At 47.2% G+C, this 72,089-nt stretch overlaps 1 protein-coding gene across 1 annotated transcript; it reads right to left on the reverse strand.

Moving 5' to 3' along the window:
• Positions 1–1,727: 1,727 nt before the first annotated feature.
• On the reverse strand, positions 1,728–45,654 carry LOC144153271 (neprilysin-1-like). Its single transcript, XM_077684922.1, has 8 exons — positions 45,617–45,654; positions 42,661–42,822; positions 39,890–39,973; positions 39,191–39,399; positions 36,050–36,244; positions 25,045–25,125; positions 16,949–17,010; positions 1,728–1,917 (listed from the first exon to the last, which is right to left on the reverse strand). Exons 2-8 carry the CDS (start codon positions 42,743–42,745, stop codon positions 1,728–1,730), a joined length of 906 nt encoding a protein of 301 aa, XP_077541048.1. The 5' UTR covers positions 42,746–42,822; positions 45,617–45,654.
• Positions 45,655–72,089: the final 26,435 nt, after the last annotated feature.

Below are 72,089 nucleotides of genomic sequence, written 5' to 3' on the forward strand. Positions count from 1 at the left end.
CTAAACCGTCGTGATGGTCGTGAAGGTTGCGTATAGCTTCGCTACATTCAATTCTTACGCGTTAGTTGGAGCGTTCTTCATTTTAATATCAATTCCACCCGAGGCTGTCTGCATTTTAACCGTGGAGCTGTTTAAGCGTAAACTTGGTCCGGTTGCGTTAGCAAAAAAATACCGAAAGAAAAATTGGCGAAGCTTGTGCTAAGTTGCGCAAGGCTTTAAACGCAGCGAAGCTCGGTGATAAGCACGGAAGGACACACCACCCCGTATTGCATAAGGATTGAAATTGTTTATTTACATGTTCCGTCGTCACTTTTCACTGTGGTAGTAGTAGCCATCGTCGATGAAGAAAGACAAAGACGCCAACCACAAGTTTGTTGAGTTTGTTGGTCACAATAAAATCTTGAAGAAAAATAATCGCCTTATGTACGTTTCACAACGCTGCGCACGCAACTTGCGTAGATTGGCGGCAGGTTTCCGGCATTCCGATTCAGCGTGTGTTCCGTCGTTCGTATGTGAAGCGATTCCAGTAACAGGTGTTAGGTAGCATTCCGGTCTTTTTCGAGGACGCGCGCAGCGGACCAGTTGATTGTGCGTGATGTGGTATCGCAGTGCACGGCAAGGGCGTTTGTCGACCCGTGGTTCTTGTTTACATCATTTCGATGTTTCTACAGGCGCTTCCCAAAGTTCCCCGGCTCACCAATACTCACCAATATATACGCACTGGCAATATGCACAAGGGATCACGTAGACAACTCCTGGATACCTCTCTTTTTGAAATTGTCCTTCACGTTCACAAGTTCACACCTTAGTTAACGAGACGGCGTATGCGCAGTTTGCACATCGTGCGAGCGGAGTATGCGTGATATAGCCTTGCTGATGGCGGGCACGTACAGAATTGCCGCGCTCTTTTGAATTCCGATGTCGACAACATGCGCAGGGTGAGTGCGCTGCCGCTGAACAGACTTGATGAACTCCTCAGGGTAACCGCACGATGAAAGCTGGTAGCGTACTCGTGTATTGTCCGCCACCAGGTCCTCTAGCTTGCTGCAGATCCTGTCGACTCTGGGGAGAAGGGAGGTGACCACAGACCGCTTCTGTGCTGCCAGATGCAACGACTTAAAGTGTAAATACCGGCCGGTGTGAGCCTTCTTTCTGAACACCGTAGAGGACAACCGAACACCACCACGCTTCACAAAGACGTCTAGGAATGCCAGACGCCCGTCGGACTCTTTCTTAGTCGTGAATTGGATGGCCGGTTCCATTCCATTGAGGTGAGCTTCGAAAAACTGTAGCGAGTATTTCGCAGCACACAGAAGCAGTCATCGACGTAGCGCAGGAACGTCCTCGGTTGCGGTGCAAAGGAGGCGAGCGCACGCACCTCAAAATGCATCCTGACCAGACGGGCTTTTGATACATCCTTGACTTCTAGTAGTCATCGTCATATCAATACATATCATCGTCTTACTCATGCATGACTGGCGGCCGGGATTGTTTTGTCCGGAGGCTTTCACATTTCTCCCAAAGTGGAACGCGTTAGCACGCGCTAGAACCAGCGGCAACTTCTTGGGCCTACCGGGATGCACCATAAACAACTCCGACTTCTGCGGAGCACAGCTTAGCCAGCAGGTCTTGGCGTATCTCGTGGACGATCATCACTGCCCTATGCAAGGCTTCCTTCTCCCAGGCGTCGGAACTCGGTCGGGACGTCAACAGTGTTTATCCACGCGTCATCCACGCAGTTCTGTGGTGGTAAAGAGCTCGTCCAGCTCCGAATTTTCGGGTCCCCCGTATTCCACCGGCAGCGGGAACTGCCCGCGCTCCGTATTGAGATATTTCGCCTTCAGGTCTTCGATGAGTCTCTTGCCGTCCCCGCCGTAGGCGTTGAGGACTTTGGCGAGGTTTCGGTTCGTGGCCGCCCTACAGTTCAGCGGGTCACCCAGGTATCGCAGAAGGCACCAGATTTGCGCGCGTACAGCGTGCCCTGCCCCTGCAGGCCGTCACACGTGCTCATCCCGTTCTTCCGACACAGCTCGGGAAATAACCGAAATGTACAGAGAGCGCAGGTGCAGTTTCCCCGGGACTCACCCGCAGATGATCCGAAAACAGCAGACCGTTATCCGAGGGATACAGGCGGGGTCGCTAGTGCATCCCGCACTCCTAAACAAGATGTACCCGGACAGGTACGAGAGTACTTGCCCCTTCTGCAAGAACATATAAGGCACTCTGGTACACGTCCTGGCCGAGTGCAAGTCTCTTGAGATCCTCCCGCCCCCCACCCCTATTCCCGCACCCGACTCCCTACAGCGATGGGAGACTTGCTGCCTAGCCCCGACTTGACAATCCAGCTCACGCTGGCAGCCAGGGGCCAGGAGCTGCTAGACGCATATGGGACCCGAGAAGAGGGTTCCACCCTTACCGGTGCCTGCGTGCACTAGCCAATACCTTTATTGAGCTCAATAATAGTTAATTCTCTCTCTCTCTGTCAGCAGCAACTGGCTCCGCGAACTGGGCGTCTGTAGCGCGAGCTGTCTTGTGCTCCCACTTGAGGCGCGGATGCACGTGAACTGTTGTCTTGGTATTTTTGCGAGCACCACACGCAAGCCTGGACGACGCCGGCCAGTCCTAGGGTGTCGCGTGCTCACGTGCGCGGTAAGCGGCTTGAGTAAGTATGCAGTGCTATGTCTATGAGGTAGCTGCTCCGGTCGAAATGGCCGAAACTGGCTTCACTTGGAAACTCGAAATTCGCTCCATTAGTCCATGCTAAGACAGTTGTGCTTCATTATAATCAAGTGGGAGGGAGGGCTAGTGCTGGCGAGTGACCATCAGTACATATTAATATATGTACAAGCCCACAATGTAGACACGTTCGTTTGTGGTAAGGAGGGTGCGCTTCCCGGTTCTTTTTTTGCAGTAGCAGTACATATTTCAATAGCGCGCGGACACTTTGACTGAGCAAGAACATTGCCGCTGCAGAAGTTGCAGCAGGCGGTCTGTCACAAAAACAAGAGCGAAAACACCGCGAAGGCGAGGAGCTACTTTTCATATGTACGCGCATGAAACCATTCTGAGCTTTTCAAACAGTTTATTCCTTGAAATGTTTGCAAAATAAATCTTTAATGAGTTTCTCCCAAAATTTTACAGCATTGTTAGCTACCAGCATGGCCTGTAGAATACTAGGCAAAGCCGTTCCGGTATACTCTCAGTAAAAAGAACATGCTTTATTTTTTTTATTTCTTTCACTTTAAAACAGAGAGAGATAAACGTTTATTTATCTTAAAGGAAAAGAAGTAAGAGCGGAAGTGGTCAGACTCCCAAGTCCAGGAGGCCGCGAGCCCGCGCTGATTCCAGTGCCCGGTCGACCAGAGCTTGTTGTTGCTCCGGAGCCGAGCTGGTCAGCGTGAACTCCCACTGCTCAGGTGATGGGTTGGAGAGGGGTTTAGGGTTGTCTGAGCATGAGTGCACCAAGTGGTAGGATAGTGAGAGGGACGTTAGGAGTGCGGCAGTCGTGTTGGAAGAGTGATGGAGAAAGGTGGGAGAGAACCGTGTGGTTAAAGTAAGTACCGGTCTGTAGCCGGTGCCAGATATGAGCCTGTTGGTTGCTGAGAGTAGGGTGGGGCGGCGGATAGATCCTTCTGGAGTGCAGGTACTGGTATAGGATGGCATTGTATGTAGGATCGAGGGGTGTTAGAGAGAAGATTGTAGAGCCCGGGCAGCTCGAGGCATCTTCCCTTGAGGATGGGAATGCCCGGAAGTGAATATCACGGGCGGCAGCGTGAGCTGCCTCGTTTCGGCAAGGCCCGAGTGGCCTGGGGTCCATACGATGGTGATTTCAAGATCTTCGGGCTGGGTCCGGAGGAGACGAAGGGTGCTTTCCGGTACCCTGCCGTACTGATACAGTCGGCGGGCCTGTTGGCAATCGGTAAGAACTGTCACTTGTGGTTGGTTCTGGTGAGTAGTTACAGCATGTGCAATCGCGATGGTCTCAGCCGCTGTGCGCGATAAACTACAATAAGATGCTGCTGTGGCCACCTCACCTTGCGGAGTAAGGGCAACAATTGTGGTTCTTTGTGATCAGTGGTGCTGTGCAATGTCTGTGTACCGAACCTGATGGTCTTCGGAGTATTTTATGGCCAGATGATGAACGCGAGCTTGTCTGCGGTCCTGGCTGAAAGTCGGGTGCACGTGGCGGGGTATGGGGGCTACCCGGATCTTGCACCGTATGTTCGTTAGAATTAGGGGGTTCTCTCCCTATGAGTTGGAGTACTCTCCTGCCTGGTGGTGTTAGAGACAGTCGGTTGAGTTGCGCCGTGTGCTGGGCTTCAAGAAGTTCTGAGACGGTGCTATGTATCCTGAGTTGTAGCAGTTTCTCGTTGCTGGTGTACGCAGGTAGTCCCAGTGCCGCTTTATAGGTCTTGCGTACGACGGCATCCAATTTGGCCTGTTCTTGAGGCTGGAGGGCCAGGAACGGCGTGGCGTACGTAAGCCTGCTGAGGAGTAGTGCTTGTACGACGCGGCACGTGTCCTGTTCTTTCAGCCCAAAATTTAAATCATGTAATTACACAGTACTATTTGAGTTTTTGTGGCATTGTATTTAAATTTACGGCCAATAAAGCGTTTCAATCCAATCCAATCATGGAACTAAGGCGAGCACGCAGTCTATGGGCGGCCAATGACGCCACGGATGGCCTTGATGTCAGCCGCATAGACGCTGGCGCCAGATTAGTGTATACAAGAAACTCTATGAGTGGCGGTGCTCTAATACCTTATCTACTGACACTACGCTCGGCTTCTTTGGCCTTAAATGCTGGGTCTTGCCTAGCCTGAAGCATGCGCTCGGTGTCTTGGGCAAGGACTGCTCTGTTTAGTGACACAAGTTCTGTTCGTCCTTCAGCTATAATGGGCAAACACAATCTTTATCTGGAAAACGTAGTGGTGGGCGGGGTCCCATTGTTCCAAGGCGCCTTATATTCCAGAATGCGGTTTTGATGCTTGTTATGCGGATTTTTAAAACAAATTCTGACCTCTCTATGCCTGATTAACCTGACGCATGCGCTCAACGTCTTAGGCGTTGGCACCGTGGTGTTTGTGCCCACCGAGATGAAACTGTTGTGGGGTAGAGGTATCAAGCTTCGCTGGAAATAAATGTCTGCGGCTTAGCTCCACTAACCCTGGATTTGGCAAAGCGAAAGCTAAGTTTAGCCTGGTTAAGGGTTTGTTTCACTTGGGGCACCTTTCGTTTACGTGTAATTCTTATACTTAAATATATACTCATCGCTTAGCCAGGTATGACGGCTATGCCTGGGTGATGGGCTAGACATGACTGTTTTGGTAGATACGCATCGTTAGGCAAATGCAGGGTGTTCTGACGCCGCTTGCCGACCACAGCTCAAAGGCGTTCAGTCCCGTGCAACGGCTTCACTCTTTGCGAACGCGGCGTTACTCTTCACGGGGCCCAAAACGAGTCACGTAGCCCGAGGCGACCCTGTAGGTATAGCCATTCGTAAGTCTGCTGAAGGTCGTGCGTCACGCAGCGGTACGAGCAGGGCCCCAGATTCGCCGGCGGCCTCGCAAAAACTAATTCCCAGACCGACCGATAGAGGGAGCAGTGGTCTTGCAGGGACATGACACGTCATCATGACATGTCAACACCCGATGACGTTGAGGGGGGATGACGATGACACGCCATCACCCCGATACAAAGAGAAACCACTAGCAATCACCATCATCATCGTCGGGTTTCTCTCCTTCCCACAAGGGGAGCGAGAGGGAAGGGAGCCTTCCGCCCGCTTCTGACGTTTCACCCCCTTTCCTTTGATCGAACCGCGCAATTTGCGTTGCGGCGGCGTTGCCGTTCTCGGATGAGCGCCCGTTGACGTTCGCGGCGATAAAAAAAACCCTCACCTCAGGTGTTTCAACAGATTTCACACAGGGTGGTACTGGGTTTAGTTTTTTGTATAACGCGCATTCATCCGCGTTAACCTTTATACTCGAAGGGATTGTAGCAGGGATGTGAGTTATATAAAGCAAACATGACATACGCCCTGTAGAGGCCACACTTTTTGACTTCACGTTAAAGGTCTTCACGGCTGTTGAACTACAGCAGGACAGTGCCCTCGTCAGGAGATTTAGCCTCCAGTCTTGGCCCTGTAGCAGAATATGTGTTTTGGTCTGCCCAAATAATGAATGAATGAATGAATGCAAGTACCTGACTTGTTTGTCGGCCAGTTAATTATGCAGAAAGCTATATGAAAACCTGTGTGCCACTAACGCAGCACCAGAATTTAGTTAGAAGTAATGCGGGAGAAATATACACAAAGGGAAAATCTGGCATCCACCTGTAATGCAGCCGTACGGCTAAAAAGGAAAGCTATCATGCTCCCTCAATAACTTCGCATTGGGAAAAAACTCGTCTTGGCCCGAGATTTTAACTTGCGGTCATCGGCTTTCTAGAGCAGTCGCTCCACCAACTGAGCTAACGTGTAGCGCAAGAGCAAATTTATCAGCAATTCGAAGTGAGGAAAAAGTGTTTACCGACTCGTTGAGCAGAAACCCTCAAGGTAGACTAAGTATCTTCGAATGAAAAAATTGACATCCACCTATCGGAAGATGAATTGCAAGTTATGGTTGCCAAGCAGAGCAGTCCCAAAGAACATGCGGCGTATTGGGAAAGCCAGAACCCTTAGATCACCCTGAAGGGCTGCGATGACCTTCTAGTCGATGTAGTGTGTGTGGGGTTGGAACGCTGTCCGTTTGCGCTTGCCGGATAAGGCAAGCATCTGCACGGGTTAACAGGTGAGAGGGAGACCGAAAAGGCTGCCTATCCCTGACTAACTGTTGTACAGTCTGGCGTCGATGGAGACGGGCTTGTCATGCTTGCGTGAGTGGCTGGAAAGGGATTGGCCAGGGCGTCTCCGAGTCTCCCTGTTGGAATGGAGCACGAAAGAGCTGATGCACCAGCTCGTTGCCCGGAACGCCTGCGTGACCAGGAATTCAGTCCAGCACGTAGCTAGTACCAGTGTGTTTGGCCAGATGACTGTAGAGTGTATGTATCATATTGATAGAAAGCGTCTGCTCCTGGAACAAGCGGAGAGAATCCTGACTGTCGCTGAGGATCCCGTGGTTACCAGGAGTGGCTAACGATAAGATTACGTCAGTGATTGCTTGAGCCTCGAGAGACAGGGAGGAAAGAACGCCCGAGTATCTTTTCTGCAAGGATGGGTGGGTAGGAGGAACTACTGTGACCCCGCGTGCGTCTTTGGATGAGGAAGAAGCATCTGTGTACGTCACTGTTGCTAGGTCACCATAGCGGTAGCGAAGAGTGCATATTCGAGCTCGACGAAGTCCTGGATGTGAGGTTGCGGATACATTGATTCGAATGATACGAACCGTTATGCGAGGGAGGGGATACCAAGGGGGGTATGTCGCTGTAATGTAGGGCAAGGAAGATACTTCGTAATGAAGTGAGGATAGGAGAAGACGACCATGCCAAGTAAGCTGGAAACGAGTGTGTTGTGCCGCCAAATGAAGATCAACTTGATCTGACAGTGACGCGAACGCCTGAGCAGCCTCCAACTTAGCGAGGGGGGTATCGTTGGGGGCGAGGAGTTCTTAGAGGGTCGGCAGGCCAATTTCTCCGAGACGCCTTTGATGACGCCTCTTGAGGTGCCAGGGGAGGCTTCATGTAGGCAAGAACTTGACATGTGGTGGAGAGGATAGTGAAGGCTGCGATTCGGGGTATACGGTCGATAAGATCGATGTTCTTGGACCCGATGACTACCAGGTTGGTCGTGTCTTGATTTACGATACTTACCGGGCGTATGAAGTCTGCGCGACCGAAGCCGGTGGTTGTGACAAGGCTGTTGGTAATTTAGGATGTGGCCCATCACACTAAACTTTTTTACACCCTTTTCGGCCGAAAAGGGTGTAAAAATCTTGTCCCATGGCTTACACCCTTAAAAGGTGTTTTGGCAAAAAAAAGGGTGTATGGATGAAAAAAAAGGTGTTGAGCTCAACACCTTTAAAAAGGGTGTTGAGGATGCTCAACACCCTAAAAAAAGGTGTTGAGTCTCACACCCTCTTTTTGAGGTGATGGCATGCGCAGAGGCATTGTCAAACGGCGGAGCGCGCAGCATTCAACACAAACAGCCAATACGTACAAGTTACAGTTGGAACACTGGATGCAAGCGGTACAGGGAGTGCATACTTACTCAGCAATACATGTGCTGTTCTTGCTTTTATACCCAGCAGAGGAAAGCCCCCAGATGGAGTCGGTGGGCTTGTCGCAAAAAACTGATATTTTAGCGCTAATTTTGGAAGTATGGAGTTTACTACGAGAATATACAAATCAACGCGCGGATTTGCAAAAACTTTTTAATTACGTGGTAGTGTTTCTGATTCGTAACTTATAGAATTTTATTAAATACCATACAAATCTTCCCTGCCACCTCAACACCCTTCAAAAAGGGTGTTCATTATTTCAACACCCTTTTTCCCAGAAGGGTGTAAAGCTACAAATTAGGGTGTTCGAAACTAAGAAAAAGTGCGTAAAGAAAAAAAGGGTGTAAGAAAAGACCGCCAACGAAGAAAAAAGGTGGAGAGACCTCCAATTTCGGAGGCATTTTGTACCTGTTTACATGGGTGTACTGAACATTCTCTACAAGCGGGCGGGGGGGGGGTTGTACCTCACGATGTTTACAGCAATATGAATTGGCATAATTTATTACCAGTGAAGCTCTTTAAGCTTCAGGAGGTAGTTTCGGTGGCATTAGCAAAAAAATACAAAGAAAAAGAACTGCGGCACCTGTAAAGGGTGCACCACCGCAGATAGGGTATTATAACAGTGAAGTCGACTTTCGAGCTTGTTAGAGCGTGAGCACAAGGGGCGTATGCGTATCCGCACCTCTTACTGTACCATTTCAAAGGTACTAGTCTTTTTTGGATTCTAAAAGGTAAAAAAATTCGCGCAGCTTGCAATACTGGTGCAAGGCCGGAGAAACAGCAACGCTGGGGGCCGACCTACCTTGTTTCCCTCTTGGATCTCCTGGAAATAGGGAGGGGGGGAAGGGGGGCACACTGGAACAGCCGTGTAAAATCCATTTAAGTTTGGCCTCATCCCTGAGCGGTCATCCTGGCTTAGCAAGAACATCGTAAAGCTTAGCAAACATAACAAAATTTAGCAACACCGGAAGAAACTAGGTCGACCCCCAGCTCCGCTGTTCTTTTTTTGCAACTGAACACCTATTTCACACCGTTTGAACAACCTACAGAAAGCCAAGCGTGTTGCAGTCGGTAAACACCCTTTTCGCCACACGACTACAGTCTTCTTAATTTTGAAGGTTCAAATTGGTGTTTCACGTGCCAAAGCTAAACTTGGGGCATGTGGTGCACCGAATAAGGAAACGAGCGATCATTGCATAAGAGCAATTTTTTTTTTGCGTTTGAAAATATCTTGCGAGTAGAGGAGTATATGAGGGATGTCTTCTTCTTTACAGTGCTATTATGCATCCGAACATGACCTTATTCAATGAACAGCTGAACAACTTTTCCACACCCTTTCAACACCCTAAGAAAAACCAAGGGTGTTGAAGTTGATCAACACCCTTTTTTTCAAACAAAAAGGGCGTAGAGCTAGGAAAAGGGTGTTGAGACTCAAAAAAGGGTGTAAAGGCCTGCCAACACCCTTTTTCCACTTATGCTACACCCTTTTTGGCTAAAAGGGTGTAAAAAAGTTTAGTGTGACACACACGTTGCCGTTCGGTCGTATTACCGCGACGAACTGGACGGCCGGTATACGCGGAGTAGGAAGTCTTGGCTCTTGCGATGAGGGAGCTTTGTGGTCCGTCTTCGGTTGTTTGGAGGCATTGCGTTGCGATCCTTTGCTAATTACTTGTATCCAAGGGTTTTCCATTAAAGAAGAAGAATGTGGTGCGAGCGCTGCACTTTCCAGGTCGCCGCAATCCATGGTGGAGATGTCACGAGCTGCGCACGTGGGATGCAGCCCGCAGCTGCAGGCAGCTCCGGCGCGAGGTGAGCTGGATGCTGTTCCTCGCTGTAGCGTTAGGGTTAGCCCTCCGTTGGCGGTGGTGAATTTTGTAATGGACAGGGTGCCTGATTGATTGTAGGGTTTAACGCGCCGACGCAGCGCAGGCGATGAGGCGCGCCGTAGTGGAGGGCTCCGGATTAATTTTGACCACCCGGGGATCTTTAACGTGCGCCGAAATCTCGTACACACGGGCGTTTTTGCTTTTCGCCTCCATCAGAAAAGCGGCCGCCGCGGCCGGGGACAGGGTGCCTCGCCTGTTGGTTAGATCTCGATGAAAGTGATATCAGGAGAATTCTTGCATCGTACCGTTTCAATTGGTAGCAAAATCAGTTGGCCAGGAAATGCTCGTCCTTGGTGGCGAAGATGAAAGCGGGAGCCGATACGAAGCTTGTGTGGCTGTGGCCCTAGAGGCGGATTCACTAAAAATCATGAAAGTTTTTTTTTTGTCTTCGATAACCTGAAATTGTCTTACCTTAATTTTCGCTTCCTTGTTAAACTTGCGTGTCACGTACAGGTAACTCGCAGCTTCTCCCATGCCATCAAGAAGAAGAGGGACGCACGTTTGCCACCTAGGACTTTCGCTTTGTTCTCCCCTTACAGCCTTCTGTACTTCGAGAGAAGCATTTCGGACATCTTGGGATGCGTGTTCTGCCCATCGGAACACGGTTCTCATACCCAAGTAGTTGAAAAACGTCATGCTGAAAAGAGAAGAAAAATTATAAATTCTGGGGTTACTTTGTCCGCTTCCGTACGTTCTTGCGTTAGAAGACAAGTTACAAGCAGAACATTCCATCCCATAAAACCTATAGACATTCATGTTTAGATTTATTTGCGCTAAAGGAAGAGGTGTTCGCTCCTGAGTGGAAATCAGCCAGAAGGAAACAAAAAATTGGCCGCGTATCTGCTCTTTTCGTTGCAAATGTCGTCAAAAGACGATAGTCTTTGTAGACATTTGCCAAGGAAACGCCCCCCTTTGCTTTCCTGCTCACCTCTCATGCTGTTCCTGATCTGTCGCGCTCATCCCAAGGTAAACACACTAAAGGTTTTCTCAAAGCGATTTGAAATTACCGCGTTCCACTGCTACAGGCCGGGTTCCTCGATGCCAGCGCTGCAGTACGGCGGAGACGGGCGTGAATCGAGGCGGCCGACTTCAAGGTTTATAGAACCGCGTTTCCGTGCTCCACGTGCGTTCAAGCAGAACGTGGAACCGAGCTAGTGGAACCCTTCGTTTCTGTTGCCGTGTGATTTCTCATATGCCGCCAGGAGGTGGCGCGGGCAACAGCAGGCGGCGGTTTACTGCAGTAGATGTAGATTATCATTTGCTATCAAAAAACCATGAATGCATTAATTTTTTTTAAAATAAAGGAACACTGTAAATATTCCTTGTGTATTAATTTTCGGTCCTATATTTGCGTAACGTCTTGTTCATGTTCAGCAAAGTTGACAAGTATGAACATATAAACCGGGCTTAGACGCTCACATTTGGCTGTGAGTATATAAGACTATTTATTGCGCAGTATGCATTTTACTTTGGCCGGGTGACTGAATCGAGTCACAGACAGACAGACAGACAGACGGACAGACAGACAGACATACAGACAGACCAAAGTTTCTGGGTTTAAGTAGCCCAAGAAAGACCATCGTCTTTAAAAGATCATACGCCCCTCCGTTTAACGACGGCGATGGTTGAACGCGAAGCTTTGTCGTGAGAGATTTCTTGGTTGTCGCTTGAGATTGGACTGTGACTCAGACGGCTTGAACTTTGACTCGTTGAGCTTTGATTTTGGCTAGCACATAGTTTGGACTTTTGACTGCAGCAGCCTTGAATTTGGCCCTTGGCCACTTGATTTCGTACGAAGAAAGTTCAACCACCATCGTTCTTAAATGGAGGTGTGCAGGATTTTTCTGTCTATTGTTGCCCGCTCTTGCACACCTCTCCAAGTCCACCCTGATTCGACCGTGTCGTTATGGCGCAATGGGATGGACGTTGGTGCCGTAAGGCGAGGGACCAGGCTCGATTCACACCAAGGGAAGCATTTTTATCCTGCTGCGCTTCTACAATCATCATCGTCGTCAGAGTAAATTGGCTTTCCTGCACTGCGTTTTGTGGTGCGCACGGACATCAGTGAGACGTAAAAATTTCGCTTTAGAAAACACCACCTAACTGAAAATGTTACCACAACTTATTAGCACGAAAGTGTTTTATGCCCGGATGTGCCCGGGTACACCATGATCTCAGTGAAGTCATCCGTCACGGAAAAAAAGTCTCCAGAAAAAGTGCCATCGACGCGGCGGCGCCCGGATTCGAGCCCACGAATTCTCTCGTTTGTCGCCACAACAGGAGGTACAGCCGTGAGCTGAAGTATACGAACCACGGGAGCGGTGGCCAAAACTAATCGCTGCACTGGCTGCACCGTCTCGTTGCGCGGCGCCTGCTGTCGATACCGCACACAGCGCAGGCGCGGCCTGGTAATACTAATAATACAGCACATATGCCGATATCGCTCGCTTCTTCGCGATTGCCTCGAGCTCCAATAAATTGATGCTAGGGGAACCGCGCTGCCCTTTAGCTGTCTGCTGTGGAAACGGCGTGCTGGCGCAACCGGCGACAACCCGGCTCCGCTGGCAGAGTTGGCGCTCGTGATTATCTCGTTCTTGTAGCTCTTTTTTAAGATGCGGAGCATCTTATAGCGGTGGCCTGTCCCGCGTCGGCATCGGCGTCGTCGGTGTCCGCACTCACACTGCGCATGCGCAACTCTCCGCCTTCCCTCTCTCCAACAGCTGCGCGTTACTCTCTCCGCTCTCTCTCTCTCTCTCTCTCTACCAGCTGCATGCGCTTCGCGTGCGTTCGCTTCTACTCACACCGCGCATGCTCGGCGCTTGCGCATCTCTCCTCCTCTACTCTCCTCTCCTTCAAGTGTGAATATAAGCAGCGGTAGCGCGCTGCGCGCGTCAGTGCAGCGCTTGCTTCGGTTGACGTCAGTTGACTCCGCTTGACTCCGTTGACTTCAGATGCAGTGTGATGGAAGCAACAGCCCCGTCTGCGAGTGGGCTGACGCAACCTCATACTAGCATCAGCACAAACGCACACAGCAACGTTACTTCCAATCAAGACAAAGCTGCGAAACGAAGGGCACGCTACGCTGAACGTAAACGTTTGAAGCGAGCGGCAGACCCTGAACTACGACAACGAGAAGCCGCTTCGAGACGACAACGTCGAGCAGCAGTACCTAACTTCGAGCACGTGAAGCAGCGTTGGTTCGTGAACGTCGAGCGGCGGATGCTGAACTACGACAACGTGAAGCAGCGGCGGTTCGTGAACGTCGAGCAGCGGAACCTGAACTACGACAACGAGAAGCCGCTTCGAAACGAGAACGTCGAGCAGCAGTACCTGAGCGAGCAGCAGTACTCACTCCGCATCACCCCATGGTTCCCCTCGGGAAGATGGTGTAATTTTTTTCACCTCCCCCTCTCATATACTAAAGCCGAAAATGAAGCAAACAAAAATTGCTGCGCAGTCGAACAAAGTAAGACAAAACACCATCTTTGTCATGTTTGAGGATAGTCGCAAAATTATAGCTCCCTGAGAATGTAAGCAACAAAATAAATATTCATGCTAATCTTACATGCTAAGGCTCTGACAAATACTGCTCTGTTTAAGTATGTAGTGCATTGCTTTATGAAACTTCGCTTGCCGTATGCGACGTGTGTGCCATTTCGCAATTGCTCAGGAAAATCAAGCTTCGCAATTTTTTCGAGTTAGAGGCACCCAGACGTACATTTAGTATTCAAAAACTCCATTGCGGCATGAGATACCATTGAACCGCGCTTTGAATGCCAAGCGGCTATCGAAACGCATGCAAACTACATTCTTCAATTAATTCATTTGCTCTTAAAATGGTATTGACAGTTCTTGCGCACTTATGTGACAGGAGTTGAAATTGAAGGGTTTGATCCAAAGGGGGATCGGTCATTCGATGATCGGAGATAAAAAGATTACTAGCTTAGGGTCGACGGCAGGCGGCACACAAACGACGGCATACTTCAAAAAAGCACAGTTTATGTACACGTATTGTTTGCAGAGCATTTGGCAGGGTCGTCGTCCTCAGATGGGGGTCCGCAGACAAAAAGGGGTCCGTTAAGACTCTTCAGATTCCGTGGGTCCCTCTGCGACACTGCCAAATTCCTTTTTTTTTTCAAAGCCTGCCGCCAACTAAAAAAGCAAGTACTGCTTCCGAACCCGTTCGAGCAGCCTCACCAGGTACGCCAAAACCACTGTGAAAATTGCCTTACAGTATCCACATTTCTTCCTACTAGAGCAATTCTGAAATAATTCCAAGCGAAAGGGCAGCACGGTTCCCCTGGCGTCAACTTATCGGAGCGCGAGGCAATCTCGTAGAAGCGAGCAATAGCGGCATGTGTGCTCTACTGTGCTAGGCCGCGCCTGCGCTGTGCGTGGTCTCGACAGCAGGCGCCGCGCAACCATACGGCGCAGCGATTAGTTTCGGCTACCGCTCCCGTGTTCCGCCGTATACTTCAGCTCATGGCTGTACGTGGCCTTTCGCCTGCTGCGCTATGAAAAGAGACGTGAGCAGCTCTACGAACGCGCCTTATGTCTTTCTTTATGACTCTTCAGATAGTGCTGCCGTCTAGGAGAGGCGAAGCGAAATAGCGCATCATGACGCTAATGATCGTCGACAGTTGGCGTCTCGATGCCGGCGCATTCGTACACGGGGGACGCGCGTGAATTGAGGCACCCTCCGATGTCGCGTTGTTCCAAAGGCCGTTATGTGGTTAAAGCTGCTGTTTCTGTCCATGCCCTTTTTGGTTTTGTTGACCCGGAATAAACGGATTATTTTTTTTGTTTCTTGCGTGTCGGCGTCACTTTGTCTGGCGGGGTCAGGCTAGATCGCGAAACATTCGCCTATGGAGGAGGTTCCTTTAAGATTCAACTGCTCCTGTCACTTTCGCCCCTTTCACTTTCGTGTTTTACCGATTCCCATGAAAGAGGCATCAACCACGGTATTTTTAGCTTTCGTCCTCTCGGAAGTGTATGTTCTGAGAGCAAGTGCGTGTACTGTCGCGCGGGCCATAATCCATGACAATTATTTTCAGGAGCCTCTGCTCGTTGATGTTTCTTATAGTATGAACCGGAATGATTTAGACTATAAGAAGCCCTGTAGCTTGCCTTCACGGCAGCGCTCCAGAATGATCAATTAAAGTAACCAAGTGTGCAGATAGGCGAATGCCGAAGCCCAGCATATAATTTGAGCATAAAATGCATGTACCGAAGAACAACATGCGAAGCGTGAATGGCGTTTCGCATTGAGTAATGTCTCTGCGCAGAGGCCCTTTCAAAGACGATAGCCTTTCTTCGGCTACTTAAACGCAGAAATTTTGGTCTGTCTGTCTGTCTGTCAAGCAAAATTGTCGGCATCAATGTTTCTGGGTTGTCCCTGAACAAATGGTGGTGGTGGAAAAACGTTTTTATTTGAGCCGACAAAAAAGAAAAGAAGAAAGGTGGGTGGCCTCTTCTCAGTTCAGAAAGCCGTGAGCGACTGCTGCTGCTCTAGCCCGGGAGATCAGGTGTTCCTGAGTCCCGAGCTGATAGCTTTTCAGCCCCCACTCCCACTGCTCCGGGGTGGGGGAAGAGAGGGGGTTCGGGTGGTCGGCGCATGCCCATACAAGATGGTACGTGGTATTGGGAGTATGGGAGGTAAGGCAGTTGTAAGGGTATGTAGTGAGAATATAAATGAAAGTGATCGGCTTTCAATAGCATATGAACGCGAATTGGTTCATACAGTTGCAAGGCTCTGAAGTTCTTACCGCACTACCTAGTCACGCGACAATTTCAACCTTGTCTGGTAATAGGTAGGTCGTAGGGCGTTGCACGGAACAGTATTTGGCGTCGATATATTACTTTCCATTCGGTTGGACAGTTAGGAACAACAAACAGCTCTTGCCATTGTCATGTACTGTGCTCCATCAGGCACCAGCGCGGCCAGTGGGCCCTTTCCCAGTGCCCGTCCGCCTAGCAGCCGCCACAGAAAACAAAAAATGACAGTAAGGCATGCCACCCAAACAAGTTTGGCTTTCGGAGAACTCGTGCACAAAATATTCTCGTCCTGCAGTCCCTACCGCAGCCACTTGTCACCTGTGCATTTCACATGAACGTCGTGGTAGCAGGCGCGTGTTCCGTTGACTAATCGGCAGTAGTTGAAACGCTTTTTCTTTACATTTTTTTTCCTTTTCATTACTCCCTTGCTGGTAGCCATGTGCTCGCAGCGTGGTCAGCCTCAAGTCTTCACCCCTTTCCTTTAAAATCCTTTGTGTGCATGCACAAATCACCACACGCTGTCGAAAAAGAGGAAATGAAAACATGCAGTGCTAGAAAACATAGCTGCTACCCAAGCAACAAGTGGAGGGGGCGCCCTTTTGTTTAACGCAGTGTCTAGAGTGCCGTCCGACGGCACTCTGGCTGATCGTTGCAGGCATGCCTAGAGTGCCGTCCCACTACATTTGAATATTTAAGACTAGGCTAGCACCTGCCGAAGGGTCTGTCGTTGTGGTGTAGAGGATTTGTCTTAGCTTATTGATCGCAGAGTCGGTAGTTCGACACCGGCTCTTGCTTCGTTTTTTTTTTCATTATTTGATTGAAGTGTAATTTTTGTGCCTTAGGTTATTTTTGGTGTTTCAAATGATTTCTTTGTGTGGGCTGGGTTAGCTTATGTTATGTTTAGGTTATGTTGCCTAGCTTTACGTTATCTAGAGCGATGTACTGCCGGACGCGGCAATTTTGTCATAAAACACCGGTGGACGTCGATATAGTGGAGGGCTTATAAAACCGTCGGGCGGCACTTTAGACACGGCCTTACATTATTTACAAGCGGCAAGGACAGCGCGCACGCAGGCCGCACACCAGCCAACCCTTCGTCGTCGTCGTCGCCCTCGTTGACGTGTATGGTGGGCTAAGACACCATGGGGCATTGCCCGTCATGTCCCGTGACAATATGTTTTCACGTACTTTCAAGCGTTCGGATGGTCAACATGGGTGCTTATCCCTGTTTCTGACCGATCATCCATGTGTCAATCCCAACAATCTGGCTGCCAGAAATCACGGTAATAGCGCAGAAGTCTTCAATTGTGGGCCGTGCTGATACACATGATTTGCGCCAAGGCTGTCAAGGTAGAGTGGCAACTTTCTGATAGTGGCGTCAACACGCCACAGTGGTTCGAACACTTGCCCAGTATGAAGGTAGCTATTTCTAGCCTCGTTGGTTTGGCCCATAATGCTTGCTTTACTGATGTTTAAGTACGAGGCCTGTGTCGACTGGCGAGCTGATATTTCCTTCACCAGCTTCTCCAGGTCGCCCAGAGTTTCTCGATACGCAACTCTGACATGATGTCTGAGCATGTCTGTACATCGTGTGGTTCCTTGTTAATGAGCCAGACCATGCAACTGGACGGTGCGAATGCAGAATCAGCGCTTTCAGCGCGTTTCACTTCTTTCTTCGATCAACAAGAGAGAAACTGTCAGTAATGCTCGTAGAAAGACGGGGCGAGTCAGAAATGCTGCTTGGACATTTCCTACTACCATATAAATAGTGTACTTAATCTTCCTCAGAGCCAAAACATCATTTTAGATTGTAGTGAAACAGACCAGAGAACACCCCTGTCGTTTTTCTTATCCTTTCTTTTTGAAGCACTCCTTTATTCATGTATTGAAAACCAATTTGCCCAGCGCCGCACTTTATTAGTTATTTGTGCACATGGTTAATGTTTTACATTTTAACATTTATATGTTCTCCTTGTGTAGTATGATACTAATCTTGTGCACTGTATTTTTGAAACAGAAGTGGTTTTCTTTAGGTGGCAGTTCCTTTTATGTACAAAAAATAGTGCTTACTGTAAACAGCATCCAACAACAAAAAAGGAAATCTGTTTTAACTAAGGAGGAGAAAGGTTCACGTCAATGTTTTAAGGCTGGGACAAAGATTATGGCAGTCACTACACGGGCTGTGGCTAACAAGCGATTTTCAAGAAACTGGACACTTCCCATGGTGCAGTCACTCACATGCAGTTCTGCACAGATTGCATCTGGCCTTATTTTGCCTGGCTGGCAATAAAAACTGCCTGCTTCAAAATAAAGAAATTTTTAGCCACATTTATATTCAGGCAAAAAGTGTTGTGCAGCCATGCACACAATATTGCCTAGTATGAAAAATTGTGCTCAATAGGTTTCTCAGGAAAGCTGGTTTCAAAATTGCATTGTGCCATAGGACAAAACAAAATTAACTATAAATGAAAAACAACACAACAAAAGTCCTGAGTTTTGCCATGCATATTTTTGTGCTCCTCTTGTATCATGTTTACAACCAACATAGCCATACTGTTAATTACATTGCACCTTTGGTCTCATAGGTCACCCAGAAAGGAAAACAACTGAAGTCGAGGAAGTAGTGTAAGGAAAATTCACTTTATATTGTAAAACAACAACAGTATTAATGTATTCTTGAAAGTGTAAGAAACAACAGCCTCGCCTGGAACTTTTGCAAATGTAAAATAGTTTCTTCTTGTCTTCTTTTTATTTTATGGTGAAGGAATGGGGCTGCTTCTTTTCCTGCAGCTTGTTAAGTTGGCCATTTTTTATGTGATCAGGTATTTAAGCATTCATGAGTAGACGTGTCCTGATCAGGTATATCTTGAGTCCAACTGAGTAAAGCGTATTCTGATTTTTATCATGCTAATGGTCATATTCCGAATGCTCCCCATGAGCACAAACGAGTTGCAGTGAATGAATGAAGATAGCATGGAATTCTTTCATCAACACGTAAATGCCTAAGACTAGTTCACATACTTGAGCAAATCACAAGCACGGCATAAACTTAATGCGGTTGCCCAGCAGTTGGGCAACACGCCACTATTTAAACTGAATGCAGATGCTAGTCAATAGTTTTCCTCCTGCTTAGAGACTGCCTTTTCCTTGTATTTTCTAGTTTATAAATGTACCATGGAATGCTTGGCTGCAGCAGCTCTCAACCACAAAATGACAAGAATAAGATGGGCATTGCTTCCACAGATGATCTTTTTGTATCATTCATGACATCGAATTCCCAATTCCCAAGTGAGTCTTTGCATCTTGGTAACAAACTGTTTCAAAGCACAATGCAAACCGTGATGAACAAACAGCATTGCATCATCAGCTGAAAAAAAAATATGTCTTCCTGCTTCATGTTTTTGTGCCTACATATATAAACGTCTTTATTAACAACAAAAGCAAGGTGGTAGGAGGGGTGTAAAACGTTTAAAGATCGCATTGCAAAACAATGTGCCTTAAGCTTTTTTTAAACACTGTGGATAACCTGCTTTACATAAGAGGCGTTTCTTACAACATGCTTAGCCCTGTATGGCTTTTTTGCAGAGCTTAGACGTCGCGCGAAAAAGCCAAGTTAGTCTAACAGCTCAAGGCGAGGTAGGTACACCTTCTCCCGTTTGCACTCAAGAATTTTCATGAGCAGGCATTAATTAACTGCGGCATAATCGAGTAAAACTGAAGGCACTTCCCACTGTGAGGCACGGGGCAGGGTAGTAGACCTCTCACTTGAGGATCTTTAGCGCAAACCAAAACATCGCGTACAGGAGGTAATTTTATTGCTTTATAAATCCAATGCAGCCTCGGCAGCCAGGAATCGAACTCGAGGCATTGTACATCCCTGCAGCCACAGGAGACCTTGCCAGATCTGAGCGATCTGGCACCTTAGAAATCTTATTAAGACAAAGCTACCAAGCGATATTATACAGCGTTTACAGAAACCAAGGATAGACAGCATGGGGCACTAGATACATACCCGCTTCCACAAAACTCGAAAGTAAAATTACAAAAAAAGACATGGGCAGTCTAGGCACGATATATCTACGGTGTTGATCAACACCGTGTATTGCGCCCTGGCCGACCACGTAATTTCTGTTCCTGCTTCCATTGGAAGCTGAAAGGCGCCATAAACTCTGTGGTCAGCCATAACCCCTTACACACTCAAGACTACAGTGCAAACTGTGCCGTGACGGAAACCACGTACGATGCCGTTTGCACGAAGGTCACGCCAGCCCGCCTCATAGATGTCGCTATATCGGTAGTGCATATAACAATTTCTGGTGGGACATCCCTACGTGGTACATAAAACATCGTCCATAAATTTTCAACAGTAAAAAATGAAGGTAGTAAATAAACAGTACATGACCTATCCCTACCTGTTCATTGTTTCACTAGTTACTGAAAGACTTGTACTTGAAAATGTCAGCCTGGAATTGATACGTAGACCAGGTTGCTTTGGCATTTGCCTAAATAACTGAGTTTCATTTTTAGTACACATGCTGCTGTCTTCATGGCTATCAACTACCGTGATACTGTAAACCCTCGCTTGAAATGTATACAGAGTGAGAACGCACTGGTGGATCTAAAGTATACCATCAATTACAAGCCAGGCTAAGTCGGGAACCTGCTAGGTTGTGACAAGTGGCCTGCAAATATCAGTTTCCACTAGAATGGCAGGATGAGTGCTGCAAGCAGGCTAGGGGCACCGTGACTGCAGTCAGGGGATGCTGCAAGATAAACAAATAGAACGTGAAGAATGAAACACTGTTGGGGCAGCAGTAAATAAACAATCTAGGACGACTAAAAAAAATCGCGCCAATCCACCCCGTGAATGTGGTTGGAAAGCAAAGCTGTAAACGGCACCCATAACGATTACCCATGCGACGTCACTTAAATTCACTCACATCGCTCTACAAATAGCAAAACCAGAGAGAAGTGAAATGCACTTAACCACACCATTTATTACTTCAAAGAGACATTCTTGTTAAGGTTAAATCAATGCATGAAGCATGAACGGTGTTTGGTTGAGTTGTATTGGTGTAGCACAAGAGTGGAAACTTTTTTTTATAAAATTAAAGTAAGCTCCAACCCGGTGTTAGACGATCTGTCTTCTCCGTCTCTGCGCCGCGGACGGAGGCGACGAGATTTGCGGCAGAGAAGGAGGAGGGGGAAGAAATACTTCTGTTCAGATTTCTGAACAGCCCAGAGTGCAGCCCTGGGGAGTGATTCCTTCTTCCGTGGGGCCCATATGCAGTCCGCGCGCCTGTGTTCTGTCCACCCACTGAAGCTGGGTAGGTAAAGAGGGCCTGGAGAGCAGCATCTCCCATTGCTCTGGTTGGGTAGTTGACGGAAAGAGAGGAGGGTGCTCAAGGCTAAAGCCGCACACCCCGATTACGGGGCGGAGTGTTCCTACTTCTGAGCAAAATTTACATTCAGCGTCGTAGCGATTCGGATGCGTTAAGTGAAGACGCGTTGGCTGTGGTAAGGAGCCCGGATTGTATAAGCCGTAGGGTAGTTTGTTGTTCTCTGGAAAGGTCAGGGTAAGGCGAAGGTACGGTCTGTCTCAGAATGCGATAATGCTGGGTTATCTCCCTGAACGTGACAAGCGGGTGACTGACCTCGTGCAGCTCCATAGCATGGGAGGTAAAAGCACAGGCTTGTTGGGTGGGCGTATTTGTTGTCCTCCATTGAAGTGTGAGGGGGGTGTCCAGATGAGCTGAATGAAACCGTTTGGGGAGTGGTTTTTTAGCACGCGCAGTGCAGGTCAGGACACCCAACCCTACTGGTAATTCCAGTAGGTTTGCTGGGAATCAATGACTACCCTCCGAACCCCTGGTTGAGCGAGAGCCAAGGTGATGGCTGCCTCTTCTGCTGGCGTCATTTCTTGGGTCCTAAGAGAGGTACACGCAAGGAGGTTGGTTCTGAAGGTAGCCACGATAATGGCGTATTGCTGCCCTCGATGTTTGGAGGCGTCTGTGTAGATAACTGCATGATTCCCATCGAGGGTGGTGTTTATCGCTTGAGCCCGTGCTTTTCGGTGACCCCCGTGATGTGAGGGGTTCATATTTCTAACCAAAGGGCGCATCTTTAGTTTTAGTCGCCAACACTCTGGGAGTACGTCAAGCGGAGTGACATTCTGGGCTGCCCAGCCAATCTGGTGAAGCATACGGTTACCCACCGCAGTTTTGAGTCGAACCTTCTGGTTATAAAGATGGCCTTCTATCAGCTCTTCCACGGTGTTGTGGAGCCCCGTGCTAAGCAGCCTCTGTGTGGACGCACTCATAAGAAGACCAATGGCCTGCTCGACCGCCTTTCTAATCATTATATAAAGCGTCTCTATGTCTTCCTTGTCTAGAAGAAGACAGGGGGTTGACGTAAGTAACTCTCGAGAGGACAAAAGCTTCAATTAATCGAAAGGTACCGGATTCCTTTAGGCCTCGCTTCTTGGTGGCAACTCGCCTGATCATGTGTATGATTTGATTAATGCTGTTTTTGAGGCGATGCAAGGAGACGTCACTCCTGATGTTAGCCTCGAGATGTAGGCCCAGCTAGGATCTTGATGCTGGGGCTTGGAGTGATGGCCTGGCCATCAAGGATTATTTGAGTGTATTCCTTGGTTTGGCGTGAGGGCGGATGACAAGGAGCTGTGATTGTTTACGTGAACACTGGATGCCACAGGCTTTAGCACATTGGCGTAGTAGAAGTTAGATGTCATGCATTGGTGTGAGCTTCCTTTAATTTTTGTAACTCTTAGCACATGAGTAAGGTGCGCAAAGGGCCGCTAGATGGGCGTGACTGGTCGCGTGACGCTTTCACGTGGCATTCAGCGAGAACGCAGGGGGTAAACCCGTAGATGTGCTTGGTTAGTACACCACCTGTCTTCCCAGTCTTCGTGTGGGCTCGTAGCTAAATCGGTAAGACAACGGGCTCTCGCTTTGTTAGTCCATTAGTTCCAGGTTCGATTCCCGGCATTGCCAGCAAATTCTTTTATTTGTTAGCTGGAGTTTTCTGGTGACACCAACGGTCGCGAAAGAACCCTTGGGGGGTAGAGGTAAAAAGCTTTGCTTTAAAAAGGGGCAAACGACAGAGAAGACAACACAAGCAGTGCTCTTGCCCTGCGTTATCCGGGTCGTTCCCGCTGAATTTGCACCGGTTATAGAACGCCGATTGGCTTCACTATTAAAGATGAAAACACATAACGAAGTATGCATCCCTTGGCAGGCACTCCTGGCAAGCAAAAGTGCTGGATGCAGTAACGAGTGCAACAGGCTAAAACAGTATGTTACAACGCCCTCGCGAACCCCACGCACCCACGAAAACCTTGCCAACAGCGTCCTGTAACGCTCCTAACTTCAACCATGGATCGTACGGCAAGTTCTTTTTCGTTACAATATTAAGATCGGCTCGCACAAGGCACGTTGTCTAGAAAAAGCGTCGAGGATAACAAGTGACGTTAATGACGCCACATTAAACAAGAGACAAAGAAACGCCGCGGGCGAGACGGGTTGGCATGCCAGCGATTTTCCGGGCCGTGCAACAAACCGTCAACAGCTTGCGATCGCCAATAGATGTGAGCAGAGCAGCATAAACAGCGACAACAATGCAAGACGGTGAAAACGCACCGTTAAGAATTTCGTAAACACCGCTAATATAATGTCGCGAGCAGAAAGCAAGCTTTTCAGTAGGAGATACGCGAACTGATTGCAAACCCGCCAAACAGGAGCGCTCACCTGCTTCGGCCGATGGTGGATAGTTGGACGCCCACAGCTAACTTCAAAGATCGTATAGCCAGAATACGCTGTAGCTGTTTAACGACGATTGACAGGGCGACAAACATCGCCAGTTTACTAATTCTTGCGTCGACCGCAAAAGTCGAACGCGACTACTTTCATCACTACGGTGCGCATGCCGTGTAGGCAGCACTCTGAAAAAACCCGCCGAAACAGTTGGTTAACTCCTCCCCTGAAGGAAGGTCGCCGTACGGCAGCGCTGGCATCGAGGCACCCGACTTGTAGCAGTGGAACGCGGTAAATTTGAATTGACTTGAGCAAACCTCTAGCGTGTTATCTTGGCAGGAACGAGACGGGAGAGGAACATCATGAGCTGTGAGAGGGTAAGAGAAGGGAGGCTTTTATATGGCAGGGGCGCCAGTCGGCTGCCGTCTTTCGTGTACATTTGCAACAAAAGGAGGAGATACGCGAGCATTTTTCCACTCAACTTCAATACACAGCCACATCATTCGTCGAATTTGCATACTAGACCACTTCGATTGGTCACTTGAGCATTGTGGGGAAGGCGGGCTTCTTAGAGTCTATATTTGAATAAAATACCGTTTGTGTGTCTGCTTTGACTATTTGAAAGAGTGAAGTGGACGCTCATTTTCTTACGGTTCGGCCTTTGCTAAAAACTCAGTCAGGCTTGCGTAGTAATCCACTGAGTTCATTTCGAGCGACTCCGTTTCGTTCAGCGTGATATTGACCATACTGAATTCTTTGTTCAATAAATCCAAAAGAGGAAACTGCAAAAGAATATAACGGAAATATAGAAATACTTAAGATGCGACTTTTGTGTACCACTAAATAACACTCACGTGACACCTGAGGGCATATGTGCGCGTCAAATACCATTTCGCTAAAGCGGACTGGTCCTTTAATGCTACAAGCTACAGCTCACCATCTACAACCGTAAGAGCCGTCTATAGAAACATAGGCTTATGGCGGCCAAAAGCGAGAAAATCAATGTATCGAGATTTCGGTACACGGTAAGGCCCTCAGAGGGTCTTGGCAGGTCCGTAGCTCTCCACTACAACGACTCTAACATCCCGTATCACTAATATGTCATTTACCCAATTAATTAGTAATTAGTAACAGTCGTTTTTTCGTTTTAGGGACGACTTTAGAAAAGAAATAGCTACGAACTAGTAGTCATGAAGGTTACCCCTAACTGTGGTCTTACGAGGGCTTAACACTGCAGTACTATTTACATCTTAACTGAAACTTATCCGCCTCTTTAATCGTACATAGCTTTGAAAAAAAAAAAAACACTGATTTCAACCAGCAGGACGTGTGCGTCCCATGCACACATTTATTTGTCTTCGGCATTACTTTTCCTTTATGTGTTAAATACTTACAGAGGGAAAGTGTTTTTGGACGTCCGCTATAGTTGTCGTGAACATCGATCCGTAGCCCTGTTCTTCGGATTGCTTGGCAAGCTGTAAATTAAAGAAAAGGCCTTTTATGATGTTTGAAAACGTGCTCCGCACACTAAAGAACTGATTTGTTATGACAAAAAAAGAAGATAGATATTATGGGATCTCGACAATACATTAGTGCGCTTATAAAGTGTGTTATTTAGCAATAAACAAATTCTCCCATCCGCTCCCTAAAGATGGTTAATCAGCAAAGCTGTAACGTGTAGCCGGCGTTTACGCGAATGCTACTACCTGTGATTCACTAAAGTCGTTTGCATTGTACGTTTGATGTTTGCGGTATTCGCTATCGTTTGTGCTCCTGCTCCTGGTGTAGCAGACCATAAGCTACATTGGAAGTACCTTGGAAGTACGTATGACGGGTGGCTTACCCATTCCAAGTATCGGGCGGGCGATGCTTGCCATTCCAACATTGACGCTACTCCGCAAGCACTGCCGTGTGCTTTTGCCCGCCGTTATCGCTTAATCCGTGCTTCACGCAGAAGCTTGCTATTGCAGTGTAGTAGTAGAAGATAAGGTGTGTAGCGCGGGGTGGGTTTCTTGTGCGATGAAAAAATTCTATGGAGCGCAGGCGTTCCCCAGAGAACTCCTGTGGTAGCCAGCGCCACCTATATGTTTTTAAGTAAAACTAAACAGTTATCTGACGAGTTTTACAAAACTTTTTACCATAAAACACAGGAAAGAATTACTTAGGGCATTAAATAAGGATTAATTTAACAAACAAAACTTCTGAAGCCAACTGGTAAGGAAGGAGCGGCCGCCAGAGGCGCTGCATACAGCAGAAACTTACAGCCCGATACAGCAGAAATACTTTCGTAAAAGTATTCATTTTATTTTGACATTATTTTTTATTTATTTTGTTTGTATTTTTCTTGGCGAGGTGATTGTACAGTGGCGTTGCGACTAAGGCCGCTGTGCAACGCCACCCCGTTACAAAGGGGAAGCCACTAAGCATCATCGTCCTCATCACTTTCATCGCAAAAGGGACCCCCCTAATCGGCCCCGAACGACACACCTTTCTCTTCTAGTACACTGTACAGCTCTGGTAAGAGGGAGATAATCCAGCCATAGAGTTTCTTACAATATACACTGGAGTGGAATCTGGCGCTAGCCTCTATAAGGCTCACATCAAGGCCATCTGTGTAGTCATAAGCCGCCATTACATCATGCGCTCGCCTTAGTTTCATCATTGGCTTGGATTGAAACGCATTAGCGGTCGTATATTCCAACAGAGTGCCACAAAAAACGCGAAGAATGGTGTGTTATAGTATAAGTGGAAAATAAAACAGGCTATTTTAAAGCTAAGGAAAAAGGAAGCAAAGCGTATTTTAGCAGGAACGGTTGTGCCTACTATTCTGCAGGCCAACCTGGCAGTTAACAACAATGTTCATAATTTCAAGGAAGCTCATTACAGACTGTTATTTTATTAATTTTACGTATTTTGTTTTCAGATCAGAAGTTTGTTTGAAGAGTTTGGAAAGCTTGTTGAGCGTGCACTCTTAATCTGGTTCCATGTAAGTTCCAGTTAAATGGGTCGATCCACATATTTTTATCTGGATCTAAACGAAGAATAACTGGAACGAGAGATATAAGTGGATCTTATCTGGAGCTGTGAATTTGTTTTCTTTAGGTTTGTGGTTATTATGTGGAACCGAATAAATGAGGGGATGCGCTGTCGGCCGTTCCAGTTACTGTTCCACTTATGTCCCAGTAAAAATTTTGGAGAGTGCTTTTGTATATTTTTTGCTCGTGTCTTGTTCCACATAACTTGTGCGCTGCAGTGAAGTATGCACTGAATCGTGCATTAACTGGAACAATGAACCACATATATATTTGACGCGCTTTGGCGCACAAGCGCACGCACAAGCACTTGCACGCACACGCCCACAGACATAGATACAGACACGAACGCACACCCGCGCACCCACACATACACACACACATGCATGCATTCACACACGCACACACGCACGCACCACATAAAATTTAATAAACTTCGTCGATATCTATGGAACTGTCTTAGACGGCTAAGACGTATTTTAGTGACGTTATTTGACAGAAAAAAATATGTCCACTGCTATAACAACACCGTACAAAGCATGAAAGGTGCGAGAAAAGGGTATCTTAGCGAAAATAGAAATTCCACGAACCCCTCTCAGGTTGTCTGCGGCGCTCAAACCGCTTTAGTGAATATCGTCTTTTGCTAATTGCAGACGTGCAGTACGTCTGAAATCACCAATGACTTGAATTTGAGAAGGACCCGATGTCCTCAGGTTCTCCTTCTGCGTTTGGGACAGAGCCGCGGCAGTGCTGAAGAATTCATTGGGCTTTTGTGGATACCTCATAAAGAAATATATATAGCTGTTGAGACTATTGCATGTTCTGCATTTGGTTCACAAAGCGTCGCAGAAACATTGTTTTTTGCTCAATGCTCAGCCATCAGCTCGCTGTGTTGTAGTACGTGCACAATTTTAAGTGCTTTACAGGAACGTATAAATGGCTACAATCTGCTGTAAAATAGGTACTTAGTCCACGTTATTTATGCCCTGATTCGGTATATACATAGTGTTAACCGACTGTGCCGCATTTCACACTGCACGCAGCATGTCACGCATGCAGTTATATATGCTTGGATGTTCGTTAGCATTTTTCGTCTCGTGCATGCTATTAAGGGTGACTCACCTGATCCAATTCATATGGGACTCACTAATTCATGACGCAAATTCATGAGACTTACTAATTCAAAATCACCATGTACCGATACAAGTTTTACAAATTCACAGAAATGACACTAACGACCCGGTTTGCTTCTTCTAGAAATACAGTAGACCCTCGTTAAGACGAACTTGGTTAAAACGAACACTGATTAAGAACCCCAACAATTTTCTCTTGTAACGTCCACAATGCAATACACCTCCGCTTAAGACGAATTTCGGATAATAAGAATACATTTTTACGGTCCCATCGGGTTCGTCTTAACGGGAGTCTGCTGTATATCATTATATCATTTATTTGCAGAGATAAAAAAAAACAAAAAACGCATTTTGGCTTATCCAGTCTTCACTGGAAGGCGCTAGCGGTCTACCATGCGAGAGTTTTATTTCTTTGATTCAGTAGAGAAGCGACATATATCTAAAATAAGCAAACTAGGCCGTTGTGAATATCGGTATGTATTTGTAAAACTATTCATATTGGTGCACGATGGTTTTTAAGTCCGTTGGTCATGACGTAGTAAGTCCGATAGGAATGCTAACAGGTGAGTCCCTTTTAATTTCCACAAGCAAAAACAAAAGCCCCTTTGCAGGGAGCGGTTGTGAACGGAACTAAACTTGGACAACTAAATATATCACGTGATACCTGCATTATTTTGTATGTATTAATGCTGAAATGACATTGTAATTCCTAACTATGCTGTGCAGTAACGGCAAAAATGCGCAGAGTTAACTTGCTGTTGTTTGTCTTGTCATAGTAATTGAAGTTCATTGAATGACCCGCCTTCTCCAGCTGCTTCCCCAGTTGCTGTTTTCCTGTAGTATTGGTGTTCAGGAGGGAAAAGGGCTGGGAAACAGGCCGATGTAATATTACTCGCTAATTAGTTGTAAGTAGCTTTATATAACGTGGGTATCTAAGAACGTCGCAGTATATTTTATTGACTACGGAAATGCTTGTTGTCAAGAAAAGCAGTAATTGAAGCCACGCCCTTTTGCGTTCATTGTAAACAGTAACGCAGAAATTGTCACCCAAAGTTAAGCTCGGATATCGCACGCACTCACGGCCCTCCGCGAGAAACAACTTTATCCAGTATTTACGCACTAACGCGGCTATTATCTGAGCTTCGTTTCGGCCTCAGCGGGCGTAAACGTCCGCTTAGACGCATATGCCCGTTTTCCGAATCAAATAAAAGCCATCACGTGTGTCGAGTTTGTATGAGCTCTTATGGGGGCGCATCCCCAAAGCCTCCTCGAGAACGAAAGTTTGCCGAAGCCATGAGGAAAAGACCGCCACTCCAGTAGCGCATTCCATGCGCATGCGTCAGCAGCAGCACGGCAGAGCTGTTTTTGCGTTGATTCATGGTACAGTGGGGCTGCAACGGGTACGACGACGACGGATAAAAATCGGGACTGCGTCAACACTTTAAACGACAGCTGCGCTACCATCTTCCAGGATTCCCTCCGCTAATTTTATGGTCTTCCGCATGCAGCGCCACCAGTGGCATTCCCAAGCGGGTTTCTCAATTGCTCGCGCGATGCGCCTGATATTTACTAAAGAAATTCTCGGTCACGCTGGCGAGAACCGTTACCGCAGTCCCGTTAGCAGTTTTAATGGGTTGATTGCGGCGTGCAACTGGGAATTTTTTCATATCCCCGGGCTGTATTTCCTGTTCGACGAAGTGGAGTTTTCCCAGGAGGCGCATAAAAGGTCAGTGCTGCTTATTTATGTGCTGGTAACGGTTGTTGTTCAGTGACATCCTTGTTAACTGCGTCCGATAAACATACCGCTTCTCTACCCGTTATTCGTGTGTCGTCCATGCTTGTGGTCGCGGCGTGTAACATTTTGTGTTGGAGAAACGTTTGCAGCCGTAATTTACCAAAACTTCCGTGTTCGTGGGTCAGAGTCGGCTGGAAATTTCTGACTGCGTACGTTAGCCATTGCTATAAGTTGCTGGTTTGCGCGTTTCATGATTGGATTTTCCCTTACTGTGTGGCTTTGCTTAGTTGTATATTGACGGTTACTGTGTATCTTTGCGGTAGCGAATCTTCTCGGGTTAGTCGCTCGCGATAATCGCGCGTGCACACGTGTACAACTTCCAAGCAAGTTTGTTGGAGCGTCCGTCCTTAGATTTATTGGTATTTTTAAAACTTGCGTGGTAATTGCGGCGTTGTGTTAGTCTGATGAGTAGAATGCATTTACTGTGCTTACCAGACCGGGAGTCTACGACCTTGCCCGTTGCGCGCAAGGTAGACGCTATTTCGAGTTGTGTTGATGTGTTTTCAAGGCGTCATCTTACGTTTATCTGTTCCATGATTCCATGTTTCATGTTTATGTTCCATGTTTCTTCCAATTCCTTTGACCAATTGAGATGATCTATTTTAAATAACATTGCCTGAAGTGTAGAGAAATGGAAGGGGACAGTTGTTGTCTTAGCAGTACCGCAGTAACAAACGTTTCTTTTGTAGAGGGGAAGAAATGTGGAAACACGCAGCGGGTATATAGAAAGTGTGCTGCCGTTTCTATGCTGTTAATGTCAGTGGTAACTTGAGACTTCAGGATAATTATCCAATATCCATAATTAGTGGTTGCTACTTCACGAACCGCGTTAGAAATAAGCCACTCTTGCATTTTTATGCCGTCAATGTCGGTGGTAACCCGAGAGTCGAAATAATTTCCGACAACGCTCAGGTGATAAGTTCTTGCATCGCTATGTGCACCCAACATTAACCCATTTCTGTGCTTCCTTGAACTTAGAAAATATACTGCGAAAGCAGATTGCTACATTCTGTATTCGATCTGTATAACCTGTCCAGATGGCTGACTGTGAAGACATTTGTCTCTACACTGGTAGTTTGCGACAATTGTTTTCCTTTGTCTGAAGAACCGAAATTAAAACGAATTATTTCCATTCCTTACATATACCTCTGAAATCATGGCTGTGTCATTCACTGTGGCTGAAGACATCTTCGGCACGCCGAGGCGTCGTCGTGACAAGTGTGGCAGATTATGAATGCATTGTGGAAGTCATCAAGCCACGAAAGAGTGCCCTTTGAGTGTTGCGTATTATACAGACGTTCACCACACCGCATGGAGCAATGACAGGTGAGCCTAAAAATCTTCAAATATTTTTGTTTCGCCTGAAAACGTTACCAGGGCTCGTGCTGCAAAATAAAATTTAGCACAACTAATCAGGCATTGTACAAGATCTTGTAGTACTCCCTTCTTAGAGGGAAGCGTAAATTTATGCTTCGATATTTTTATACTGTTTTTATTTTCTAGGAAATAGGGCGGACCGGGACTTAAAACAATGGAACAAGGAATCCATACTGCCATTTTCCTGGTTATTGAAGGCGTGTGTTCACCGTTCTTGAAGGCGTGTGTTCACAAAAAGGAAACACATGAAAGCCGTTGTACGGGAGGAAATCATTGCATTCTACAAGTAAGTACGCACTCCCAGTTCTGGAACTTTGATGGTCCCTTTTTAGGTAGTTGCAATATACGTAATGGCTTCGGAACACCATTTCAGTGACAACTTGACCTGTAGGTGAAAACGACAGTAAGCTTTTGGGAACACGTTGGCAAAACTTTCCTGGAAATGCACTCCGAGGAGGCCCTGCCAGGAACGCCTGCATCTTAATTTTAGTTGGGTAAGTTGGCATTTTATTTTAGTGGGACTCAATTTATGGTAGTATTTATTGAAGCTGGCATTTTATTTTTGCGGGACTGAATTTGTGGTAGTTTTCTTTGTAGCAAAATCTTACTGTTAAAAATAAATCGTGAACTCCAATATTGGGAAATACCTTCACATTCAGCCTGTTTCGGATGCTGCAACTCTGGACAAAAAAAACTATTATTTTGCATTCAAGTTTTGCAAACATTTTGCTTTCACATTGAGAGTTGCTGCTGTGATAATACGGCACCACGGCCACGCCCAGTGCGGTTGCTTTCCAGAATTAGAGAACGGCCATTGACAGTCTGTGCTAATGTTTTTTGTACATTGCTAGCAGCATTCCCAGAAAAGAAACCAAGAAATCGCTGATATTTCAATCGATTACTGTGCTATAAAAGGGGTATCCTAAGCAACTCACTCATTTAAAGCCATCGTCTAACAAAATTTTCTTCTTCCTTCCTTAAAGGTACATGACGTGGTCCAGTTATTTTGAGAGAAGAAAATGGCAGCGTAAATATTGTCTGCAAGAAACATGTCATGGATTTTCCGCCTGCGTTGTCACATCAAGATGTGGTCATCCTCCTCGCCGTATATTTCATCTTAATCTCCTGAAACTTATGCGACTTTGGATGGTTCTTGGGACTTTTGCAGAGAGTTCTTGGCCATTTTACAGTGGCCTGGTGTCATTTAAGTTGAAAGCTCTGTTGAAAGACTTGATGTAGTCACTCTACTTGGGGTTTTAAATTATTGTTAGACGTTGAAGCCTACTCGGAAAGATATGTCGTGGTTCAAATGATTGGTAGATGCAAGCGGCATGTCAATTGCAAAAGTGAAGTCGTGCTTTCCTTTGCAATTTTTCATTGGCACAAAGCGCAGGCTGCCTTTGCAGCTACTCTGTTACTCTGTTAATGTAGTTAATGGCACTGCACTGTAACGTTTTTATTATTCAAGTGCAGCTCGAAATTTTTTTTCCATGGCAGTGCTGCTGTTGATGGATGCAAACGTGAGAGTAATTATTTACACAGATGGTTTGGGGCTTAATCAATCAATTTTTTTACTGTATCTTAGCTGACATTTAAGCCCTAGAAGAATGCGAAATATACATATTTGGCTTGAAAAAGTTGTTTACTTTGGACTAAGTTGCATTTCTTGCTTGTTAGAGGCAGTGCTTTGGTCACAAGCATACTGTCGTCATGATAGTAGGGTTTGTATAGCACGCAACTGTGAATTTTACCCGAGATAAATGTTCCGGCTGGAAAAATGCTTCGAAGTTCGCTGGTAAAATTGGTTACGTGTATGTTTCAACGCTACCTGGCTTGGTTAATTTGGGATGTCTGAATTGTTCTTGAGGGAATTAATAACGTCTTTAGAGTTAGGCTGCTTGTTAAATTTTAAAATGCGTAACATGCTCCGAGCTATCTGGTTTGTAAATTTTGTAACATTCACACTGGGTGCTATGAGCTTTTTTTTGGATAAGTTATTTTAAATAGCTACATATTGTCGGGGAAGCAACGTGGCTTCAGTGAAAGGCTTTTTCAGGGCGCGTATATAGTCGGTTTTGGCTACAGTTAGCTTGATATTACAGTTAGCTTGATATTGATATATGGTGTGTTTTAGTTGTGCAATCGTGCCACATGCTTCCGATAAGTTTTTCTGTGCAAGTGTTATATTGTTAGTATTTGCTCCGGTGTTCTTTTCCTACACTCTTGCAGGTCTTGTGATAATCCAACCGTGTATGGCTTGTATTTTTGGCTTTTCCCTACAATTTAATAGAAAACTTCATATTTTGGAACCGGGATGCGTAAACATGGTATGGCAAGCGCTGTGGGTACTTCCGCATTTGCGGTACCTGATTTCGTGTGATAAAACAGCATATTTTATGCTCACTGTTGTGTAATGCTTTTTGATTTAGTGCGAGGGTAGATGTACAAGTCTGTTCGTGACGCGGTTGTGCTTAAAGCCATCTTTATTACCCGTGGTTTTTTTAGCAAAAAAGAATGGTAAATGTTAGTGAAAATAGGAAAATGCCACTTAGATCGTTTTGGCCACTTGATATCGTTTTGGTATTTGATCCTGTACTCTGGTCATTTTCTGCCCAAGTGGAAACAGATATGTCTCCGTATCTCAAATGTACGCAATAATACGAGCGAATAAAATTTGCTTAGTGTTTTGAAAAGCATTGTATCAGTGCTAATAGTTGGTTTGGTATGTATTTTAATGCGAATCTTGTTTCTTTTACATGCAGCCAAAACCCAGAACAAGATGCGGCGGGTGAAGCCAAAGTCTCTGTGTGCCGCTCCAGGTATCTCAGACCAGCTTTTATATAGAACTGTGCTCCGATAGGCAACTGTTGGGAACTGTCAGGGACCACACTGCTGCGGCGGTTTCTGTTTTCCAATTGTTGGTATCACTGTGGGCCATTGTCAAGGCTGCGTTAGAATGGTGCTTGCGGTTCCTTCTGATACCAATGCATCCGCCAGCCTGGCAAATGACCTCAGTTTATACCAACAGGAAAGCAGATATATTGGAAAAGTGGAGTCCCATAGACAGCTTCTCAACGTCTATCGGAACACCGTTTTATATAAACAGCTGGTCTGAAGGTACCTGGAACGGCGCACCGGATAAATCCATAATCATTTTACGTGGATCAGTGTTCCAGTAACTTACACTACCCGTTTATTTGGAACAGTGATCCGTATACTTTTATTTGGAACGCCGATCCAGATAATTTAGCTGCAAAAATATGTGGTGCACTGTTCCACTTACATTTTCAGGGTATGTGGAACACGGTTCCAAATATATAAGTGGAACTTTTTTGCAAAAAAGTTCCAGTTACTAAGTGGATCTTATGTGGATCCAGATTAAGAGTGTGCCTATGAAAACGTCGTCTTCGCGGTAAACCGGTGCACCGACCATCACCTACAGTTTAACAAAACTTGTCGCTGAGCGAGTTTGTTCATACTTGAAGAAAGAAGAAAACGTGGCGCTAAACACTCGCGGACGATGAGAAGATAGGACAGATACAGGCGCCTGTATGCGTCGTATCTTGTCTTCGTCCCAGTACGTTTTGTTTCTTTTTTTTTTCGTCAGCTACAACTTTCGCGGAGGCATATTGCCCGTCATACGTCCTTCAACTGCGGCACGACCGACGTCAAGTACGATCACTCACTGACTGCTTTTTCACCGAGCACGGCTACCAGAGGACAGGGAGGATTTCGGCTTCCTCATAGCTTGTAGATATGTTAAGGCGTAGTGAAGAAAGCAAAATCCCAAAAACCGCTTAAGAATCCAATTTTCATGCCAAGCCCATAACCCATATTCCCATAACCACCCACGATGACATGAATTTCCAGGTGCAGTGTCCTTTATAGTGTACTTACTAAGAAACGCTATGAACCCAGCCACTCTCGCCCCCGTATTTCTTACTCTTCTCCAACGGAGTTTTTTCACGCGTGCTCATTGGGTTGCCAATGTAGAGGTTCCTGCGTGCTCAAGACCACTTTCGCTTAGCCATGTAGAGGTTCGTTTTAAAAAGACATTTCCTTTTAACCTCTTGCACAACTTGTACCATTAGAAATGGCTGGTGCAATGCAGAAAGCAGCATGTAATGGCGATATAATTTTGCTCGGAGCGTCATGCATTAACTGGTACCCCATTTATCGAACTCCTCCTCGTGCAATTCACACATCTTTGCTACGTGCTTACGCAGCCTGGGTGTGTAAGGTAGCCTTCCAAATTATTCTTTTCCCCTAGGTGCATTACTTGCCCCTTTAACAAGCTCATTTAATAATTAGGACATGAAAGATGATTTCTTATATGTATAAATTTCGTGCTATATGGAAAAGGCCGCGTAGCCATTCAGTATTCTCTTCATCTTCATCATTACCTTCAATGAGAAAAAAAGATACAAATTGCTTTTCATTGCAAAGCGGTGGTTGGGGTCGTCATTCCAAGACTCCATTCGATGTTGCCACATTTCGAGCTTGGTTAATCAGTTTTCTCTGAAGCTCCAGGTCATAGCTGGCAACAGCTGCCTCCAATTTCTCTTGTTTCTTCTGTGGTGTTATATTGCTTGGCCACGTATCCACACGTTGTAATGTTGTCAACGTTTCTGTTCAGTAAGACTACTTAATAATCCGAATTAAAAGATATATTATTCCCGAACATCGGTGGCTCCGCGTAAAGTTTCGTTCTTCTGACTTGTTCGAAAAGGTTCCAGTGCTCCGATAGACGTCGACGCATGTATGAGTTTTAAATATATCTCTGGAAGAAAACATCCTTCTGTACCCCTGACCTGCACGTACTTTCCAAGTATGCGGTAACTCGCCGAGCTTTTACTTTCAGTTCGCTTACTATTCATTTAGATGACGTAATAAGGCTTAACATATGGATGCAAAATAAATTAAAGATTACGAATGCTGCGTATAAAACTACAACGCAGTTTGAACATATATGTTGCATACTCAAAATGTTTCCTATTTAACTGGCAATACACACGAAGCGGACCAGTCATGGTCTATAGAAAAATAAACACCCTGTACTTACATTGGCCAACATTCCTTCAAAGTGGACAAGGTCGTTGGCAAGAATCTTCGCCTGCATTTCACTGATGTTGGGATTTATAAATTTGGCAGTAGCTGCAATTAGCCTCTTGTATGCAAGGATGGGTGGTACGTGATATCTGAAGTCCGGGTTCACTAGTGGATCCCGACCAACGATGTTAAATTGGATTCTGTCCAACTAAAATAGAAGAAAAAAGATTACATTATCAGCATCCACTTTATCATGTTTCTCTCATCCTCGGGCACAGAAAATAAGAACGCGTATTAAGGAAATCCCCTTGGCATTGCTTATTTATATCACATAATTTAAACTCCCATACTCTGGCAACAAAATAATTAAACTTGAAGCTTTCCACAGAGAAAAATTATCTGGGTCGGCAGTGCCATAATCTACTCGAAGAACCAATTGCTGCGTCCTGTCGAGCGAATTCGACGGATAGCGTAAACAACATTGCGATTTATAAAAAAAAAAGGACAAGGAATGGGATAAATAATTTCACATCCCGTCACATTTTTGGTTCACGCCACGGTTGCATTGCATAAACTCGTGCCGCAGACTGCACGGTTAGTCTCTACCAGCGTGCAAAGGCTCATAATTGGCATTTTTTGCGCTGCAGTAGCGCCTTTAAAGTTTCGGAAGGAAGTCGACCTACAGTTTTTTTCTTCTTGGAGGGCTAAATCAACGACTTTTTGTTTAAAGGGTCCAAAATATGGTTACGAAGGGGTATTTGGAGCTTTCGAAAGCGTATTTGGAAAGCTCTGAAGCTTTCGTGCTTTCCTCGCGCCTCAAAGCGCTGTGGATGCTACGAGCTTATCAGCTCGTAGACCTAAAGACACTTGTCAGGGCCCTTGCGCTCCGAGGTACGAGCAGCCATTGGCTCGGCTCGGCGGTTCGTCTGGATTTTCATTATTAGCAGCCGGCGCCCATGCTGCAACTACTACTGGCCTCGTGGCACTGCTTGTCCTGTCGGCCGTGATTGCGACGGCACGCCAGTTTTAGCATAGGCCCAACGAGCACCTGAACAACTAATGCGCTAAGTTGGGCGAATTGGTAGCTAACTAAGGAATTCATCGTACTAGAGATCATTATCACAAAGACGAAGGTAAAGAGGAGACGAAACACACGTTAGAACTGCAACTCAGTTTATGCAGCAGAAACACGGAAAACGTCTATGTGTACATGAACTATGAAAAGGGTGAAAACACAGCGAAAACAAACAAAATAATATCGCACACGTCACACTTGCTGATAACACAAAGCCACATCACAGTGCCGGCCGATATCACAGGGCATGAATTGAACCTACACCTGTATGCGGCTATCACCCCTCGCCCGTGCACAACCTGCTCCCCCTCTCCAAAAAACCGATTTCATTTGCGGAAAGCGCCAAGGACGGTGACCCGATGCATCTTTCCCCTTCTCTGCCTGTCATGAAGGCCTCGCAAATTTCTCGTTCTGTTTGCGAGGAAGACCTGTACAAGACGCACGTCTGCGAGAAATCTGGAGTGCAACCCTTGCACCTGCGGCAATGATCAGTCCGGTGGCCAGCCCCCATCTGCGCGTTCACAGCCGCTTGGGGCTCTCTGAGCCTTACACAAAGGCAACGTGTGTTTTATCAAGCGGCAATGGCATGCTTTCGTAGCATGCAACTTTTCTGTTGGTCGAGGCCACAATTCTGGCCCACGAGTCTGCTACCGCGACGTTTTACTCGCTGTTGAACGCGCTTCTTTCTAACCGATGTAAGCGGCAACAGATGCTCGTCCGGTAGTGCAAAGAAACAAATCCACAGCCGTCGAACGTTGCCCTCTCTTTACTATGAAGTTTTATGGCCCAGCTCCAAGTGCCACCTGGACGACCATAAGCAACACACTCTTCTCGATCGATGCAGCAGAAAAAAACAAACATGTGCACGCAGAGCATACGTGCACAGCTGTTTAGTCGGTCGTTCTACATGCGCAAAAACGGAGTGGTATGTATCGGTGGGCGATATCATTATAATCGGGAAGGATTACCCATCGAAGCAGTTCGGTTTCCTTGGGTTGCACACATTTATCAAAACACAAAGTCCGAAGGAGTGAACGAAACTGCCGCGGGGTTTTACATAACTGGCAGGGGATCGGCTGTGTGGCGTTTCGCGTCGCCGAGCGCGAAAACGCCATTCTGTCCACCCTCTCCGCCACCTCGGCTGCTGCCGTGTAGCACCCTGTCTCCCTGTCCACCAACCCTACACTCTCTCCGCCCTCTACCATGCCTTGCTGCCGTGACGTCATACCAATTCACCTTGTATGCGGCTCTAGTGCAGCGCCGAGCACCGACGCCACGCTCTATCCACCCTCTCACGCACCTCAGCTGCTGCCACTAGAGTTCCTGTATATAGCTCCCCTTGCTGCCACACCTCGCCCACTCCCCCTACCCAAGTTTCTGCGGGGGATCGTGTTCTTTTCGCGTGCGTTTCAGGCCTCAGGTGCCGCCTTTGGAACACCATATAGGGTTGCCTACCAGGCCTATTGCTTGTATTTACTGGCGAGGCGCGCATGCAGGCAGCCGCGTGAGTGCACCGTCACTCGTTACGTCTGGCTCCGCGGGATGGCGGTACTTGTCCGTGCTAATCACATGACTGTGTTTCACGTTACAAACTCTACCTCACCGAACGCAAAATATTGCCTCGAGTCCAATGTGTGTGCGATTAATAACATCTCTGCGGCCGCGACCGTTTAGAATCAGATTGAAACGGAACAGACGACGCACGCCGGTGTTTTTCTTTTCTTCGGCGTGCGGGCGCAGTGGCCCAAGCCGCTCCAAGTCATGGCGCATCGGCCATGTCTGTGGCCGTTGCCAGTGTTGCCAAGCGAAGAAATTGACACCTAAACTTTTCAAAGAATACCACCTATAGGTAAATCACTTCGCTGTAACATTTTATACTGTGGGTCGTCTAAGTAAGCATTTACTGGCATCTGCAGCTATACGGACTGGATAGATAGTATTGATACTTGTTCCATCCTATAGCGCTGCCTGCATCTTAATATTTATGACCTGTTCGTTTCAAACCTGCAAATTTATGTATTTTTGGGACAGTAGCTTATGTAAAAGGGGAAGAATGGACATTTCGGATGGCTCACCCACCTGCATAATGTGGGAAGTTAGATTGACTCCGTCTCTTATAACGTTTAGCTGAAGGACGGGACTAAGTCCAACGTTCAGCAGCATCTCCGTCCAGTTTAGGCCCATGGCACGTTTTTGCTTTTCCATTGGCAAGAGTGGCCAGTCAGACAGTCCAGAATCCTTCATTATCTGCTGCAACACTTCATGTTGGTCGCCTGCTTCTGGAACGGCTTAAAGGACAAACGCGTGGGCATAGTCACGGCAGTAATTGACGAGCAAGAATTTGATCATTGCATCATTTTAACCCTGCGGTATGTATCCCACATTTCTATCAAACGAGGGGTAGGAAGCTGCACTGCAGAGGAAGGAAATGGTGTGGTTGCTATACTGGAAAGACAACACAATAAAATATTTTCCTTCATCTCCGGGTGTCAAAATTTCAGTCGCTGTACCTGTAATAGGCGTTATATACCAGGCCCCGCCATGACTGATGCTAAAAGCCCTTCAGAAAGTGTGCAAATTGCACATTTTACACAATTCATCTTTATGCGCTTTTTTGGCATTCATGTGGCTTGAGTTCTGCAGTATTTTTCCTTATCTCTTTTGAACAGCACATCAATGCAATTAAACGATATTATTACGTCATTACAACAAGACAGGACGCAAAGTCAGAGCTGTGAGTAAAAGGGCGAAGTTTTAGAAACTTGTGCGTTCACTTACCCAAACAAGCGTTGTAGGCCACCGCCGCTTTGTCCGTTGCATTCTGGTTGTCATCGTAGACAAGACTCATGTTGCCTAGAATATCTGAAATTAATGAGTGATTAGATATTACCGCAAAGGTTACATTTTGAAAAGTAGCAGCTATCATTGGCATGCATGCCTCAATCAAGAAGGCACTAATATGCTTCCCGTAAGAGTTCTTAGATATGTTCCCCGAAGCAAAGCACAAGTTTGTCGTCTCTCGCAATAACATATTCTCCCTTGCCGCAGTGGCTTAGTGGTGAAGGCGTTGCGCTGCTTAGCCCAAGGACACGGGTTCGATTTCCGGCCCCGGGGCCTCTTTTTTGGTGGAGGCAAAAAGCGAAAACGCCCGTGTGCTCGACATTTCGGGGCATGGTAAAGATCACCAGGTGGTCAAACTTAATCCGGAGCCCTCCACTACGGCGCGCCTCGTCGCCTGTGCAGCGTAGGGCCTTAAACCTCCTCCTTGAGGATGCTGTGGACTACCATGACCGACCGGTTGCGTCCGTAACCGTGGTAGACCAGCAAGGAAATGCAGTGACCTCGGGCACAACCCCGCTCACGCACCCTGAGGTGGTGGAAGAAGCGGCTATTGCGCTCGGAATAGCTATCACGGAAGCCGAAATTATTCTGTCTGACTCCAAGACCGCGAGAACAAACTTCCTGGCGGGACGAATATCCCTGTCAGCAGCCAAAATCCTTTAGACGTTTATTGGCGATAGATGCAGGAATATTCGCCTTGTATGGACACCAGCACACTCGCCCCTGCGGGGAACAACTACCTGGTTCACGAGGCAGCCCGAGATATCGGCAACCAGGCTGACCTCGACGGAGAGATCGGGCCTACGTTCACGGCGAGCAGAGACAGGCTGGTCACGCACAGGGAGATTACGCACCACTACAGCCTGAGCCGCCTCAAGTACCCTGCACCACACTCTTCCTTCAGTAGAGTCAAACACCTTCCCCTACCCCCTTCTCTGCAGCCGATATTTACCATACGCATATTCCGACAGGTGCAAGTAGTGTGTAGACAAAGCCACCCTACAACACATCATATGGGCATGCCAACAGAAACCTCACTCACCTAATCGAGCATTAAACATCAAGACTCGGGAGCACTGGGAGGCCACCTTGCTTAGCTCTCACCTCGACTAACAGCAACTACTCGTCCAACTGGTGGAAGATGCCGCTAGCGCCAACGGGCTAATGGCCGCCATCTAACGGGGAAGGCAGGGTGACTGCCTCCCTCTCTCACCCTTCCTTCTACCAGTGTGGGCTTAAGTTTCTTCTCTCTCCTAAACCTCATAATCAGTAAACAATCCATTATTTGTACTTGAAAATAAAAAAAAATAGATCGACGTTCAATCTTCGCCTTTAAGACTCTGTAGTGCGTTCAAAAAATATGTGCGGGGGTGCATCCGTCAACCGTGCATCAGGAGCGAGCGAGCGAGCGCTACGGCACATTGCACCCTAGCTCTGGCGTCGTGCCTCCCAGCGGCGCCCGCCAGCGGTGAAAATTTTCCGCTTCTGCTCCGGCGCCATCTGCCGGGGCAGCATCTTACAATCCTGGGGTTTCAGTGGGCGCCGCAAGTTCCCGATACGGCATTTTTAGCTCACGGTCCATGATGCCGGCTTGTCTGAGCGACGGAGCCGTTACCGCTCCACGCTAACATTCGCCACTGGCGTGAGTTCAATGCAAACTTCGTGTTTTACTCCTCCGTTCCGCCGGTTAGCCATCACCTATTCCTGTTACTAAGGTAGTCGGTCTGTTAGTAAAAGCGTCTCTACCGCTAGCTCATTTTTCTCTATGGTGGCTGAGTCTTTCCTGGACGAGTATCTTACTTCTCTGCGTCCCCCTGGCGCTGACACTTGTCGCATTTATTTTCGTGGGCGATCGAACGGTTTTTTTTGGCAGCCGCTATCGTCAAAAAACAGCATACATTGGGCTGTGTTTAGATAAAACTCGCGGTTTGTGACACTGGCATCACTCACGTTTAGAAGGGCGAAAGGTAGAAGAAGCACAGCACCTATAGCATACGTGAACTGTCACTTGATCCATCCGTTTGTTGAAAAGCTTATGGTGCTAATTCGAAGAGCTTAACGATACAAAATAGCCCACTCTTTCCATTCTGCTGTAGCACCTTGATATTTTGTTTTTAGGCATGCTTGTAGAATAAATGTTTTTCCTTTGCACGTGGGGATGTATGGAAGCCACAGTTTTCATAGGGGGGTCTGTCTCTCATGATCTTATAAAAGTTATTTGATAGAGGCCAAGTGTCTGGTTCGTACTTCAGCGGGGGAACTGCTTACTTATTAAATGATATTTCTCAGACTACCGCTCACCGCACAAAAAAATAACGTTAACATGCCCATTGGTGCCATTTGCTTGATAGGTGCAGGTGGAGAAGCCTTGGCATCAACTTTCGGCTCACGTTTTCTAACATTTGCGGTCTTTCACGCACTTCTTTCTCGCCATACGCTCTGTCAGAACACAACAGAACACCGAACTTGAACGGCAAGCCTAACCTGCTTATACTGCTGTCAAAAGCATCCATACATAAACGAGTGTCTTATACGGGTGGTTTCCTAACTTCCGTCCTTCAAGCAACTGGTTCAAGTCTTCAGAATTTTTTCCGCTTCAACCTGAATTTTTTTTGTGCATGCGCATCAATCATGTCGTTATTCAAACCGCGATGTTCGGTTACGTATCCGTAGATAGTTCTGGGCCGTAAATGTATACAAACCCTTACCTCTCATTGATTCGTCCAGCTCATTCTGCCGCTCGTTATAGGCTGAAAAGGACGCCTGGTTTCCTGGTATCGTGTGGCTTCTCATCCATTCCCCACAAGCGTAAGAATAAAAATCGTCGCAAGGCTCGACGCACAGGTCCAGCGACTCCTTTATCTGCTTTGCTGGAAAGAAAACAACTGCGGTCATTCGTCGGCACTGCTGCTATTTCGTGACAACATATAACATGCGCATGCCTCTGTCATTGCCCGCACATATGGGGTAACGTGCATACCCCATTAGCGCGTCATGTAAAGAGAATGGGCGGGGCTCCGCCATGCACCCCTTTGTAAACGGTATAACCGCACAAACATTATCACCCCCATTAGTGCCACTGATGGTGGCGCTGTCATATTGCGGTGGGACAAGCGCGCAGCCGCCGCCACCATGCAACTTTCGCCATGGCGAAACGTATAATAAAGACTAACCAACCTCTCTCATAAAGAGAGCAGGGGTACGCGCGAAGCTATTAACCAGTAAGTATAAATCAAACGAAAACTCAAAACCCCATACCAACCCCTAACTAAATCAAAGCCCTTCATTAATCAAATCAAACCCATACCCAGTCAACCCCAACCCAACCCCTGACCCATTCTAAACCAAACCCCACCGAACCCCATGGCTGACCTTGAACCCAACTTAAAAAAAAGAACATGCTACGCACACACATCAGGTAACGAATTACCTTTCATCCCATAAATAATCACCTCTTGACTTGACCACATACAAATTCCCTTCCGCTGGCGTGTGTGCTGTTACAGTACATTTCCTTGCAACTTTGAAATCAGCCGCTCATCTCCCAGCATGCAGCACGGCGTATCAACGGCAGCGTCCGTGCCAACGGCCTTGCGGTAGACAGGCACATGTGTCTGCAGCGCGCCAATTTCAAATAAGCCGCTCATCTCCCGGCGTGCAGTGCGGCCTAGCAACGGCGGCGTCCGTGGCAACGATGCAGAGCATGGGTCACCTCTAACGTTTTGCATATGAATACCATGTCCGAAGCGCATTCGGATAGACGTCCGCTTCATAACACGTGGGACCCAGGTTTGATGTCAATCAAGGAAAGCGTGTTTCTCTCGGTGGGCTTGGTTTTTCGAAACGTCATCACGAGTTTCCACGACGCAAGTCAGCTAATACAAGCTTCGCTTGCAAATGAAACGAATTTCACCGGATCGAGTGCGCGGGATTTTCGGTTGGGTGTAACGAAGGAAAACGCGTATAACTGCGAAAAATGAAGCACGTTTTTTTTATGCACGTGAGTCTGAGACGATGTGCACCAATGCACAAAGCACCATTGTGAAAGTTCGGTGATCCGTCGAGCCAGCCAGTAGTGGTACGCTATTACAATTGAGGATTTTAACCATGATTAGTAATTACAGGTCCATATGCCTATCGTGCATAGTATGTAAAATTTTGGAGTGTATAATCGGTACCAATATAACCAATATTCTTCAAAATAATTTTTTGCCAGGCACAGCATAGATTCAGAGCCGCCTTTTCACGCGACACACACTTAGTAGAACTTACACATGACATATAAACCTCACTGAACAATGGCCATCAGCTGAATTTGCATATCTCGTAATTACAGAAAGCGTTTTACCCTGTCTAGCCGAATCTGTTACTACAAAAGCTGTCTACCGTAAAAATACCGACTCACCTATTGAAATGGTTATGGGCGTATCTTATTGGGCCAAAGCAATGTTTTTTGCTCCACAGAGCAGTTTCACCACACGTGAATGTGTTGTCAGGTATCCCGCAAAAGTAAGTTCTGTGTCCCCTTCTTTTCTTTGTGTACATAATGACTTTGCCGAGCATGGTTCTAGTACTGTTAGATCGTATGCAGATTATTATTGCGTTTACTGACTTGGGAAGCAGATTAAAATATTTTCGAAAGGGATCGTCATTCGATACTTTCCTGGCGTTAAACATGGAAAATGGCCCTCACCCTTTCAAAACGTATTATAGCTACGTTTACTAACCAATTTCTTATTACTAATAACAAGTTACTAACAAACTTTTTATTTAACACCGCAGATCAAGCGTTACAGCAATGGAGGTGACTTTTTTTACCATCGGAGGAAATTATTTCGGTTGTATATATCACAAAGAAACCCATTCTAAAAAAACAGTTTCTATGTTCGCCATCTTACAAATCAGCACGCAGTGATAATCTGCACTAAGTTAAAAGGAAACTGCAACATATTTTTCAACTTTTTTAAAATTTTATATGCCTGCAGAACGTAGTCACCCAAAACACCCACTACTTAGATTAGGTGGTCGCAAAGTACCTCAGCCAAAAATTACTGCTCTATGCTCATCAGATAACTTCTCAACTCACTCAAAAGATTTTTCTCTCTTTCCCGGTCTTCAAGTTCTTCGGTGGCCCAAATTAGGTCACTAAGACAATGTGGCGGTTCTTGGCCGGTTTTTCTTCAGTTGCAGCAATGAACACTTTTCAATAGCAGCTTAAAAAAACCACAAAAACAAAAACAATTGAAGGCTTTTTTTTTTGTGCAAGGAGCAAATCACGCAGTGCCGCTCCGTACTGGCGATAACTATATATCTTTCGCAGTGGTTCCAGGCGCGAAGGACAGAGTGAAAGCGCGTATCGAAATGGTTGCAGGGTCCCTTCAACGTCCTATCCTGCTATAAAGTGCATTTCCATGATTCGTTTATCACCAGCACTTGCGTCAGCTAGAGCCACCTTGCTTCATCTGTTGCTGCAATAACAGATGAGACCGTTTTTCGATCTGCTGTAAACAACCAATTTTGGTGAATGTCTATCTTTACGTTATTGTTTTCAGCTTGTACTTGTGGTGCTGCTTTCGTTTTTCTGTTACAAAAAAATCAGACAAATTATCCACTGTGATTCTAGGCTTGTGGGAGAAAGTAAAGGGGTTGTAAAACATACTTTACCTATTCTCAAACAGACCGGTGAGTCGCAGATGTGATCGCTGTCTGAAAACCACAAAAAAAGAACACTATTTGAAAACTGAAACAACAACAAAAACAAACAGGCACTACAAATCGCACGCTCAACTCGATAGGTTCTGTCCAAGGCAGAATGGTTAGTTTAGTTCCGGGAAACTGGATTAAAAGGAGAAATAAAATTACGCGCGTGCTGTATTCATTGCGTGTTATATACACCAACGGTTTCTGAGCTTGTATTCGAATAAACGGGAACTGCAATAACAACGGAGGCTAAAAAAATGCATAAACAGCCACATCGAACTCACCTAAGTGTGGCAAGGTTGCTTCACGATTCTGGAACTACACAATCTTACAAAACCGCTTCGCTGTCGGTTTTAGTTATATCTAACCCGAGTGCAAGTTCATAAATTACTTCAGCGGCGATGAACAAACAACGTGATAAAAAGTAGCTGGGGATTACTAGACTTCCCAATGCGAAATTTGTGCGCAGCGTGAGCTCCATTCTTCTCGGTCAAGGCGCGCATAGCTGCTGCGTCTCAGGGAGTGATTGCGTGATAGGCAAACCCACGGCAGCCCGGGCTACTATGACGCTATCTCGCAGCGCGTCGCCGCCTGCGAGCATGTTATAAAGCGTGTAGGAACCTCCCACGCAAATGTCACGTGGTTCGGATGAGCCATGCCACGAGGAGCATGTCTCACAGCCTCCCTTTCACACTTTCGCCAAGCGTCGCCGCCGACTAGCGTCTCGTGCGGGCTCAGCATACTGCCCTCCCCCTCACACTTTCGCCACACTTTCCTCCGCCATTTTCTTTCTGTCTTCGCCCGGCTCGGTTGCGACGCCGACTTCGTCGCCTCCGCCAAGCCACAGTAACTGCCGCCAAAGTGCTGCGTACTAAAAGCAGGCTATGTCACGCATTAGGCGCAATTTCCTTTCAAAACGCGCGCCCGCACTGACATACTGTGCCGGGGCTTGGGCGGAGTGATGAACGGCACGATTTATTGCCGTTCTTACCTTGTACCAGAGTATATCGCTTTCTTAAATCAATATTATTCCTTTTCATGTCTGTTTCACTATACGCGACTTTCGACCAGCCACAGTGGCCATTGAACGGGAGTGAGAGCACTGCGCGTGTTGAATAAAGCCAATGGATCACGGTGAGTTTTGCTGTTGTATTGGACAATCAAACGGCTATATTCAACTGTTGGCGCCTTTGTGCCATCATAAACAATAATAATTTTGGTTATCCTGTCACAGATAGAGGCCGCACACGTCTTTGTTTGAAATCACTGGCATTTAGGGAACACATTATGGTGCATGTATTTCTGCCGTTGGTAGCCTAAAACGTTGTTATGTCTGCCAGGTTTGGCGAGTCAAACGCGCGTTTTAATGCCTAAAAATTTGGCCTCTAGTGATGACGTACGTCATAACCAGGGGCTCGAGGGTTCAGGGGTTGGGTCTTGCCCCCCCCCCCCCCCCCCCCTCCGGGTTTTTAGGACGAAGGGGCTCAGCACCCCCTGGTTTGGGCACAAGTAACGAAATCCTGGCTGTAAGCAAACAAACGCTACCTGGACTGGTCCAAAGCGTGAGGCTCAATACGACTGGGTCGTTTAGCGTGAAGCCCCGGCCCGTTATTCAAGGTTAATCCTTAACACCTAATTCACTTTGATTGTGTTTTTTTATAACTTGTTTCCGGCGTATTACAATCACCTGAGTTTTGGTGTTTTATAGGAACGAGTGAATAGTTTCCTTCCCTTAATTTTATTCACCATGTCAATGTTTATTGTATCACAGGTGAAGCAGTACTGTGCAGTTCGAATGTCACGAAGAGAGTACGATTTCTCATCCCTAACGTAACAATGACTAACTTTAATTACAGCAACACGTAGGGCGCTTGAAGTGGGTGAAAGAGCTGTTACTTAAAATATTGGTGTTTGGTTCAAGATTCAGTCCGAAAAGCGATGGGAGACATCTCTAAAGAAACTATACGCTTCACACGACGAAAAAAAGCGCGTCTCGTTTCTATAGCCACTAAATCATCATCATAATCATCATCATCATTCATTGGCTTGACAACCCCCCCACCCTACACCATAAAAACACTTCCCAAGCCTCTGACCATTGCCCCATAGACTAATGTATCTGGGTTACACTACCACAATAATTTTCGCGCTGATTTTAGAGGCAGCCTAAAGTTACATTTTGTGCGTTACAAGGGTAGCTGCTCTGCACTAAACTCCCTTTAAACTTTGTCTACGCGCGACCTTAGCGGGGGATCGGTCGATCGATGATATATGATGAAGACGATATATTCGTTGTTCCGAGGCACATGACTGACGACGGTCTACACCAACGTATATTTAGACTTTTATACGTACTTACAAGTGATTTGCAAGAGACGAACAAACCTCGCAGATCAGAGCTTGAGAAGAGCCCGCATCAAGCGGGCTCTGTCCTTTTTGAAACACCAAACAGCTCGGTTTTATTTTCCAAACCACGCCTCCAAAGGGGTCAGAACACAAGAGAGTGAACAGAACACCATTGTGTCACATTTTGGCCGCTATAGGCCTCACAGCAGCCAATCAATACGGTGGTTATAATTAGGCACGTAACCTACGCACTCTCTAAAATCCTCTCGATGCTCCCACGGAAACCTGCAATGACGATTACACAGAAACTTTTGCCACGGAACCCTCGAGAATGAAAACAACAACAACAAACGAACAACCTCTTCAGGCGTCGTCCCAGCAACCCTATAGCGGCACAAAAGAGCACCGCAAGAAATGCATTCTCAGGAACCACTCTTTCCGATTCACGACAGAACGTATTCCCAACAACCTTCCGTCCCCTCATGGAAACGGCCAACCGTCTGCGACCACTTGTAACGCTCCCCCGCCTTTCTCCTTTGCCGACGGGTTATAATCGATCCTGACACGATCACGTAGATGCTTGCTTGTACACTCGCCACTTCCCAACCGCGAGGTAGGTCGCTTATTGACCAACGCTGACCGTGATGTCCCAACTGTCGAAGAAAAAGACGGCAATCGAAAAGGGGCTCAAAGGAGCTGCGTATTTAACTCCTCGCATAGAGCCTGCAGAAACACGGTGTGACCGTCTACCCAAAAAGAAAGGAAAAACACTATAGGCCAGCTTGAGCCATTAAGTGAGCTGTCCCGAACCTAACAAATGCCCTCTCTGTTTTTACTCCGGCAGCATTACCTCTAGAGCTATGCGGTTTACTTTCTCTGTATTACCTTTGAATCCTTGGGCTTCGGGAATTCGAATCTCTTGAACATATAAATTCAGATGGATATGATCGCACTCCAGTGCAGTGTGTGGAATCGTTTCTAGTATTTCCTTTTTGCCGGCCACACGTGCACCCTCATCATTTTCTATATACTTCCCTACAAAGCTTCTCGTAATGAAACCACTTGCTGCAGCTCCAAAAACAAAGCACTGCCCTTCGGGTTATGATAGAAATTTTTCTGACCGAATTTCTTACGGCAGCCTGTGAGTGAACTAAGCTGCAGCAGCGCCGGCACAATGCTTAACCGTTCCCCTTTATTTTGCAGGTCATTCGACGCCTAGCTGTCCGAATCGACACTCCTGCGTATCTACCTGCGTCGAGCTTATGCAGACCACAACGGCGTTTTCGTTCTTTGGGAACTTCACGGACAGCCTCAATCGTTGCCGCATAGCCCTATCAGGCGCATGTGTGATGCCAATGTGTGTCATGCGAAGTCTTAGCCGGTGTGTTCTATGCGCAAGACCGACTCTACCAGCCACTCATAGACACTAAATAAATTGAACTCGGGCTCCATGCATAATAGCGGACCCCATTTCCAGACATCAATGCTCAAAACGAAAGTATGGGCAGGAATCCCCACACGGCGTACGCATAAATACATTCTTACCTTGGGTCGCTCCCATAGTGCGCAGCGTCTTTCCGGTGGAGCAGGCAGCTGTCAGGAGAATCAGCAAAGCCGAAAGAGGAGTGTTTGAGGCAGGGTTTGTGCTAAACATGCTTCCACAATGCGGTCCTGTGCTCGTTCGAAATGGAGCGCTAGTTTGTACTTGGATGCGTTGTGTTATCGGGGACGTCACCTATCGTGAAGCGTATCTAGGAAGGTATACGGAAACAAAGGAATAGCCGCTCTGCACAAATTTCCTGATTTTCTTGTGTGTTGTTCGATGCTGATACAGCAGTTGCCTCAGGCGCACCGGCCTTGCTGGTGTGAAAGGCAAAGAGCGGCTAAAGCCTTGGTGCTGCATCGTAGCCACATAAGTAGAGGGAAACAGTAGCTGCGAATGGCCTGATTCAAAGCGTGCCTAAAACAAATTTTGTTAGGAGGAGAATCGTGTTCCCTTCTCTGGAAGCGGAAGGTAGGGAACATGAGACGGACACTGAGCTGTAATTTCGAGGGAACTAAATAAGGCTCCGGTGCATGTACATTCTGCCTGGGTTGTACGAGCGTGTGCCGGTGCAGCAACGCTGCTTGGTGGGCCATTCGCTGATTTCGCGTCTTTATTTCACATCCTCTGCGCTTTTTTTTACCGGGTTGCTGACAGCGCGAACGCTTGAGCAGGTGTTTGTGTTCAGTGTTTGGCGCCTGCGGTACTGGTAAGGCAGATGGGGGGCTTAAATCCTGCCTTCTTCTTCTTCTCAGAGATCGGCGGGACTGCGTGGTTGTTTACATATACTGCGTATAGGTAAATCAACCATAATGAAATCTACAATTGTTGCAGATATCCCGTGGAGTGTTCACCCCTACGTGAACTTTTCATGTAGTTGGACTGACAAGACAAACACAGTTTTGCACAGAATCACAGCAACCACTTGCGCTGATCCAAGCACGGCAGCCGTTGCTCTCCTCTCTCCTTGGAAAACCTATCTAAACCTCCCTCGCTTTGAAGCAGACCGGTCGTGCCACTTCGTTCAGTGGTCCGTTGAGTTTTCCCATGGAGAAAAGAGTTTGAAGTGCCCCATTCTATAAAAAAGCGCCGTTGTTGGGGTTGCTGTTGTTATTGCCCAGTGAGGAAAATCGCCACCGCATGCAGTAAAAAGTAAAGAAACAAAAAGGCCGTGTCTAAAGAGCCGTTCGATGGTACCATAAACACTCCACTTACAGTGACGTACACCGTTGTTTTGTAAAAAAAAAAAAAATTCCGCGTCTTCCACTGTTTCGTTTTCCCTAACGTAACCAACGCAACTCTAACGTAACGCAACCAACCAAAGAACCTAGTGAATGGAAATAAATTGCAAGCACGAAAACGAATACAAGCTATGAGAAAGTACGATAGAAACTAAAGCTGAAAAAAATACAGCAGGGTCATGACATGACAGAAGTCCCAGCCGTAAATTGACCATCACGGATTTTTTCAGTAAAAATTGTGACTCGTCCTTGCATGGCCCACAGTGCTCCCTCAAAGCGTTTTTGTCCAGAAAAATTTATTTCATTTTGGAGCCGCCCTTTTACCTCCTGGGTCTAAAACAAACTTATACCCTGGGCCCTGGCACACGGGCGCCTAAAAGGCCTTTGCAGAGAAGGAGCGGCTACCGAAACGGCGTTCGCCTCGGTGACACACAGCAAACGAGAATTTCCTTCACCGCAGCGGGAATTTCCCGTAAGCGGTGTTCGCATATCGCCTTTCCCGGACGAAAAGGAGCAGCTAGCGGCGGCGCCTCGTAAGCAGGCGCTTGCAAATCATAAGCTTCTCAGAACTAATGAGGCCAAATGCGATTTCATGATACTTTCATAAATTGTTAAAATTGCAATGAAATTAAACTTCACCAAACAAGCCTAATCGTAATGTATTTTTGTAAACATCTGCCCTCTGTTGCCAGATTAGGCCCAAAACATAGGCTAAAAAAGCACTCCATCGTTGCTGTTTAATACAAATATGCGAAATTACCCATTTATTTTTTTCTGAACAACAATAAAACGCACGGTTTCTCTATAAAATAGAAAAAAAGATCTATTAGCCGCACTTTATTTTTGTTATTGTGCATGCTTTTTCGACAGAACTGCTAGCGCCACTGTAATGGTGTGTCAGTTACGGAGAATACATAACGGAGAAAGGGGGTTGCTGTGTGTCAGGAGCGCCACTCCTTTCCACAAAATGTCTTTTGACGTGGGAAAAGGTGTTTAGTTGAAAGGAAATCTAGCATTGCCACGTGTCACATGTATTAGACATGTCGAAAAATTCATTAAAAAATCACTTCTTTTTCAATCGGCACCATTTTTCCGTGAACATATGTTGAGTCCTTCTACTGCCCTGTGCCGCGTTTTTAAGATTTCCTTTTTTTTTTTGCTCGCGTTACACCAGCAACAATTCACGATGTTGCGAATTTTCGAACACTTTTAGCAAAAACAAACACCCTCTCAGCCAATGAAGTAATTTTTTTAATTGTCTATATTCTGTACAATTCGTGGAAAATACATTGACATTCAAAAAAGATGAAATGTGCGAGAAAACATTTCTCAAATTTGTAAAATTGTCCTATCGGGCCCTAATTCACTCCTAAATTGCGAATTGTTGTGCTCGTAGTAAAAATATGAAATACAAGGCATTCATTAGTACAAATCATCGCAGTTTATTTCAGTAAGTTTAATCGGAACAGTTTTTGTATTAGCAGAGAAAAAAAATTGAATTTGTACACCCGCACTTCACTACGTTGTTGCTCAGAGCGTCTTCCCTGTTCGGCATGCGCAGGCCTTCATGAAAAATGCGCGAGCCAGAGGTTTTTTTATCAGTCAGAATAAATAAGTACGCAATGAGTTCGTCACTGAAAATACTGCAGTTAGATGCCTCTCATAGGTTCCTACACGTGCCTCATCGACACTCTAATGATTAGAATAGTACTTCTCGAGTTTATAAAACAATTACGATTACCTAATTAAATCTCAATAACGTAAAAAATAACGGCGACTGCTCCACTCTACTGGAAATATTATACACTAGGTTTGCTTCGAGTAACGCAATTGCTCTTTTCGAAATCTTGGTGCATGATAGTGCGGACACCCTGAAATAGGGAAAGGCATTTAGCCATGGCACGCACCACCACTGCGCTGAAATCATTGACCGATCGCATAAGACATGAGCCCTAAATACCCAGAGCTAAATACCAACATTTTAGCTGGACTGCACACGTTTGATTTTGTATGCCTAAAACATATCGAATTTATGGTGTCTACTTATCTATCGATTTCAGTTCTTAGTGTAGCGCTCAGGTAAAAGGGTCACCGTCAAAGATGCTCAGGGTGACAATCGACTGAGTCCAAGCTCAAAAGTGGCCAGCTACCGCAAGACCATCGCAAAACAAAGCACAAGATCGAGCTACCACCGTTCATTTCGCTGGCCGTTGGCGCAATATCGCATTGGCGCATTCATAACCTTTAACGAATTCAAAGAAAAGCTGTGCGGTTTATACATAACAAATTTTCCCGAACTGATTCACCCACCGAACTAATGAAAATTAATGACCTACCTTTACTCAAAATTCGAAGACAGCAATTCAGACTTGACTTTCTTTCCCTACTCGTAGGTAACAAATTAGCACTCGACCCTTCACTGTTTGTATCGCCCTTACAACAGCAGTTACCAGGCGCCGCGAACCCCACACGCTTACTCCTTACTTTGCACGAACTAACCTTTTCAAGTTTTCTTTTTTTCCACGCACCATCAGTGAGTGGAATGACCTAGCCACCACAAATGTGCTGTCATAAAGTGGTGTATTGCTGTTGAACTGTGTTGTATCGCCCACCCTGCTTGGACCTAGTGTCCGCAGTATGTTATAAATAAATAAATAAATAAATAAATAAATAAATAAATAAATAAATAAATAAATAAATAAATAAATAAATAAATAAATAAATAAATATACCACCGCCTGGCACCTACAGGTTGAGTTGATGCATGGGAATCTACAGGCCTGTCCCTTGGGCTTTACTGGGAAGACAAAGTATTGGGAAATTAATCCGGCTTTTTCAGAAATGGCATCCTTCTCTGAGGACATTTGTAACATCACTTTTTTAAGTGCAAAGCACTTTATGCACTCGCCTTGTCGTCTTATCTCGCTAACGTCGATGCGACTGCCGGAATCAGGCGGCGCAGCGAGATAAAGGACCGAAGTAGAGCCTCCTGTACCGGGGTCAGGGAGTCACGCTGAGGCTTTGAAAAACCACGCGGTTAAAATAGCCATAACGGTTGAAACATCGTAAACCGCTGGCGCTTGTCATACATCTCCCCGTTCTTTAGCGCAAACAAAACTGCAGGTACATTTCGGGCAAAATCTCTGTATATAACCGGAAGCCCCCGCATGCATATAGTTAGCAACGCTTGTTACGTAGGTTTTTACGATAGTAAGCGAAGAAAAGCGGTCGCGCAAGAAAGAAATGGCGCGTTGAAATTACGCAGGAAGGCTCCAGCCACGAAAGAAAAAAAATTACACCATCTTCCCGTAGGGGAACCCTGAGTAGTATGCGAAGCAGCCATGGGGTTGACTGAAGTTCCCATTAGTTTTCAGTTCGTCGTTTCCGTTGACGTTCAGCTTCGCATGCCTTCGTTGTATCAGTAGCTTCTTGGCGTAGTTTGAATGAGTGAAGGACATAAGGTGCGTTCGTAGCACATGCTCCCGTCTCGGTTTGTAGCGCGGTGGGAAGAGCGCCACGTACCTTCCGTTGCGGCCAGAGAGTCGTGCGATCTAAACCGGGCGCCCCCTAAGTATTTCTTTTTATAGTGGACTGCGCTGACGTGAGCCCAAACGCTGACGGGGCTGAAGAGACGCGCATGCGCAGTAGAGTGCGGACAACGACAACGACGGAGGGAGGCACACAGCCCCGACCATGAGATACTTCGCATTTAAAAAAATAGCGTGTTCGAAATCACGCAGAAAGGCTCCAGCCACGCAAGAAAAAAACATGGCGTGTTCGAAATGCCGCAGAAAAGCTCCAGCCGCGCAAGAAAAAAAATGGCGCGTTAGAAATGACGCAGAAAGGCTCCAGCCGCGCAAGGAAAAAATTACACGTTCGAAATGACGGAAAACCGCTCCAGCACACTAAATTAAAGCAAGCTCAAAATGGACAGAACTCCCGCAGGCGCAGTTTCAGGCAGGGGGCGAGCGAGCACTGCGAAGGCGGGAAATTTGAAATGCATTGGGTGGAAGCAGTGAGCGGATAACAGCGCTTCCGCCCATTAAGGGGAATGACTGCTCTGCCCTTCCGACAGCTTTCACGTTGAGTGGAACGGCTTTATTTTTGTTTTGTAATGGTTACGCATTAACTGTTCGTACACATGTGATGTCTGTTCAAACAATTAGCGCCACTGATTAGTAGCTGTTGAGGGACATTAAAGCTCTTTGTAAGCATAAATTAAAGATGGCTACTTATAAAAAAGCCTTCGGGGTGTTTTCCTTCTTTCACATGCTGGCTGGTGTAGTTGCCGCAGCAAACCGCATGAACATGCGAACAACGTGGTCATACACCGTAGCGATCATCTGTATTTTGTTATGTTTGACTGCATGACTGCAGCTGCGAAGGGCATCGTGAATCTCCACTGACAGATCTATTACCACGTAATTCGTTGTGCGGTTGTGTTAGCTTAACTTGTAGCACTTTTCTATGACTGGTAACGTGGTTTTCCTCTATTGTGTATGGCACGTACTACCCTTTTGGTGTACGTTTATCAGTGCGCCTTATTAGGTTAATGTGTTAATATCACTGTTATTAAAAGTGCAATGTAACATTTTGTAGGGGCCATGAAGACGAAATGCAAGCTTGGTTCGTTCAAAAGATTGCCTCGTTAGAATCATGCTAACACCACTTTTAATGTAAACTTCACTCAAATAAGCTGTATAATTAGGAAAAAAGGTAATGGCCATGCGACCCACTAGCTCATTTCCCGCAACAGAACCTATGATGTCATAGCAGCCAGCTCTGCGATCGGCGGAGGACGGAAAAAGCAAACGCAAATTGGGCATAACTTATGAGCTTGCCGAACGAGCTATTTGCGCTTAAATTTAGGGCACATTCTTTTTTATCACTAAGAATGGTGGGACAAACAGTTGAAGTTACGAAAGCACACGTAAACATATATAGAATTACGTATGCGTACTGCTGTTGGTACTGCGCGCACTATTTCCTTTAGATCCACAGCACTCCTGGGCTTTGGGGTTGTCTCAGACGACACTGGCCAATTGACGCAAGCGACGGGCTCTTACGTGACCATATTTGTCGAGCCAGCACCATGTTTCACAAAACGATTTTCTCCATGAACAAAAAACGAGGCCGGTTTAAATACGGTCACAAACCAACCGAAGGCAGAAAACGGCTTGCTGCGCTGTGGTGGCGCCATCTAGGTTGACTAACAGTAAGCAAGTCTCCGCCCCACACGAAGTTTAGCTGAAAGACCTGTTCTTATGATGTCATTGCAAACGTCCTTCAGACACACGTTTTGGCGTGATAATCAAAATTTCAGCTTAAATTGAATAATTTCGCAGTAAATAATGTAGAGACAGTGAAGAGACCGACACCCTTGCTGCCAGATCGAACGACTTCTGCTTCCTTCATTGCGTGCTCACGCGCAATCCCCGCTGCCCGCCCGCTTCGTCGTCCTCTTCTTCTGGAATCGTTACAGCGCGTGGTATATCCCGCCATGCCCTTTGCCGCGGTAAACTCAACATATTCCCTGGGCCGTGGGCGTCCGCCTCCAAGGGGTATAAGCACGGTGCAGCCCGTCGGACTTGGTGGCCGTTTGGGAAGGTGATGGTGAAATATCTATCGATGCCGTCTCTTCCTTGGAACGCCTAGACCCCTCTGCCGAGCTTCCATTGCAGTGCCGGCACGTTGTCGTCCTTGACAATCACCAAGTCGTCAACGCGCAGTCGGGACTAGGATGATGGGGGGCAGTGATATGCGGAGCGGAGGAGAAGCAAGTACTCTTTTTGACAGCGTTCCGCAGTCGGTGCAAAAGCTTGTCTCGGTACTTCACCCGCCGTCGCAAGGGTTGCGCGGCGGAGCTATGCAAACAGTCGGCAGTCTGTGCTGGAAGTCCGACGGAGCGCTTGCCCATCGGAAAATGTGATGGAGTTAGTGCCACTGTCGCACTACTGTTCTCACACAGTTGCGCTAGAGGGCGGCAGTTGACAATCACTTCTACCTCAGCCAACACCGTGAGTAGCTCTTCGTAACCGAGACTGTATTGCCAAAGGCCCTGCTTTAACGCATTCTTGATTGTCCAGATGTCACGTTCCCAAAAACCACTCCACCACGAAGCACGTGCGGCGATGAACTTCCAGCTTGCGCTGCGAGCACTTTTATAGAACGCTACGTGGACCTTCTTAGTCACGGCTTCGCGGTGTACGACAGCATGATGGGTTAGGTAGCAGACAGTCTGTCCGGATGTGTCAGACGGTACTACTCGCTCCGCATGGTCTTCTATAATGTACTCGCGGATGACGGCATCGCATTCCTGCAGTAGTTCTGGCTGGTGCTCTAAGCGCTGTTGCTGTCCTTTTAGTCTACCTTCTATTACAGTCCGGTTGGTGCTGGATGAGACCTCAGGTGCCTTTATTATGAGTGATACTAAGTAGCGGTCGGTGTTCTGGTGTACTGCACTGTGACACTGGATGTATGCCGGGTGTTTGCTGACGTCTGGATCCTCGTACGGATCGATTATGCCCAGTGCGTCAAACCGCAACATCTCTAATAGGTTCTCGTGACGGAACTCCGTGCGCCAGTCATCAGTGCAAGCCAGGAATAGAGCAGTTGCCCTGTTGTTACGTGCTGGCAGAGGATGGCAGACGTCATCGCGTGTTCCCTGGACGACAAAGCCGAAGAATGTCTCTACAGCGCACGGGTTGTCGTTTAAACGTTCGACGCGCCCGGTTACAACTCTCCAATTATTGTCTGAGCCGATTAACACACTGACAGTCGAGTTTTGAAGTTGGTCTTCTTGGGGCTCGTCAGCTAAGGACAAATTACGGTCACGCAGCATAGTAATCGCGGTACTGTCTATTCGAGGGCCCCTTACGGTACACACCTGTGGTACTTTCAGAGCTTGAAGCGCGAGTTCCTTCGATTCGACGCAGCCACAGAGCGTGAGCTTGGTCCTTCGGCACATGGCAGCAAGAGCTGCTGCGACACATCTTGACGGACAAAAGTCCGTTGGCTGCAGGTGTCTAGAAGTATCCGCACCGGCACCCGCCGCGGGTTCCGCACGCGTACACTGTGGCGGCTTGGAGCAACAACGGTGGCGAATACGCGCTGCCTGCAGGAGCCGTTGTTTCCTGCCTCGCTCGTTTTGGCGCCGCCTCTAGGGTTTCATCGCCGATAAGAGTAGGTGGTCGCGGAATGTCCGTTGCTACTCGCTTCTAGACATCACACAGTGGTGAAATGTGCCGTCCTGAACTCTTTAGCCATGCGGCCGTTCGGCAATGGCGAGCAATGTGGCCCTGCTTCCCACACTTAAAGCAGCAATAATTACTGGAGAGCCGTCACTGCTTTTCCTCCGCTGGTATTGCGGCCTGGCAGTCGCGCGGCGCGTGACCCGGAATGTCGCAGAGGGGGCACGTAGTCTGCCCAGGCATTGATAAACTGGCGCCTGGCGACGAAGATCCTGCTGCCAGCGCTAGCGCGGAAGGTAGCTGGGGTGGTTTAACGTTGTTGGTCGCCGACAACCTCCTTGTGTTAGGTTTCTTAGGTAACATGCGACTATCCTCTCTGCTTTCAACTTCCACTTGAATAAACTTGAGAATTCGTTTTACTTGATTCTGTCGGTATACTTCTGTAGAGTCCGCTCCGGCTATGTGCGTCTTCGGGCGCTGACGGTAGAGGATCGCCAGGTATTCCGGCAATGAGCCCATCAGCCCCGCTGCCGAACGACCGCGTACTCTGCAGATGGCATGCGAAGGCTGTCCAAACAACCGGCCCTGAACTGCATCTGCTCGTAGAGGTCTCGCAGCCGTGATGCTTGAGATGAAGACACGATCGGTTCGATGGAGAGCAGGCTGTCTATGTGATCGTCGATGAGGAGATCTTTCCGGCTACAACGCTCCGTCAGTACCTTGGCAGCAATCTTGTAATTAGCGTCGGTCAGGCGTATCCTTTAAATTGCAAGCTTCGCAGAACCAGTCAAGTAACTCTTCAGGTACTGAAAACGTTAAATATCTGTCAGATCGGGATGTGTGTGTATGGTCGCCTCGTAGTGCTCCCAAAAGCCCTGACACTCGCGGATCTGACCGTTGAAGACAGGCATTTGAAGTTTTGACAAAGCAACGCGTACACTCGGTGCTCGGGCCCTCCCATGAGCTGCGAGGACTTGGCTAACAGATCCGAATGAGCAGCTCCGGTGGCGTTGCCAGACACGTCGGTAATCCCCGCCGGCCTCTGCGGGTAGCCATCTATGACCGCAGCCCCAGTCGATGCGCGCGCATTCAGCGCTGACCGAAGTCTTCTAACCGCGTTGCCGATCTTCTCGTGGTAGTCCATAGCACCTGCGACTTCTTCGTCGAACTCCTCACCTCGGGTTTATGGCACCAAAATGTACAGACAGTGAAGAGACCGACACCCTTGATGCCAGATCGAACTTCTACTTCCTTTATTGCGTGCTCACGCGCAATCCCCGCTGCCCGCCCGCTCCGTAGTCCTCTTCTTCTGCAATTGTTAGAGCGCGTATTGCTTCCCGCAATGCCATTTGCCGCGGTAAACTTATCGAATAAAGCATCGTTTGCGTCCGGGCGCAGTGTACACACTGTGTCTGTTGCAGGCACTCAACAAAGTCTTTCTTCCTTCCTTCGCTATGGGCACTATAGAAGACGAAATCTTTCGAATAAAACAAACTTGTATTTTGTCTTCATGGACCCTTTAAGGAATAATTTTGTGGCTCTTCAAAGTATTCGGCCACCCAGATAAGCACGGTATATTAAAATGAACCCCCCCAACAAATGCATGAAAGCATCAGAATACCGTGCCGATATCCTTCGCAGCGAGGAGCGCATTCTATTGAAACTGCCACATCTGGGTGGGCAGTTTCAATTCCCACGTCTGGGTAGGTGCGATAAAGTCAATTCGGGGGCTGATATCTAGGGGAGTGTCCTCTCTTGGATGTCTTTCTCTATAGTGCCGTGCTCACGCTGTCATGTCCACTCTTGAATAACGGCATATTGTATGAGGGCAATAGCAGACCCCCGTGAATCAATGGCTCTAACCAACCACATGGAGTGATTTTGCTCGCCAATCGGGGAGAGATGTGACGAGCGACGAACTTTTGCTGCGGGGGTAATCGCTGGTTGCTTTTCCGCTCGTTCCTGGTTTACCAGATAACCAATGTCGTCGCTCGGAAAGGGTCTTTGCGACTAGTTTTTTTAAGCAAAGCTTTCTACCTTTACGAGACAACGGTTTTTTCGTGGCGTGCGGGACAAGAAACTCCCAACGCGGCGGCGGAGGGAAGGGCGGTTTTTCTCACGAATCACAGTGTAGATGACGCGGCGAATTTACCCAGCGTCCCCCGCGCGCTCACGCCGGCGGGCGCATCGGCGTGACCCGGCTTTGCTGTCTGCTTTAGCGTCGGTTGTTTTGGGCCTGTTTAGGCACAGCTTCGCGTCCAGTGCGTGCTTCCTTTCGCACGGCTTTATTAAACTGTTCGACAGCACCTCCTGGGTAACCCGGACATGACGGAATTAAGTGGTCGTACGGCAAAGATACGTTAAAGATTGGTTTGCAGGGCACGAAAACAAAATGTACAGACCACATACAGACATCTGGCCGGTAAACAAAGACTACCTTTTGCGCACTTCTTGCCACGAATGTGGCTCCGTTTTCTAAATTTGTGAATGCCAATTCGGTTGTGTTAAAACACAACCGAACAGGTATTACGTAAGGCGAAAGGAGCAACTGGTTCTGATACACATGGATTATAAGAGTTCCCTCAACTTTCTCGCAACTCTCAAACTTACTATGTACACTAACTTGTTTAAATCGGTATAAGTGGGAATCACTCAGCTCACGGGATAATGATCACTGCCCCAGCAGTCCGGCTCCCGATCCCAAGACACAGGCTGCGCTCCAAGCCACCAAGAAAGGCCTGAGGAGTAAGAAGGGCTGCGCGGGGGGTCACGTCGACGAGCTGGGGCGTCGACCGGGTTAAGGAGCACAAAATGCGCATCGGTGAACGCGTCCAACACCAGACCTCCTCGTGCGCTTGAGTAGGGGCATCCCCAAGTCGGATGCGGCCCGTTGAAATCTCCACCTACCAGCACTGCGCACCCCGGGTGCGCGCGAAAGAGATTTTCAATCCAACCGAGGTGCAACACGGGAGAACGTCCGCACGTATACCATGACACCAATATGATATAAGTTTGAGGGAGGCGCACTAACAGGGCCACTACCTCCAGCCATTCATTGCACCACGGTTCTAATTTCGGGTGAGTCTCGGGGTAACAGGTGGCGACATATACAGCAACCTTGCCTGGGGGTTCATTCACAGTGCTACACCGACGATCCGGAATGGTGGGCGAGGTGTAGGCCTTGAATCCCGGGAGACTAGGAAGAGAGTTGGTTCTAGCCTAATACAGACAGCTTCAATCCTGGTAATTTATCTCATTCCGCGTATGCTGGAAGCAAGCACGTTCGCTGTGGCACACTGCCAGCATCAAATTCACGGTATTAAAACATTTCCAAATATTTACATAAGATGTAGCCAATAATCTATAGCCTTTATCGGTTCTGTACCAGTACAACAGAACAACATGTTGACTGCGTTTATTTAGAAATCCTTATGAAGGCCTACTGCAGCATTCACCACGAATAGTTTGTCATCAAAAGGGCGCCCCTGATTTAATGTGGTGCTGTGTGTACCGCTACCCTCTGTAATGACATTTTCGGTGCTGGGAAGTGAAAGAAACCTCATCCCAAAGGTGCACCACGGGTCAGGCGATGTCCACAAAAGCATTTTGATGTCCTTAATTTTTTTTACTTTGTTTCAAATGAAGTCAACAGTCAAGTGCACTACAAGCGAAACGCCTTTTATAGGTTGTCATTGAATCGTTACTCAGCAGGAGTGCCGTGGAGGATTCGGCCTTGCTGTGCATGTTCGAACATGCGACCGTAACTAGAAACTTTTGCCTACGCGCTAGAAATAATTTGTAGGGGGTCACTCCGGAGTCTTAATAGGTAGCTATTACTTGCGTCGCATCTTTCTCTATACCCGGCAAAAGTTGAATAATAAAAACACTGTGTTCCAGTCTTCAGAAATGGCCTTTTTATTTTCACGCTCGAAGACGCAGCGGCGACGGGAAGGCTCTGTGCTTGTAGTGATCGTGCATTCTTCAGTTGAGTGCTTCCCGTATTGCTCGAAGCCGTACAAATTGCCCGCCGTCGCACGAGGCGTCGCACCCTGGATGGAACACAGCGATTCCCAAGTCTGGCGCTTGGCCGTTGTTCTCATCCTTCAGCTGCGGAAGAGCAATTCACCAGTAGTACCACATTAGTTTACCATGAAACGTGGCATTATTACGCTGCATAGGTGCGCTGATTTATGTAGACCTCAGGGAAACAATCAAACGGGGAAGCGAGAATTCACGTCATATTGCAACATCGTTTTAAATCTGGCTAACAGTTGAACGTGTTCCTTGTAGGCACAACTTGCAGCGGGTACAACACCAGTAGGCGAAAAAAGATCATGTAACTCCACCAATACTGACTTTAAGGAAAGACTTATACCACGTCGCTGTCTCACTTTACAAGGGAGCGTTTGTTAAAACACTCCGGTGTGCTATGTAAACAAAAGTAAAACTTTTTTCCATATAAACTGTCATCATGCCAATTATAAAATTGGGAAATTGCACAACGGCCCTCTTTTTAATAGAAGTGGCCTTCTTAACCTGCACTTTTTCACTAAAGGAAGTTTTCAGAGCTCTTCAGACGTTCAATGCCAAATGACATTTAGTTTATATAAAATAACCCCAGGAGGTCGCTTGACTTTCCTGCACTTTTCTGTGTGGGTCAAATCAGTTGCTGAAAAATGGTGGCCTGGACGTGGTTAAATATGTGTGTGTTGTGTCACTGTGGTATTGAGGTGTTTGGTGGCACAAAAGCAGCAATTGCCAAGAGCACCATCCGATGGCATTATGCGTATGAAGGATATGCAGCTGTTAATAGGGCGTGATGGATGTAATAAAGTGGTTAATTGGCGAGGTTGGGTGTCGCCGTGGATTAAGAGTGTGAAATCGATGACGAGACACAGTTAAGCCTAGAAGAAAAGGTCGATTTACAAGTACTTGCTGGTATTACTACACTGACGATGAAACAAGATGACATGAAAACTGAGTTTCGGGTGAAACTGAGCCATAGCGCACGAGGGTATGACTACACGACCACCGGTGTGAGGCTCGAATGAAGGTACCAAGCCGCTGCACCGTTGGCGAAAAAAAACACATGGGTTTCTGGCGCTCAGAAACCGCCACTCGAGCGAGTCAGCTAGCGACCGCTAATGACCGCAACTCCTTTCAAACTCAAAGAAGGTTGCGCCTGCAGTCGCAATCGAAGCCGCTTTCCACCCTCCCACATCATCGTGCATACCAGCCCGGGATATTACCTCCACCCACATCCGTCCCTGAGGCTCAGAAGGAAAGGAAAGCCGTCCCGGATGCCGCGTAAAAAGCCGCTGTCCAGGCCATTACAAACATTCGCTACACGCTAGTGCCTGCGGAGGTGGCCACGCTTTCTTTCATCCCGACGGAGAGAGAACTACAAGGGAACAAGACGCAAGGACAAAGGAAACATTGCCCCGCTGGGGTGCACCTGCGCTGTTATTGTTACAGATCTGACTCATTCATGTACAGAGGCACTAGCTATATCTAGGTAAGGATAATAATTCACAAAGATAAGGTTAACGTGGAAAGTATCAAAGAATGCGCACGACACAAACGGGAATTGGTGAGGGAGTGGGTATGTCTACCGGGAAATATTTTGAAGTAGCTCAGTTCTACAACTCGGAACTTTCATCGACTGGTTTAAGACGAAATGGTTGCGGCAGAAAGCACCACCCTCCAATTAAGCTACCTCTAGTGTCATTAGATAATCTAGAGTACCACCACTGATGCAGGAAACTCAGGTACAGCGGCCGTCTTGCCGCTTCTACGGCCACGGCGCTAATTTCCGCTGGGGTGTTAGTTAACAACACTGCCGAAGATGCATAACAAAGCATCTTGGCACACTTGTACAGCTCAAATCATGCTACACGCATATCTTTGAATCGTGTTCGGAAGGACAGCAGACGCGCGCAGCCGGAGAGTAGGGAGGATGACCTAATTCAGCCAGAGTTGAACGGCTGAATCCGCATAAGCAACAAAATGTCGGCGCCCATGAACCGTCGCAGTGTAAAGAAAGTTCGAATCCTTAGCGTTTTATTCAGAATAACGTGAAGATTGGGCTCGTTATATTCTTTCGAAGAAGGTTGTGCGGATTCGCGTGAAATACTTGGACCGCGTTCTTGAGCATACTTTGACGCAGTATTCAATTTCCAATTTGCTAAGCAACCGTTTGGTGCTACTATTCTTTGTTCTGCATTATACGCCTGTTGTATCACTGGAGAACTCCAACACGATTGCGTATGGCCTCAGAATAATGTAGCTGTAATTCGGATTCGCGGGACTGTATTGGGGGCACGGAACAATAGGAGAAAAGATTGACAATACTCTGCATGCTTATCTAGTGACACTAGGCAGCTCTGTCTTCTGCCCATCACCGTATGTAACGAAATATTCCGCCTCTCTTTTCGATGAGTACGCAATTAAACATGCAAGACATAATGAGCTGCTTCAGTGTATTCCTACCGATGTAGAAATCAGCAGCGCTGCAAAAGTACCTCACGAGATTTTGGCCGGACCTGATGATAAGAAGCGAATGGTCCAACCGTGCTCCCAGGACACACTTTACACGGATTGTTCGGGAAGATGCATGGCAACCGTGCTTTAGGGTAACATAGCAGCCGTGCAGTTACCCTTGCCAAATGGAATGTGGACACACGTTAGTAGAACTCACCCCGCGCACATCAAAATGCAAGAGGGGAACACACAACGTAAACGGCCGGCACTACAAAAAGCGTCTACGTCACAAGAAACCGTACGACTAGCCCTCCATTTCGCCGGCAGCTTCGTTTTGGGGACCTCAACGCAACTCGGCTCGACGTCACAGAACTACACAACGTCACATTCCTTAATGACGTGCACACCCAAAGCCGTCCAGGAAACTCACTGGAGGCTTGTCAAGAGTCTGCCATTTTCCGAGGCCCACTCGACATCACAATGACCGCAAGGGCAAACCACGGGAAGTGATTGATTGTAGGTTTTAACGCGCCGACGCAACACAGGCTCAGGCGCGCCGTAGTGTAGGACTCCGGATTAATTTTGACCACTTGGGGATTTTTAAAATACGCCGAAATCTCGACCCACGGCGTTTTTGCTTTTCGCCTCTATCAGAAAAGCAGCCGCCACGGCCAAGCATCGAACCCGCGTCCTAGTGCTCAGCAGCATAACGATTAGCCACTGAGAAACCACGGCGGGTACTACGAGAAGTAGCTATGAACGATTACTATAAAAAGGAGAAGCTTTTGAAAATACGGACAGGTGTTTGACCTTGACCTCTCATTTCTACCTTATTTAGAAAATGGCTCTAGTCCACGCTTTGAAGGTGGTTGGCAAGCCGTGCAAAGGAAGCGCGCAATGGACGGGGAGCACGCCAGAACCAGTGATGCCAATTTAGCGGATTTTCCGCTAAATCTGGCGGATTGCATTTTATTCTGACGGGGAAAAAACTAGTCTAGCGGCTAGTGGATTTTTTGACGGGCCATTTTCATACATAGCGAATTTCTGGCGGATACCTCAAGCAGTGCATCGATTCAAAATCGCCCTGCAAGAAACCATTTTCGTGTCCTCTAAAATGCAGAAATTGCTTAACTTCAGAGGTTAGGAGGGCTCCTGTTCACTTGCTTCGCCTATCTCAGACAAACAAATCCATGAGGTTTCAAAACGGCTCTGAGACAATCGAAAAAATTGAAAACCAGTGGAGCAAAATCATCTTCCTGGACTGGAAGCGAATATCGTTCACGCAGTCGTTCTGGTGTGAAATTCACTCCTATACTCCTATAAGGACGCCTGCGGCGAAAACCCGTTCGCCGAGCTGGCCGGATTCGCCATGTCGATTCTCGTGCTGCCGTATTCAAATGCCGAAGTAGAGATGAGGTTTAGTCAGCTTAACATAGTAAAATCCAAGATGATGAACAAGCCGAAGCCTGAAACAACAAACGCCATCCTCGTCGTAAGAGCGGGACTGAAGTGACACCAGAAAAGTTGTTTTGATTGCGAACTTTCCGCAGCAGTTGTTAGTGCAATCGAGACATCTGCAACGTATGTGCAACCAAGTCACCTTTCTGGTCTCCCTCAACAAGTACCAGCGGTCCTGTCGAGATGGTGTCAGACGACGACAGCGGTGACGAAGAACTCGATGTGTTTTTCGTTGACCTGCGAGTTTTTTTTTTTTTTTTCATCAGTGTGAACATTTATAACTTTTAGCCTCTTCTGTGACGAGGTTGACCAATGACGACCACCGCAGCACTGAAACCTGAAGTGTTCTGTTAGACTTCTTGGAAGACTCTTTTATATATTATTTCAGCTCTCGTAGTTTTGGGAAGCTTTTAGAATGATAAAGGTGTTTATCATACGAAATCGCACTGTTATTTAAAAAAAAATAGGCCCTAGCGGGAAATTTAGCGGATATGTTTTAGAATCTAGCGGAATCTGGCGGATTCCTCATTGCTTTTTAGCAGATGTCTGATGCCCAGCGATGGCAACACTGGCCAGAACAGGCCAAAAACAACCGTCGCAAAAGCAGACAAAGCTGTCCCCTCCAACGCCGCCGCCGGTGAGCACGCATCCGCGCGCGGAACGCTGGGTAAATTCCGCGCACGCAATGTACAGTGAGCTCCGTGAGAGAAACCCTCCGCACCCACCCTCCCCCCGCCTCCGCCGCGTTGGGAGTTTGTTGTCCCGCAGCACACGAAAGAATCCTTGGTAGGTAGAGCTAGAAAGCTTTGTTTAGATGCAGAGCATCTGATTCACTCGCCTTGTCCCTCCGGCGGCGTCGTCGTCGTCGGCGGCGGCGGCGTTGTCCACCCCTCCCCCATTCTCCTCGCCCCGCCAGCTGCGCTCTCCGCCGCTCATCCCCTCTCCTCTCCGGTAGCGAACACTCTCTCGCGAGGGGCATTGGATTGGATTCGATTGACTCGGATTGGATTGGATTGGATTGGCTTGGCTTGGCTTGGCTTGGCTTGGATTGGATTGGATTTGGATTGAATTGTATTAAAGTGGATTGTGTTGGATTGTGTTGCGTCATAGCCGCGGTAGACGCGCTGGGGCCGGCGCATGTGCAGTACTCTCTCTTCCGCGGTTTCCTCTCCTTCGGGCGCGCTGCGCATATAACCGGTGTGCCGTTCTCCGGCGAAGCAACATCCACGCTTGGCTCAAACACCTAGAGTCCACGCCGCTTTACAAGTACGCCAACGTCGTCATCGACTGGGACCGGCTTACGCAGTCCCCTCAACGTTATGCGCGCTATAAAACGCGGTCCCTTCGCCGCTCCGCCTATGCGTCGCATCTACACAGGGGTTCCCGCGAGGGGAGGTGGGAGTTTTTATCAGTTCCGACTGCCGCGGATGACAATTGAGACTTCGGTGAGCGACGGCCCCAGAACAGCGATGCCCGCCGACCCAACGAAGCAGCGGGTAAAGCCTTTGAAGTCACGCCGGTGAACTGGGTAGCGGATTGGCATCGTCTCGTTGGGTCGCGCCTGGTCACGTTGGCAGGCCACGGGTTCATTGGCTGGGGAAACGGGGCTGGGGAATGTTATGTCCATGGCCCAACGGAGCTGGAGTGGGCCGACGTGACCCTACAGGCTTGGAGCAATTGCTTCAAGAGCCTATACCGGGCAAGGGTGGGGCCACGACGGGGATCGATACCCAGCAGCTCCTTTAAAATGTTACCTCGTGGTAGAACAGATGAAGGGAACCATGGTTGGTGACGAAGCGATTTATTTGCAGGAAAAGATTACTTTTTCAGGACAATGGGTGAGGTGGCTTCTACCACGGTTTCCGTTGCGCTGGTTTTCTCCTGTTTCTTCTGTCAGCAAAATACACTCGGCTGGCACAACTTACAGTCAGTGGTTCACACGACATGGTTTGCTTTCAGAGGACACACGGACCATAAACGTGTACACCGCACCTTCACCGCAGATCACGTGGCCAAGGACGACCCAGTTTTTCCGTGAAAACTTCTGCTCCGCAAAGAACTCATGCACAAAAGTCGAGAAGCAGACAGGGAAGCGATTGGCACAGATGATTGTAGGGTAATGAATGCCGTTGCGTTTGCGTTCCTGGAATTTATCTTTTGTGATCTTGTTAGTAGAAACACCGCATTAGGTCGATAACAGTCTGCGTCAGTGACTCTAATGCAACACCTTGTGTCTGAAAACAAGATTACCGGTCCGGCACACAAAAGGAAGGAAACACGCTCTCCGCTCACGAAAATACGGCCAGGCGCAGCCAGACACAATAACCATACATAAGTAAACAGCAGCTGGATGATACCTCGCAAATCCATAATTTAAACATTTGTTGCAGTCTTCTCAAATTCCTTTTTATTTTCAATATCGAAGACGCAGAGGCGTCGCCATGACTCTCGGCCTGCAGGGTCCATATCCACTTCACTTTACTGCGTGTATTAACCCGGGGGGAGTGACAGCCATGACGCAAGTATGAAAAAGCTGTGATGGACGCAGCATCTGAGGCCGACAATGACTAAATTAAACGTACTATACAATGATCACTCCCGAAAGAACAGATAAACATCCTCCACTTGGTAACCGCACATTAGGTTTAGAAGTCGCAAAAGGGTTAGGAATCAGCCTGCCAAGCATTCATAAACTGCTTTAATATTGCGTGTGTTGTAAACTAGACTGCAAGAACCTACAGACACCGAACATCAGGAACATACTATATCACAGGGTGAGAGCCTATCTTCAGTCGTGTAGGACTTTCCAGTGAGACAACAGCCACAGAAGGCAGAACAAAGAATAGTAACTCAATCTAATTAATGCGAATCTGCACAAGCGTCTTCGAAAGAATGTAACCAGCCTTAACGTTTGTCACAATATTCTGAATAGAATGCTGTATATCGACAACTGTTATACATTTCACCAATACTACAAACGGATGAAGTTAAATAACGCAACCAGTATGGAAACCTACTCTCGCTGTGTTCAGACGTATTAGAAAATGATGTTTGGCTTATCAGTTCTTTTCTTTTAGAGGCGTGAGCTTAGGATTGCGAAGGGTTTCTCTTAAGGCCTCCCTCATATTCTGCATTTATAGATCACTTTGCCCTCCTCACTGGATACAACGTTTCCGGACGGGGTGCTCATTCAGCTTATGTACAGTGGACGGGATTATGGCTGTGGCGGCCAGCTGTATATATGCGCTAGAGCAGAACGAAGATTACATATAGCTTAAGAATTGAGAAACAGTGGGCAAATGAGGCGTGGTATCTTTACACGATGAAATGTAAAATGCTGGTGATGGAGAAACATTACCAGGTGGTCAAAATTAAACCTGCGCCATGCACTACGACGCACCTCATATCCCCGTGTGGCTTTGGCGCGTTAAGCCCCACAAGCAATTCAAATTACGTACACTATTCTGTTCGTGATGCTTTTCCCTGCCTTCCATCGCGCCTGGCATCCTTTCACCCCTTATTAGGCGCTTTTGTCAATTCGCGAGAGCGAACCGACAGAGAGCGAGTCCCTCCCACTGCTAAAACATCTCGCGCTAAGAAATACACAAATGAATATGTCGGTGTTAAAATGTCGGGCTACTCAAACAAAACTATCTTCTTAGACGGCACTGCCCGCACACTTCGTTTCCCGGAGACATTGATGTACTTATCCGCAAAATGTACAACCACCCCAGAAAAAAAATTTGCTCCAATCCGCGCGGTGAAACTGGTTGGAAAGCAAAGCTGTGAGCGACCCCCATAACAATTCCACATGCGACGTCACTTGTATTCACACACGTGGCTCTAAATAGAGTGAAACCAGACACTCTGCCAGCCGTTACTTGGGATTCGCGGTGAGAAAGAAAACGGACAAAAGCGTGTCTCGAAGGGCGAGACAGCGGAACCTAGCCATCCTGATGTGCTAGCTCGGGGCTACACCACCGCGCGACACAAGCGCAGACACCGAAGCAATTCGGCCTGTGAGCTTAGTGATTCCAATTCATCATCATCATCATCATCATCATCATCATCACCACCACCACCAGCCTATCTACGCCCACTGCCTCTCTCATTAATCTCCAATTGCCCCGGTCCTTTGCTAACTGCGACCAATTTATCCCCACAAACTTCTTAATCTCATCTGCACATCTAACTTTCTGTCGCCCCATGCAACGCTTGCCTTCTCTAGGGATCCACTCTGTTACCCTTAATGACCACCAGTTATCTTGCCTTCGCATTACATTCGCCCACGTCCATTTCTTCTTCTTAATGTCTACTAAGATGTCCTTAACACGCGTTTGTTCCCTGACCCACTCCGCTCTCTTCTTGTCCCTTTATGTTACACCTATCATCTTCCGCTCCATTGCCCGCTGAGTCGTTCTCAATTTAAGTTGAACCCTCTTAGTGAGCCTCCAAGTTTCTTTCCCGTAGGTGAGTACCGGTAAGATGCAGCTGTCATACACTTTCTTCTTCAGGGACAATGGAAGGCTGCCATTCATTATCTGACAATGTCTGCCATATGCACCCCACCCCATTCTTATCCTTCTAATTATCTCTGCCTCATAGTTGGGATTTGGGGTCACAACTTGGCCTAAGTAGATATATTCGCTTACCACTTCCACTGCCTCACCACCTATCTCAAACCGCTGTGCTGTCCCGAGGTTATTGATTATTACTTTGGTTTTCTGCATATTAATTTTCAGGCCTACGGTTCTACTCCGTTTGTCCAGTGCGGAAAGCACGCTTTGCAGTTCGTCCCCCGAGTTACTTAGCAAGGCAACATCATCAGCAAATCTGAGGTTACTGAGGTATTCTCCATTAACCCTTACTCCCACCTGTTCCCAATCCAATGTTCTGAATAGTTCTCGTAAACATGCTGTGTATAACAATGAAGAGATTGTGTCTCCTTGTCTGACACCCTTTCTTATAGGTATTTTACTGCTCTCCTTATGGAGGATGATTGTAGATGTGGACACATTGTAGATATCCTCTAGTATTCTTACATAATGCTCATCTACCCCCTGGTTCCGTAACGCCTGAATGACTGCTAGGGTTTCGACCGAGGCAAATGCTTTCTCATAATCTATGAAGGCTATATATAGGGGTTCAGTATACTCAGCGCACTTCTCTATCACCTGATTGATCGTGTGAATATGGCCCATTGTTGAATAGCATTCCCATTTATACAGATTTAAACTAAATATTTTCGTAAGTTTTACAATTGCGAGAACGCTGATGGAACTTTTATAATCGCAATTTTTCAAAACCAGTTGCTCCACTCGTCTTTTCTAATACCTGTTAAAACCCAACCGAATTAGTATTCAGCAATTTAGGAAACGCAGTCCCATTCGTGACAAGCAGTGCGCAAAAGTTGGCGTTTCTCTAGCGGCCAGATGCCTGTATGTGGTCTCTTCATTTTGTTTTCCCGCCCTGCAAAACAATCCTTAAGGTATGTTATCCGTGAGACCACTTAACTCCGTCGGGTCCGGGGTATCCAGGAGGTGCTGTCGAACAAGTTAAACAAGTCTTGATTGATTGTGGGGTTTAACGCGCCGACGCAACCCAGGCGATGAGGCGCGCCGTAGTGGAGGGCTCCGGATTAATTTTGACCACCTGGGGATCTTTATCGTGCGCCGAAATCTCGTACACACGGGCGTTTTTGCTTTTCGCCTCCATCAGAAATGCGGCCGCCGCGGCCGGGAATCGAACCCGCGACCTCGTGCTCAGAAGCGCAACGCCTTAGCCACTGAGCCACCGCGGCGGGTTAAACAAGTCTTGCGAAGTAAGCTGGCAATGGACGCAAAGCTGCGCCAAAACACGCCCAACACTTTCACTAAAGCGGACTACAAGTCGACGGAAGGGTCCCACCAATGCGACCGCCGGGGTGAGCACGCCATCGCCGCGCCATCTACACTGTGCTCCGTGAGTAAGAAGCGCCCTCCGCCACCGCAGGGGCGTTCGGAGTTTCTTCTCACGCACGCCACGAAGGAACCGTTGGCTGGTAAAGGTAGAAAGCTGTGCTTTAAAAATTTGGTCAGCTATGAGCCCATATGAGTTAGGGTCTTAGCGCCAAGAGAAATTGATGAAGGATAAAAATGGTCAATCCTCACAAAAAAAAATTCAAATTTTAAAAGATGAAT

The sequence above is a fragment of the Haemaphysalis longicornis genome, unplaced genomic scaffold (assembly GCF_048455015.1).
Source record: "Haemaphysalis longicornis isolate Haplotype H1 unplaced genomic scaffold, Haemaphysalis longicornis Haplotype H1 scaffold_9, whole genome shotgun sequence".
Classification (NCBI taxonomy): Eukaryota; Metazoa; Arthropoda; class Arachnida; order Ixodida; family Ixodidae; genus Haemaphysalis; species Haemaphysalis longicornis.

What these genes read in the sequence shown, in the direction of transcription:
- LOC144153271 (XM_077684922.1), bottom strand. Translation starts at nt 42,745, where the DNA reads ATGAGAAGCCACACGATACCAGGAAACCAGGCGTCCTTTTCAGCCTAT. An exon ending in GGCCTACAACGCTTGTTTGG is followed by an intron (nt 39,400 to 39,889) that starts GTAAGTGAACGC and finishes TTGTCCTTTAAG; the next exon opens with CCGTTCCAGAAGCAGGCGAC. An exon ending in TAACTTCCCACATTATGCAG is followed by an intron (nt 36,245 to 39,190) that starts GTGGGTGAGCCA and finishes CTTCTATTTTAG; the next exon opens with TTGGACAGAATCCAATTTAA.